This window comes from the organism of the source record quoted next, unplaced genomic scaffold (assembly GCF_019419815.1).
Source record: "Pyrus x bretschneideri cultivar Hongxiangsu unplaced genomic scaffold, Pyrus_bretschneideri_v1 Contig17, whole genome shotgun sequence".
Taxonomy (NCBI): Eukaryota; Viridiplantae; Streptophyta; class Magnoliopsida; order Rosales; family Rosaceae; genus Pyrus; species Pyrus x bretschneideri.
In genome coordinates, this window is record NW_025999468.1 from 473,911 (window position 1) to 545,999 (window position 72,089).

Genomic DNA, 72,089 nt, shown 5'->3' on the forward strand with positions numbered 1-72,089 from the left:
GCATACCCAAGAAAAACACATTTGGTTGTTTTTGGTTGCAATTTGGTATTGTTGTAAGGCTTAAGAAGAGGATAACAGGTACACCCGAAAACCCTTAAGTGTGAAATGACAGGTAAATCCCCAAACAAAAGCTCAAAAGGTGACTTATTCTGCAAAGTTGCAAAGGGCATCCTATTGATGAGATAGTTAGCAGTTTGACAACCAAATGACCAAAAATGGGATGGCAATTGAGCATTTTGGAGAAGTGTAATTGTGGTTTCTACCAAGTTTCTATGTTTCCTTTCTGCTAAACCGTTTTGCTCAGGGGTATAAGGATAAGAAATTTGATGGGAAATGCCTTTTTCTTTAAGAAACCTTTGAAATCTGTGACTAAGGTATTCCCCACCCCCATCACTTTGTAGCAATTGAAGTGAAACTGAGAATTGATTCAACACAAATGAATAAAAACCAACAAATGTGTCAAACAAATCTGATTTATTGATGAGAGGAAACAGCCAACAAAACCGAGTACATTCATCAATGAATGTTACATAATATCGAAAACCATCAGCAGAAATACATGGTGCTGGGCCCCAAATGTCACTATGAACAACTTCAAAAGGTTTAACAGCCTTATTGACACTACAATGAAATGGCAGTTTGCTAAACTTGCCTTCTAAGCAACTTTGACACAACACAGGTAATGAAGATTTTGTACAAGGTATTTTAGCTTTACTGAGCATTAAAGACACAATGGGGTTTGAGGGATGACCTAGTCTACTATGCCAAATAGTAGATGTGACAAGCTGACCAAGGAAGGTTGTGGGTTGCAAAATTGATTTCTGAGATGCAGGATGATGATTGGCAAGTGAAGGTATTGGATATAGCCCATTACTGCAAATTCCTTTTAACAGTATCCTCCCTGTAGCCTTGTCCTGTATCCAAAAATTATATGCATCAAATATGAGCCAACAGTTGTTGTCAAGGCAGATTCTATGCACAGATAACAAGTTTTGAGACAATTTAGGCACATATAGTATAGAATTCAGCTTAATGGGATGGATATGAGGTTTGAGAATTGTACTACCAATATGAGATACTTTCAGACCTTCACCATTAGCAATGTGCACTGTTTCAGAAGTAGGATAAGGAGTGGCCAAGGTCAAATTGTTGAAGTCAGCAGTCATATGGTTGGTGGCATCGGAGTCCGCAATCCAAACTTGAGGTGAAGCAGCCGGAGTGGAGGACATTCCAGGTGTTGACTGTGAGGGTTGAGAAAACACAGTGTTCATTGCTTGCATAGAGTATTGTGGAGGAGAGGAATTAGGGAACATGCCAAACTGTGGTTGTGATAGGCGAGGATCTTTATCCTTGTGAAAACAATACTGAGCCGTGTGATTCTGTCGGCCACAAATGTAGCACTTAGGCTTGGATCGGAATTGATTAGGACAGGAAGGTGCAGTGTGTCCTTCTTGATAGCACAGTTGACAAGTATTATAAGGATCAGGATAACTACCATAAGCTTGCTGAGGTGCATGACCAAGAAGACCTGGACTTGGAGTTGGAAGCACTCGAGTTTGAGTGTTATATGACTGCCTTGGCATGTTGAATCTGTTGCCTTGATTAAACTTGCCCTTGCCTTTGTATTTATTGTTGTATTGCCGAAAACCATAGTTTGATTGCCCAGAATTAGAGGAATGACCAGAAGAATGATCACTAGAACCCCTGTCAATAGTAGAAGAATTGGTAGCCAACATTGCAGACAGCATCTGAGCATTAGTACTTGCATCAACAATTCCTTCCTCAGCAAGCAATTGAGATCGAAACTCTTTCAACGAGATGACCTTTTCTCTTCCACGAATGACACACCAAAATGTGTTATATTCAGGAAGTAATCCATTTAAAGCCAAAATCACAATATCTTCATCTTCAAAGAACACTCCTGCAGCAGAGAGATAATCTCGAGCCTCTTTAATTCTCTGCGAATACTGAGAAATTGTATTGGATCCTTTTTTAATGTTTTGTAAGTCAGACTTCATCTGAAAGATACTAGTTCTTGAAACTGTCGAAAAATTGTCTTTGAGACGAGTCCAAATGTCCTGAGAACTAGTACTCCCTATAGCGCAAGAAACAGCTACAGGGGATAGTGTAGCCGTTATCAACTGCATAAGTGCACGATCATGCATTTTCCACACTTTATATTCATCAGTTTCAACATTAGCAGATGAATCACCAGAACTGACTTCAGATGCAACAGAAGAAGAAGATACAAAACGAGGAGGACATGAGGACGAACCATCAACAAACCCCATAATTCCATATCCCTCCAGCATTAATTCCATTTGAAAATGCCAATTAAGGTAATTAGAGTCATCCAATTTGACATTCACAGAAGTGGACACAGAGGAAATCAACCTAGTAATCGGAGATTGCAGAATCTGAAGTTGCGAAGCAGTAACCATGGTTGTATACAAAAAAACTGAGTGAGATAATACCTTTCTGTGGCTCAGACAAAAAAGCAAACACCTGGTGTGCAGTTGAAAAACACCCAGAAAACAAGAATCATGACTTGATTTAGAAACCCTAGAATCTTGAACACCAAGAGAAATCACCAAGAGAAGAGACGATGCAGCTCCAGAGTAGCAGACGAAGACTTGTAGAATGCGGAAGCAACAAAGGATCGGATCTTTATGCGTGAGGTTTGTTATTTGTGGCATCATCTCAGCCTTACATTCTTATACTTCTAACACTTGCTGCCTATGAGGTTTGTTATTTGTTTATTTTTTGTTCCTCTTCTTTAGTTAAGGCTTCTTTTTTGTTTGACTTAACTTTGATTTTTGAAAAGGTCCCTGCTACTGCGAATGAAGATTTTTCAAGCGGAAAGAGGCGCCTACCACAATTGCTTCACCAAGTCCTCTCATCATAAAATTAGTTATCATTATTGCCCTTAAACCATAATCTCTATGTCCTCCCGCTTTAAAATCCATCTGAAAAGAGTATAATGGGTATTGTTTGTGTCTGCAGGTTGTACTCGGAGAAGTCTGTGAAGGGGCAATAAATGGATTCGAAATTGAACCAAGCTGCCGAAGGAATCAAGGGACACGGAACTTCAGAAAATCAGAAGTATAAATTTGCATCCCTGACATTTTTTTATTTAATTAATTACAACTGGGATTTGAGAAATTCTTAGTTATGGATGTATGAATAGTGCCTATGTCGAGTCTCTGAGCATCTCGATTTTTTTTTTATCAAATTGTGTATTTGTAAAATAGTGAAAAAGCAATTATATTCTAAAAACTAGAGACGGACATAACTATTTTCTTTTCTTCTCTTTTATGCTCACACACTAGCATATCAAGTTGATTTAAGTATGGGTGGATTTGAATTAACTACATAATAATTGAGTTATGTTTTAGGGTAAAGTACAAAAAACTACCTTAATTATTGGTGTCACGACACTTTCATACCTCATCTTTTAAAATTGACAATGTCATACATCATCTTACGAATTTGTGTCAATGTTATACCTTCCATTAGCTTGGCCGTTTATTTCTCAGTTAAATGCTGACGTGGCTTGATCTGGGACCCATTTTTATTAAAAAATTATTAAAAACAAAAAAAATCATTTAATATTATTTAAATATTAAAATAATAAAGAAAAGTTATTTTAAAAAAAAAAAACCAACTTCGTCCCTTCCCCCCCCCCCTCTCTCCTTTCTCCCCATCTTCATCTTCTTCCCCTTTCTGCAACTGCAACCCCGAAAAACAGAAGAGAAAAAAAAAAAAAAACCAATTTGTTTTCCCTGCTCCCACCCCCTCTTCTCCCCACACCCACGCACCCAACCTCTCCACCTTCGCACCCCACCCTCTGCACCCAACCTCGCACCCACTACCTACAACCCCCAAAAAAAAAAACAACCCAGAAAAAAACCCATTCTCCTGGGCGAGGAGAAAATGGGTGGGAGGGTTGGTGCGAGGGGGGGTGGACGAACTGGGTATATTTTTTATTTTTTATTTTCTTCTCTCTTCTTTTGCTTCCCTCTTCTTCTTCTTCTTCTGCGGGTTGGGAGGGGGGTGGCCGTTGTTTTTTTTTTTTTTTCCTTCTCTCTTCTTCTGCTTCCCTTTTCTTCTTCTTCTTCTGCAGGGGGGACGAACTGGGTTTCCCGTTGTCGTTTTTTTGTTTTTGTTTCCTTCTTCTTCCTCCTCCTTTCTAGGTTGCAGGGGGTTGGGTTTGTGGTGGGGGGGAGGGGGGATGAACTGGGTTTGGTTTGGTTTGGGTTTTTTTTTTTTTTTTTTTCTCTTCTTCTTCTTCTTCCTCTTCTTTCTCCTTCTTCTTTTCTGGGTTGCAGGAAGATGATGGGGAAGAGAGAGAGGGGAGATGCACGAAAGGAGAGGTTTGTTTTTTATTTTTTTACGTACTTTTTTATTATTATTTTAATATTTAAATAATATTAAATGATTATTTTTGTTTTTAATAATTTTTTTATTAATTTTTTAATAAAAATGGGTCCCTGATCAAGCCACGTCAGCATTTAACTGAGAAATAAACAGCCAAGCTAACGGAAGCTATAACATTGACACAAATTTGTAAGATGAGGTATGACATTGTCAATTTTAAAAGATGAGGTATGAAAGTGTCGTAACACCAATAGTTGTGGTAGTTTTTTGTACTTTACTCTATGTTTTAAATGACTGTGAGGTATCTTCAAGCATACCAAATGATAACCCTAATTCTTATAAGTTCGTCAAGAGTATGAAGGAGAAAGGCATTCGTGTGTTAGGGATTGGGCACAGGTATTGAGAGTTTTGAAAATTATGCAACAATATAATCTTGGGGTTTGAATTTATGCATTTTAGTAATGTTATACTTTCTATACTCTTTTGAATGCCTTGCAACGAAACTCACGAATGAGTTATAAAACGATGAAGGAAATAGCAGAAGAAAGATTATTGCGTGAAGCCTATCATGCTAGACCCTTTAGATATAAAGCAAATGAGGTACGCTAAATATACTTATTTTTTAGGTACGTTTTGTTACGCAACCTTTGTTATGTGCTATGTGAAGGTGCAAGAATAATTCTGTGTGCTCATTATGAGCTTCAAATGAAAAAATGCCGATGCTGATGGCTATTGAGAACGTAACAAGAGTCAAAGCATTTGTGAATATTGAAGAGGTCCGTCGTCTTCCCCAATACTCGCATTTTGAAAGTACGAATTTTTATTGATTGGAGTTATGTTATGTTATCAGTTTGGTGCTGTAATTTTATTTGCTACACACACACACACACACACATCTCAACATCCAACTCTGGTTTTTGTTTGCAGAAAGAGTGGGTCAAAGTGGATAGCTGTGATAACCTCACAATAAGTATGTATTTCTTCTTTTCTATAATCAATTCTATAACTGTTTTTTCTTATTCATATTTGCATTCTACACGTTATCCTTGTGGCTGACTTATCAAGTCACTAAGCAACAAGTGGAAGTGCTGTTTTTTATTTTAGTCAAAGCAAACAAACTAATGGTCTAAGAGATTTGCCTAAATGGATTGTAAAACAGTAGAAAATGCAGAAAAGTTTGAAATAAATTGAGATCCAATATTGTGAGTTAATTATATGTGCCATGCATAAAACAAATGGAGTTCTTCTTAATGATTCAAAGAAGAACCATTGCATGAAATTATGATATTCTGAACAATGAATGTACGTTTTCAAGTAAACAAGAAGATAAAACATATTCAAAGGAATTTTTGACCTATTGTGGATGGTGAGAATCCAATTTTGTTTCCCAATACTTATCTTTACGGTAATTTTAATATTTTATATTTTGAAAACGAGGTGACTTCTATATTTTTGGCGTCAATGAAACAAATAATTAATGGTTATCCGAATTGTACATTTAACGTCAATGTTTTTTGTCTGCTAATTTTGAAATTACGCTTGCAGTTAACTGAATTGGTAAAGAAAGGGTTTGTTAGAGCAAGGGATGTAAGCAAGGTCCTATGTCAAGTTCTGAGTAAACACTGCAGCAGGGCAAGATACATTTTGTCTGCAATTGATCGTTCTATAAAAAATATGAGTATCAAAATTAGATAATTTCTACTCCTTCCAAGCCTCCATTTATATGATGACATGATATCAATAATAGATGCTAACAGTTTTATGAGAGAGTTGATATTTTTAGTTATATTTTATATGGAATCGCAACTGAAAGACTGGAAAATGATTGAAATGATAACTTTTTTATTTTTTTATTTCTCTTAATTTTTTTTTCTCCTGGAGGTTGTTTGGATTCATATTTATATTTTTTATGAAAAATGTCTAGAAATCATAAAGATGGTCCTGAAGAATGAAAAGCAATGACTTCCAAAATGTTATTCTAATGTTTTTTCAATGAGAAGTTATTTTCTTTTAGCAGACTTTTTGTCTTGAATAGGAAGCATTTGTTTTTTGATTTGTTAGTTGATCAGTTCATGCATTTTTATGACAGCTGTTTTGCAAGATGCAAAGAAAATTTTTTGTTTCCGAGTTTTTGCTGTAAATTGTTTTTTTTTATTTAGTTCGTATTAAGATATCATGCTTGACTACTTCCTCAATTTCATCATCACCCCTCCTTACAACTTAACGTCCTTTGACAAGTTCTTTGCTGCAATTGATCAAAACAAAAAATTATTTGCTGCAAACTTAGCAGCATTTGCATCTCTGGGCCCATCAAATATACCAAAAATCACCTGCAGAGTTATTGATTTTGTGCATTTTTAGGTTTAAAATCAATTGTTTTTTTATTGGTTTGAGGATGAATGGTTGTGAAAACTTGGATTCATAGAGGATTTAAGGTTTACGGCTGCTTAGACAACATAATATTATTCAAACTTATTTTATTGTTTCATCCGTAGTTCGAATCACACACATTTTGATCTCTCATTTTCACTAAAATTGTCATTTATATAGGGGGTGTAGTCAAATTAGGATTTGATAGGATTTTAATAGACTTTAAAATCTGGGTATAGTCAATTAGAGTTTTAAAAGAGGATTTTAAAAGATTTTGAAATTATGGTGTAGTCAAATTAAGATTTAAGAGGATTTTGAAGAATACACCTAAATCCAGGGGTAATCGATTTAAGATTTTAAAAATACATTCAAATCTAGGTATAATGAGAATGTCAAAGATTTATTAGGATTTTAATGGCCAAGGGATTTTGAGGGATTTGAAGGTGGGTGGTATAAATACAAAGTGCCATCAAGAATCCAACCCTACCCCATGTGATTTCTTTTCACATTCATCACAGAAGTGGAACAATTTTGTCTCTCATCTTCCTCTATCGCCACAAGGTATTGTAGTATCTTTATGAAACTACAAAACTATTTGGGTGTGGCCAAATAGAAAATTCATGATCTGTTATTCTTTTGTTGTATCTTTATGAAACTTACAGAACTTTTAATTTTTTTTAAAGAAAGGCCTGAGAAAGTTGCTGGTATTATACATATCCTTCTGTACTCTATGGAATGCCTTTATACATTTGTTTTGCCATGCTTTATGGGATTGTGTTACTCTGTCTTTTACATTTTTTTTCCTTCCACTTGTTTCTTCGTAATTATATGTAGCAACGTAATTTTCATGGATTTAAAAGAACTTATAAAAGTGAATAATTCAACATCTATTGGGAAAAGTTGACAGAAAATGTATATATGAATCTGTGTTCTCTTTATGTATGGAACATAGAGAAAACAGACCTTAGGAAACATTGCGCAACTGAGTCATGAGACTTGGAGTTTTTATTTGCAGCCAGTGTTGGCATCCTTAAATGTCTTTTGAATTACCGATTTAAGATATACAAGTTAGGAAGATCTTGGGTTCTGTTAGATAGTTCATAAGAAGATTTACATGATCTTTGAAAATGGACAACTGGTATTGTGAGGACAAGCTAATCAAATAATATTGGAAGGATGAGGTATCTGTGCCTTGTGCCCTTGCAGATTTGAGTGGTTTCTGAGGAGCTTTTAATTGGGTTCTTTTGATTTAGTTGTCTTGCTCTACTATTCTTCTAAAGTTGTTTGCATTGGGTTGAGTTTTATGCTTAATGTCATGTGTTTATTGGGTTTCCTGAACAGCCGCAAAAATGAAGATGCGTGTGGGATGAGTTTATCCCATATATTTTTCATTTAGTTTGTTATGTTTTGATCAAACATGTGAATATCTCTTCATGTAGGAATTATTTGTACATTATATGCTGGTAGTGAGCAAATTATAATCTCGTAATGTTATGTGATAGATCATCCCACACGCATTGTGTAGTTTATATAATGTCTCAATCAAGCATGGAAGCGAAAGGTGGGGAAGAAATGGAAGTGGACGAAGTGGATGAAGTAATGGAAGTGGAGCAAATGGTGGAAGAACGAATTGAAGAAGAAGAAGAAACTGATGAAGAAGAAATTGAGGAAGAAGAACTTTATGAAACCATTAAATATTTATTGATGGCAATTCAAGCTGTAGTCCACGTGCTAAAAGAGTTTATAATTACATTTGGACAACCTATTGAACGTCCTTTAAATCGACGATCAATTACTATGGAAGGATATAATTATATACAAAAAGTATTGAAAGAGGACCACCTAGAGGATTTTCGGCAAATGTATAGAATGTATCCTGATGTGTTTGTGAAGTTATGCACGATTATTAGAGAAAAACACTCTTACGAGATACAAAATTCATTTGCATAGAAGAAATGCTTGCAACATTTTTGCTTATTGTTAGACACAATAGTAGATATTGTCTACTACGTGACACATTTGGGCAATCACATTGGACTATCAGTAGAAATTTTAACAAAGTTTTGAAGGCATTGAACACAATAGCACCAGAGATGATGCCCAAACATGGATTAGCAGTGCCATCTAAAATAAGGGAAAGTACGAGATTTTACCCTTACTTGAAGGTACATATAGTGTGTCGTTTTTTTATTTTTTATTATGTATCATTCTAATTTATTCCAAATGATAAACTTAACACTATGTTAGGATTGTATTAGAGCTATTGATGGCACACATATCCCAGCATCAGTGTCCAGATGCGATGTAAGCAATTATCGTAATCGTAAGGGTGACATAAAGTGCCACAAGGTATCAAATGATGCTTTGACAAGAAGGTGACTTAAAGTGCCACAAGGTATCAAATCATTATTTATCATTTTCATTATTATTTAATTTCTCATTAATCCATTGAGTTGCATACTAAAATATATATTATCAGGTAAATTTTTTATAGTAGATTGTGGATTTCCAAATAGACGTCAGTTCTTAGCTCCTTATCAAGGAATCCGATATCATCTCCAAGAGTATAGTGGTTCAAGTCGTGAGCCTAGAAATGAAAAAGAGTTGTTCAATCTTTGTCATGCTTCTTTAAGAAATGTCGTTGAGAGGATTTTTGGTATTTTAAAATCACGATTCCTGATTTTAAGGATTGCACCTCCATTTCCATATGCAACACAAGCGGAGGTAGTATGATGAATCTTCTTCGTCTCCACCATTGTCAGTTTTAGAAGGGGATCTTGACCAAGATTTTCAAACACAAGAACAACAACGGAATATTGCTAATGAATGGAGATATAATATAGCTTTGGACATGTGGAGAGATGCTCATAATGATAACAATGTGAATGGAGGATAATGAGTCACAAATAATTCTAGTGCGGTAGTGATGAATTTCTGATGATGTTCTTGTAATGTTAGGTTTTGTGGTCGCGTTTGAGAAAGCAAAAAAGAAAGAAGAAAATATTACTTGTAATGATGAATTTCTGACTAATATAAGGTTTTGTGGTTGTGTTTGAAACTTGGAATTTGGAATTTCATCTAATTTCTTAGCTACTACGATTACATTATTATTTTGTGTATTTGAGTTCATGATTGTGCTTGCTAACACTTCAAATTTATTGTTAATGGATCTCATTTGTTTCAAAACGTTTATGTTTCTTGTGCATGATTTCATTTTATGTTATAAGATTCAACTAATAAATCCTAAGAAATCCACGAAAGAAATCCATACAAATACATAGAAATCTATAATAGAAATCCATATAAATCTGTCGAAATCCATATAGAATTGAGAGTCTTTTAAAATCCTTTAAAATCTGTCACTTAAAAAAAGTCTATTAAAATCCTGTGAAATCCAAATCAATTACACCCCCCTTAAATTAACAACTTCCAATCTTAATTTGTAATAGTGAAATAAAAACACTACATATGAGAAAAAAGAGGGAAATTCTAAAGTGCCGATGAGTGAAATTAAAACCCGTATCATTGCGTGGGCAATTATTGCTAGTAGTAGCTAAATTTTATTCCCTACAACTATATCCAATAGGCACCTTCAATTAACCAAAATAATAATTCTGTCTTTAAACATTTTAACATTTCAAATGGGTCCCTAAACTTTTGATAATTTCACTTTGGCCCCTGAACTTTCAGTAATTCACACAATTGCCCCAAAACTGAAAAAAATTCACCGTTTAGTCCCTGGTATGAAACCAGCAGGCTTCAGGTCTATTTTCCCAGAATTTTAACGTATATTATCATGCCAAAACACAATCCGACAATAGTATAACTCATTTCTTCCATACAAACGTCCTTTAAAGTCCAAATTTGATGTGTTTTGAATCAAACATCATATTCTCTAAATCTCATTCATATGAAACTTGTAGAAAATCTCAGCAATCTGATCATATGTAAATCTTTACCTTAATGTTTCAAAAATCGTTCTCCAATCATCAAATAGGCTTCAAAGCCCTCAAATTGTGCAAGAACAAGCTTGAAATTGAAAATTTGAGTCTAGTTAACCATAAACCCCAATATGAACCAATTATTCAAACTAAAGTAATCCTCAAAATTTACCTTCAAACGTTGGGTTCAATTCACTGAGCATGTAAGTGAAAACAGTTCGTCAATCAGATTCCCAATTCGAAAAATGCTACAAACTCGTGGTCTCACCTACTTTCAACCTATCACCTCCAAATAATCCTTACTCTCATGTAAAATTATCACCCATTTAAAAAGAATCATAAATTGTAAAAATTGAAGACACTTCAAAATTAATAACAACACTTTATAAGTACTTTAAAAATTTATGGTCTTACACAAAGAACTTTTGCTTAAGATTCATTGGGAGCGGACATGCAATCCAGTCTGAGAAAATCACTCCCGGACTACATTGTGCATATTGAAGATTTTAACAGGGCAAATCATGGAACATGTCTTTTTTTTCTTGTCTTATTTTTTGCAAGTTATTTCAAGAGCCAGGCCACCGTCTCAAATCCGATAATTGCACGAGTAAGCTCGAAGCAAAGATTCCTTATGGGTTTAAATGTTTAAATTCCTAGTACGGGAGTAAGGGATGATAAATTTAGGAGGTAATATTTCTTTGAATCAATATTACTAAAGGGGTTTTTTCACTAAATACTTTGTCCCGAGCCTACAAACTTACTTGCATTCTACTCCGTTGCTTATTCCATTATTTAAAGTTCATTTACTTCATAAACATTTATCGGATTAAGAATTTTTCATTAAGAAAATGTACAAGATAGGCAAATCTGTACACAAGCATATGCCTATTATCCAAATTCTCAAAAGAGATCAACACAATATATCAGTTTGAGGGAAACAAGCCCTCACCCCTGACAATGAAATATGATTACATAATACTCTTGATCAATGTCATCAGGTTTTGTTACTCGATCAGTGATCTGCTACGCCCACTTAGTTGCATACCGTAGACGATACTACCTTAAGGGTGCATATTCTGATGGAGATTTGCCACCATAGTCACCCATGCATGGAAGAGATGGAGAAGCCTGGAGATGAAGAATTCACAAGGAAACCCCATCGTCTCAAAAGGAATGGACACTAGTAGATGTTATGCACAAGGTGTCCGGCTAGAAGAGAATGGCTAGTAGGGCATCCCGGTGAGATTCCAAACACTTAAACCATATGAGTAACACATGGCGAGTGTTTGAATGAAGGACCACCACCATCACCGTTAGCAAGCATCAGATAAGGAACAAAGTAGCGATAAAGGGGCCCTTCGTCAAGTCCCCACGCTTTGTGCATATCCAACCCTTCAGCAAAGACCACATGGAAACCTTACGGAGGGATGGATATTATAGGACAAGTTGCAAGAAGAAATGAAGAATTTCTTGAAAGTTTATGGAAGGTGATGCGGTTTTCTGGGATTTTATTTTTTTTGTTTTCTGGGATTTTATTTTTTCTCAATAAAAGACTTAGAAAAGGATTAGAGTTAGGCAAGGAAGGCACATGCATCATGGCAAAAAATGGGAAGTGTTTGAAGGAAACCGCTGCTTGATGAGGCTATATAAGGGGAAATCACCAGAAGATCTCACCTTGAAAGTGAAGAGACGCGTATCTCAAGGTCGAAAATACACGAAGATTGAGGATAATTAATAAAACACGTGGAAAAATGTACCACGTAAAACAGAGGCGTTCCTCATTGCGGTAGTGGATCTTTTTTCGCAATTCCAAAGATTATGCGATGGAAATCGAAGCGACTCTACTACCTAGCTCTAAATGATGATCCAAATGTGAATGTAATAATTTGAAGACCAAACGGTACATACTCCAGCTTACGCCGAAAGACATGGTATTTGAAAACAATTCATCCTCAAGGGGAACAAGTTGCCTCTTAGATGGATAGTTAGGGGCGATTGTGGGACCATGATTTTCTGGAGTAAGGCTGATCCGAATATTGTTACCTCAGAAGTCCGGTCATGAACTCACCAGCTCCGGGTAAAACTCAGACGGAGAAGGATGCCATGCTTGTTTCTCAAGACACGTGATTTGATCTGGATATGGACACAATCAAATCCTATAAGTTTTGGAGTCCCTACAACCTAGGGATAAGTGTTCACTACAAGTAAGCACACTTTTAAGAGGATGCAATATCTACTTATTACATATCCTATCGAATTCTCCCAACTGAGAATGAGGTAACTATCCTAAAAAGGTCTCTCTCTTAAGGTATAAATGCACCCATCTAGGGTTCATCTATGGTAACACAATCTATACATTTGAATTCTCTTGCCCACTGCTTGAGTCTCAAATCATTCATTAACTTGACCATTGGAGAACCTTTGGCCTGCATAACCCCCCCCCCCAAGGGTTTGCTTATGGTTGTTTACTATTTTGCAAGTTGTCCCAGACTACATGGATTTGTGTTCAACCACCGCTTACGGAGATGCGCAAATTTGGTTCCAACAAACCCCATGGTGGGATGGTAGGCAGTGCAATCCCTTGTGGCATGATTAAGTATAAGCATTGTGGGCGCGTAAGGCTTTTGGCCTTAATCTTAGGTGTTATTATTTTGTAGGTGCAGATTCGTCAATCAAGGAAATGTGAAAATTTGCATCCACAAATAGCTTCAACAATCACTTTAATTCCCTCACCAATAAAAACATTAAAATAGATTGTTTTCTTTTGTTGCTCAAAACCATGCAATGAATTAGTGATATGCATAGATGAACCAGTATCAAACCACAAAGAATCAGCAGGAATATCAATATGATTTGACTCCTCACATACATATTGTTTAAAAAGAACCCAACGATACAATATATATATATATATATCGGAAGGAAAATATAATGTAGGGAGTTCATAGATCATGGGGAATATTTTCATTTTTCATGGTCACTTTAAATATCTTAATTTATTTAAAAAGAACCTGATTGACAGAAAACAACTGAGCCTTTGAATTTGTAGAAGATCATTTTCAGAAAGCCGGAATTGCATCTCCAATGAGATGTATCACATTTAACAAAGAAAATTAAGTTAACTCAATAGCATGTAAATCAATTCAATAAAATAATAAATTAATCATAAAAATAATGATTAAAACGTAATACTCTCTTGATTGAAGAATAAACTATCTAATTTACTGAACTATAATAATGAGAGAGAGAGGGTGTAGCAAAAACGGAGAGATGTGTAATTGTGAGGTATGTACTATCTCATCCATTGTGCCTTTATTTATAGTGGTATGGAAGGTAAATTCCTTACCTCAATAGGATTAGCAACTCTAAAATGATAATATATAGTCTAAGAGATATGGTAGAATCCCATAAAGATATTACAGATATGATAGGATTTACACGATAACATTCTTAATCTAATAGGACTGCAACATTATTATTATTTTAAAGTTGTGGAGTTTGTTTGTTTGATGGGTGTTTTAGTCCAATTATTTTTTGTGAAGTATTCGGACACCTAACTGGGTGCTTGTATTTAAATATTAGAGATTAAAGATAATTATAAGTTTAGTGGCGCCATAATTTTGTAAGTGAGCGAGAGGTTTTCAGACAGTCAAATCGTTTCGTTCTCTCGCCATTGCAGTAGAGTAAACTTTGCTTCGCTGATAATTTGGAGGGGGATGCCCATCGTTCTATGACCGGGGATTCCTCCTTTTTGAGAAGCATTTCTGTTTCTCATCTCTTTGGCTTGTTGACTTTACTCCGTTTTTTCTTCTTATCCCTCAGCGTTTCCTCAATTTCGAAGGTCCCTTCTCATCTCTCTCTCTCTCTCTCTCTCAACGTTGTGCTTTTTGCTTTAATCGTTCATCATTCCTTCTCTTTGGTGCCTTTTTTTTATTTTTTTATTTTTTATTTTATTCATTTATTTTACAGGAGACGGCATCATCTCCCTGGAACCTACGAGCTTGGTTTGGGTTTCGACGTCAATCCGCCAATTCCGGCGACGTCCAGTTGGTCTCAAACCATTCTCCATAACCTAAGGTACCTTCTAGACCTACTCCATGTCAAAATTTGCTTCAATTTTGTGATTTAATATAATTGGGTGTTACTAAATTTATCATGAATTTGTAGAGTTTTACGTTTAAGGTTCTGGTCTTGGAGAATTATTCATTAAATTTTTGGCTTCTTCAGTTTTGCTGCTCAAAGAAAAATGATCTAGGTTTTAGTTTAGGGAATTTTCAGCAAGTTAACAATTTTTTTGTACTATTGTTTCCAAATAAAATTTTGTGGTCCCCTATAGCTTCTGATGTGTGATCCAGTTGTGGACCATTCTGTGAATTCTGATAAGTTAGGTGGCCAGTCTTCCCCCTATTCAGTTTGTGAATTCTTCCATTATATTTATGGGTTTGGTATTGGTTTTTGATTTTGTCTAGAGGTGGCCTTCATCTATTGTATTTTCTGACAATTTCAACTTCCAGTGATGCCAAATGGATGGTTATATACTCAACAACTTAAGGCACATTTTTGGCGTGATTAAGTCGGCTTTTTGCATGATTACTTTGGACTAATCCAACTGTTCATTTTCCTAATTTCAACCGTCTATGTTTCTAAGGTTTTCACTCTTGCCTCCTTGCAACATTAGGAAATATAACCAAACAATATTTTATGTCTTTTTCCTTTGGTTTTATTTTTTATTTTTAATTCTTTATACTTGTCTGGGGAAAAAGTCAACAAGAAAATGTTTTAGCATAACGATGATCCCTGATAAGGTATATGGGTTCGGCATGCCTGAAAAAATATACGTTGAATTGATCAATGTATTAAAATACAACATCCACTTCTGCAACAAACTGAACTTTTCATGAATTTGTACTATGTCATGGAAGTATCTAAATCGGTGTTGACTGATTTTGGTTTTTCACTGTTTGGCTCAAAAAAATGCATCTTAGATTTTGGTCCATAAACATTATCGAATTTTGATACCTTATACCCCATATATAGTTCGAACTACAGTGAAGGTGCGTTCAATTGATATCTATAAACCTTCCCTTACTGCTTCTTTTTCACTTACAATTACAATAAGCTTCTTCGGCTTAAGTCTTTATTTAATTTGATTTTTCATCATATAGTTGATTAGTTGTTAATTAAAATTCAACCTTTTTACTTAACATTTTAAGAATCCAGATATTTTGCCAAATTGCAATCAGATTAGGATTGCATATAATCTTACATGATAAATATTTTGCTATTTGCATAATAATTCATAGATATTTATATAATTAAGCTGTTTATCTTCCGATAACGCACTCACTGATCACGTGGGTTTTGACTGAATGTGGTAATCGGGTTTTTTTTTTATTTTGTCTCATATTTTTGTATTGATTTTCTGATATCTACAAATATCCTTTAATATATTCTCAAAACTGTTTTCGCTCTTCTGTTTATTGAGGATAGGGATAAAGTTAATTTCCCCTAGGTTACGTTCAATTATTTGCCAATTTCTTTACTGTTGTTCCAGTATTTTTCTCATTTTAAAGGCTCTGAATTGCTTATGAATATACCTTTTTTTATGTTCAGAATTTTCGGTCATTGGCGCAACAAATTTGTTGCTTGACATTTTGAGGTATATAATTCGCATTACTTTTGTTTCAGTTTCTTCAGTTAGATAAAGAGTGGATATGTGTTTGCTATATTCCAAGTATCTTTTGTACGTACATACCAAATGTTATGTTGAGATGGAAAGCTTTTTTTATTAACAGCTGCATGGCTGGGTTTTTATTAACAGTTTATCCATTAATTTGAACTATCAAACTTTTTGTTAATTAGAATTGGCTAATTCTTTTTAAGAATTTGTTTTTACTTGCCACGTTAGTTCTTCTTCGTATAAGTACATAGCATGAGCATGTAGAATGTCATGGACTCATGTCTATGTGTCGTATGATTTGCATAAGAATTACAGAATGGGAGCATGTTGCGATGGTGTAAATGCAACTTTGTATTTGGTTTGTGTGTAAAACTTAGTCCACTTGGTGATTGTTTTCCCATTCTTTTCAACTTCAGTGTTTGCATAACATAGATTGTTGAGGAATTCAACAAAAAGGCTTCCAGATAAAGCCGCTTTCTTATTTCCAAGGTTTGTGCATATTTCTCCATTTTTTAAATGTTTAATTTTTTTAGTTACATTTTTTTTTTTTCTGTTTTATATTATTGTATTTCAAGGCCGACTTTGTTATATTAACTCTGAAATTTGAACACAACTATCTAAAATATAATGTTATTTGGAACTTTCCTAATTTCTGAGTACGCACTGCATTGATTAAGGTTTTTTAAAGAGAGTTTTAACGAAAAGCTCACGGTACTGTTTACTTTAACGAAAAACCACATTTTTATACTAAAAAGTCAATCCTGATACTATTTGGGGCGGATGCCTCCTAAAGAGTATTTGATAGTGCAATCTGTGTTTTTTGAATGAGTTGAAACTGAAAGGTGATTTCTGGGTATTTTCCTTCTTGTTTTTGTATTCTTTCTGGGTATTTTCCTTCTTGTTTTTGTATTGTTTCTATTTATCACGTAGGTCAGTAGCCTATTGGTGCTGTATTGGCCTCTCGGTAATCTAAGCCCTGGTCAAGGAGAGGAATTATCCTGCAAATGCTAAGGTAACCACTGCTTGGATAATTTGGACTTTGACGGAGATATCTACTGCTCTGTGGAATAGTAAATGCGAAGTAATCAGATAATATATATGTATACACTATACACACACAAAGACAAATTATATATATATAGATATCTGTGTGTGTATACATATTTTAGGACAAGCTTATTGGGTTATATGCATTTTTAGCATTGAATATCCTTCTGAGTTTTGTTTCATATGCTCATGTAAAGCACTGTTTATTTGTTCTTTTTTCTATTCTATTTGTTCGTCGTGTTCGTTGGTTCTCAACTTTGTCTGTTCTTATGCTCTTGTAAAGCACTGTGTTGATTATTGTGGTTAAACAAGATTCTGTAGGATGACTGTACTGTTTTGTTGGAGATAGAATTAACATTTTCTTTTAATTACTGGGTTTTTCGTTGCTGGGTTTTAATGGTGCAATCTGGGATTTTGAATTTGTTTAAACAGATAGGTAATTTCTGGGTATTCTTGGTATTTTTCTTCTTGTTTCTGTGAGTGTCATATTTTTGTATTGATTTACTGATATCTACAAATATCCTTTTATTTTCAAAACTGTTTTCGCTCTTCTGTCCATTGAGGATATGGACAAAGTTAATATCTCCTATGTGACGTTCAATTATTTGTCAATTCCTTTACTGTCGTTCCAGTATTTTTCTAATTTCGAAGGCTCTGAATTGCTAATGAATATACCTTTTTTTATGTTCAGAATTTTGGGCCATTGGCGGAACAAATTTGTTGCTTTACATTTTGAGGTATATAATTTGCTTTACTTTGGTTTCAGTTTCTTCAGTTAGATACAGAGTGGATATGCGTTTGCTATATTCGAACTATCTTTTGTATGTACATATCAAATCTTATGTCGAGATGGAATGCTTTTTTATTAACAGTTGCATGGCTGGCTTTTTATTAACAGTTTATCCATGAATGTGAACTATCAAGCTTTTTGTTAATTAGAATTGGCTAATTCTTTTATTAAGAATTTGTTTTTACTCAGCCGTGTTAGTTCTTCATATAAGTACATAGCATGAGTATGTAGAATGTCATGTCTGTGTGTCGTATTACTTGCATGAGAATTACAGAGTGACACCATGTTGCGATGGTGTAAATGCAACTTTGTATTTGGTTTGTGTGTAAAACTTAGTCCACTTGGTGAATGTTTTCCCATTCTTTTCAGCTTCAGTGTTTGAGTGGCGTAGATTGTTACATTAACTTTGAAATTTGGACACTTGCTTTGAATTAATGCTATTTCAAGGCCTACTTTGTTATATTAACTGTGAAATTTGGACACAAGTTTCTCAAATATAGTGTTATTTGGAACTTTCCATATTTCTGAGCAAGAACTGCATTGATTAAGGTTTTTTAAATTTAAGGCAGCGATGTTTGCATGCCCTAATCATATGTGAATTGAGGCTAAAATGGATACAAAGTTTGATGAGATCAATTCAAAGATTTAAATTAGTTTTCTAATCACATTAGTCACTTTGTAAAAAGAAAAGAAAAAAGAGCATCTCTTTCATCAATTATATTTCACATGCATCTTAGTATACATACAGTTCTCAGTTTTCTGTCTTCCTTTATTCTTTTATTTTTTGCGTGTGTGTATTTATCTATCTATGTATAAACACAGATATCGGATACTGCAAATCCCAGTTAGGCTGATAATTTTAACATGCATCTCGTACTCCCTTGCGCAGAGAGGAGATAATCATTACGAGAAACTCAATACAACAACACTTTTATTACTCTTAAAAGCATACTGTGAACCTTGAGCTGAAGTAAGTCCTCAATTTTCATGTACTTTTTATTTGTTGATGTCTAGGTAGTTGGTATTTACATGGTTTTTAATGATTAGATCGCCTAATGTGTATAATTGTGTTGTTTCTGATTTTGATATAAATTCCGTTTAGTTCGCAGTAAGATGAACCATGGCGTGTTTGTATTAATGGTATTGAGTATAATTGGAGAAACTGTTTGTTTAATGTGTACATCATGTTGTGGGATTTTAAAGTCGAAACCACTTGCTTTGAATCTTTTGGAAGAAATTAGTTTTGTAAAGTAATAAGACAACGACATTTCAGGAGGAATGGGATAATCAGTGTTTTTTCTTATTACTGGGTTATGAACCTTATGTCATCAAAGCGCTTCTGACTTGGCCTGGTCCGGTCGCCCTATGCGACTAGCACTTCAAAAGGCAAAACTCTTATCGTAGTTTGGCGTCCTAAAGGGCCTTTAGTCTTTTGATTAGACTAGGGATCACGAGAGAGCAGAGCGTACCGACCTTGCTATTGTCGCAAGTCTTTTTATAGTCGCAACTATTGTCATAATCAACAAGGTTGAAACTTCCAAGAAAAAAATTAGAATTGGGACGAACTAGCTGTACCCCAAACCGACGCAGGTGAACAAGTAGAGTATACTAGGGTGCTTGAGAGAAACATGTCGAAGGAGCACGGCAAAATGGCCTCGTAACTTTTGGAGGAGGGGTGCTCTTTATGTTTTGATTAGGAAAGTGGCACATACCAGGGGGTAGTGACTGTTAATTTAAAAACATAGGACTCTTCTATGTGGTAACACGATGTATATTCTGACACCTGCTCGATGTCAGAAGGTCGGAAGCAGAGGTGTTAGAAGCTTTGAATGGAAGCCCTAGTAAACGTCAACAGTAACTCTAATTGTCCTGCTGTCTTTGACATGGACCCGGTGAAATTGAATTCTCCATGAAGATGCGGAGTACCTATGGGTAGACTCTAAGACCCCATCCACCTTTACTATGGCTTCACAGTCACAACCTTGATCGAATGTGTAGGATAGGTGGGAGGTGGTGGCACACAGCCTATTGGTGCTATTTTGGCTGCTGGGTAATCTAAGTCATGGTCAAGGGGAGGGATTATCCTGCAAATGCTAAGGTAATCACTGCCTGATTGGATAATTTGGACTTTGATAGAGATATATATTACTGTGGAATAGTAAGTTCTAAGTAATCAGATAGTATACATGTGTAAGTGTATATATGTGTGTACATATTTTAGGAAAAGCTTATTGGGTTATATGCATTTTTAGCATTGAATATCTTTCTGAGTTTTGTTTCGTATGCTCATGTAAATCACTATTTTGATTTGTTCTTTTTTCTATATGTTCTCGTCTTCGTTGGTTCTCAATTTTTGTCTGTTCTTATGCTCATGTAAAGCACTGTGTTGATTATTATAGTTAAACAAAATTCTGTAGTGTAACTGTACTGTTATGTTTAAGATACAATTAAGTTTTCTTTTAATTACTGGGTTTTTTTGTTTACGATTAAGTTTTCTTTTAATTACTAGGTGGGTTTTTTGTTTCTGGGTTTTGATGGTGCAATTTAGGTTTTTGAATTTGTTTAAACAGAAAGGCAATTTCTGAGCATTCTTGGTATTTCTCTTCTTGTTTCCTTTCTGTTTATCCCTTACGCGAAACAATTTCAGACCTTTTCCATCATAGTGTCCATTGTTTGTTTGTTTTCTTTTGTCCCTGCCTTTCTGATTTCTTAGTTGTTAGTTTGTAACGTGGTATTCATTGTTTTAGTTGTGTACTCTATTGTTTGCCATGGGTGAAATATTAGAGAATATGTCACTTATGACATAGTAAGTGAAGGCAGCCCATTGATTCTCTTAAATTGATTTCTTTTACTTTCTTCTTTTGTACTTTTTTGGAGTGATTAAAAAGTGATCTCCGAATTTGTCTTGAATCTATGATTTGAAGGCTCTTTGTCATCAAAAAAATGAAATCAAAACGGATCCAAAGTTTTCTATTCAAATTCCAAAGTTAGTTCAACAATGTCCACTCTAAGACGATTTGACCAGTCACTTGCATTTAGTGCACAAAGAAGTGATCATACATATTGCTTTTTCATTGATCACGAAAGTAACAAAGTCAAACATGTTTGAGTTTTCCACCCTTTTGGTTGGATAATCTTTTCATTTCTAAAGTCATACTTCTTGGGTAGTGATATAAAAAATGTTGGGGAAACTTTGCTCCTAATGCGTTCGTGTAGGTTGGCACTACCCAAAAAGTATGACATCACTACCCAAAAAGTATGACTTTAGAAATGAAAAGATGATCCAACCAAAAGGGAGGAAAACTCATACATGTTTGACTTTGTTACTTTCGTGATCAATGAAGAAGCAACATGATCACTTCTTTGTGCACTAAATGCAAGTGATTGGTCAGATCGTCCTAGGAGTGGATATTGTTGAACCAACTTTGGAATTCAAATAAAGAATTTTGAATACAACCAAATATCTCTAAGGATCATTGCCTTTTGCTTTGATTTTGATTTCATTTTGTTGATGACAAAGAGCCTTCAAATTATAGATTCAAGACAAATTCAGAGATCACTTTTTAATCACTCTAAAAAACAAAACAAAAAAGTAAAAAAAAACCAATTTAAGAGAAGCAATGGGCTGCCTTTACTCACTAAGTGGCAAACAATAGAATACAATACACAACTAAAACAATAAGTACCACGATACAAACCATCAACTAAGAAACCATAAAAGCAAGGACCAAACAAAACAAACAAACAATGGATACTATGATAAAAAAAAAGGTCTAAAATTGTTCCGCGTAAGGGATAAACAGAAGGGAAACAACACAAAAAAAGAAGAGAAATACCAAGAATTCCCAGAAATTACCTTTATGTTTAAACAAATTTAAAAACTCAAATTGCACCATCAAAACCTAGTAATTAAAAGAAAAACTTAGTCGTATCTTCAATATAACAGTACAGTTACACTACAAAATCTTGTTTAACTACAATAATCAACCGTGCTTTGCATGAGCATAAGAACAGACAAAGCCCTGATCTTTAAGTTTTTAATCACGCACGATGCATATCGGGCCTCTCTGAGAGTATTTTCACCAAAGAAGAAAGCCCCAATGCTCAGTGCTAAAACGTCGGCATCAAGTATTTTCCTTGCTAAAAAATAAATAAATAAACTAGATGTTACAAGGTTAAACAATGCACGAAGAAATGAAAGAAGTTTCGATCAAATTAGGTGAATTACGAGAAAATTTCTAATCAAATTCAAAATAAAAAATTAAAAACCTTTGAAATAATTTTATGCGTTTTTCTTGATTGTATTTAACGAACTCTTTAATCCTAAACCCAGATTTCAACTTTTATGCCTTTTTCTTGATTGTATTTAACAAACTCTTTAGTCCAGATTTCAAAAGGTAGGAATATGGGGAAGATGATTGTTGAAGGTTCAACAGGTTGATGAACAACAACTGCCCACCTTCCCCTATTTGATTCGATATTGCAGGGAACTCTTTCGGATCAGAGTGCATTGATTCTAGCACTACGCCGATACACACAATCCCTGCCTTCATTTTTCCATTCACTAATCTACATAAATCATAACTCATCACTTCAACAAAATTAACTAAAACATATACCAACCTTAACAAATAGACGAGAAAAGTAGCAGAAATTGGTTACACGGCGCGGAGGATGATAAGTGCAAGGCAGCGTGCGCTGTCTATATATAGTAGGAGGAATACGAAGCGTTTCACACTAGGGTTTTGTGGCCTTCATTTCCCAAAACTACCCTTCAAATCCATCACGCTGGCCTTTAATTTTCAGCGAGTCTACATCCAGCCCAGATGATTTGCTGAAAATAATATTTCAGCCCACTTGACCCAAATTAGTTCTCACAATTTTTTTTTTCTTCAAACAAAGGATATTATTATTTCTATTAATTAATGAAATCCTATTTGTCAACAATTAATAAGAATCTAACCTAATCTTACTAACAAGTAAAGAGGAATATCACTAGACCGTAGCACTAAGTGGCAGATTAGTTCTTACAATCTATGTATCCCAAGTCATATCTAGTGACATGAAATTATGACATCATATAATATAAACCTGTTGTTCTCTTTATTATCATCTGAAGGTTATACTTAGTAAAATTTATTTGATTTACAGGCGGTTTAGCTGTCTATATATTGCAACAAATAATATTTTCTTTATAAATCGTCAATTTGTTTGATTCATGTAAGGAATTAAGCAACGTCCGAAAGATCAATACATCTTAGTTGAACTCATTGGTGCAATGTGAATTCAAGATTCCCCTAAATACAATAAATATTTTTTTTATTAAGCCTTACACATTCAGTGGTAAAATAAACATTTCAAGTGGAATGCAACGTTATTCTATTGGGGTTTGGATATAGACCCCTCATTTTTAAATGTCATAGACTAAACATCTATTGTTTTTGAAAATTTGATTAAACATTTTCCCTACAATTTTGGTCTTTAATTGCATTTCATTTTATTTTATTAGAAAGATATTCATGTTATTTCTTTACTGCATTCCCTTTTTTTCCTCCTGTTCTTATGCATCTCTTATTATGATGATTTCAGATATTTTTTTTTTAATTTTTTATTAAAATATTTATTTTAGTAAATTAAAATAGAATGTAAAAACAAGTCGTCGTTAGGTACGTTTGGTTACTTTTACGATATATTTGAATTTTGGTACATTTGGCTTCTTGGTACACTTGAATTTTTGGTACATTTGGTTTCTTGGTACATTTAATTTTTGGTAAATTTGAATTTTTGGTACATTTAACTTTTGGTACATTTGAATTTTTGGTATGTTTGTTTTTTTTTTTTTTTTTTACTAATAATGAGGAACTACTTTAATTGTTTAATAAAAAAAATTATAGAAAGAGTCATTAAAATGTAGGAGGTTAAATTACTTTAATTAATTGATTTTTTTAGAAAGAGTCATTAAATCGTAGGAGTTTAAAAGGGAAAATTAAATTTTCTAGATTGTAGGCAATTAGTTACAAGGTGAAGTGAAGGTGCCTTTAAACTAATTATATGTAATTTAAAAAATAGAAAAATGTGATGTGGCAAATGGTCAAAGCCTCTTAATCAAATCCTAGAAAAGAACCAATGTTTCATCTAAAAAGTATTGAAAAAATCCAGGGGATTCTAATTTCTCCCACAGTAATTTGCGCTCGTCGTTCATTGGTCTAGAACAAATGTACAAACATACCCCTAGACCGTAGTGCTAGAGTAGCCTAGCCCACTCTTTACAAATCAAAGTTTATAGCAAACTTTAGTAAACTAGAAAAAAAAAACACTACTAGAGTAGAAACTCAAGAAAACTACACTCTAAGCGAGATGTATTCAATTGGGAATTTAAGAGATTTTAATGAATTTATAAATTCATGGATTTTTATGAAGTTTAACTGATTTGTAGAGATTCCATGTAAAATTTTGATTTAATTCCCTCAAAATCTCATGGGGAGAGGTGAGATTTGTGGATACTTAAAATACACTACAAAATCTCTCCAATTCCATCATTCCTCAACTTTTCCAAATTCTTTAATTAAAGAGAAAATTATAATTAGATGCCTCATTTTAGACTTTTGTGGACTAAACATTTATGCTTTTTGAGTTTTTTTATTAAGCTTTTGAAACATTTGATTAAGATACTCAGACTTGAACTACTTCAGATTAATTGAAATTAATTTACATTTAAATATCTACTATATAATTTAAATAATTTCAACTATATTTAAGTCTAAAAATTTAAACTTTTCAAATCTAAATGTACACCCACGCCAAATGGAAACATACCAACATTAAATGAAAACCTACCAACGTCAAACGAAAATGTACCAACACCGAATTAAAACGTACCCATTTATAAACTATATTAAAATGAATATTCATCTTTTTGGAATGTTTAAAAATATGTTTGATTCATACACAATGCTCTAAATAGTCTTGTTTTTTGGTAAATAAGTCTCTGGAACAACTTTTAGTTGATCAGAGATAAATCCTTATTATTGTAGATAATGCTAAATAATAACGATAAATCATATAATTTTGAATTAACAAAAAGGCTATTGTCAGTTGATTAATAACTCTTTCTATAAAAAAAAAATTAATTAAAGTAATTTAAACTTTTAAATGTTAATGACTCTTTCCATAAAAAAAATATATTTAATTATAGTAATTCCTCATTATTAGGACAAAAAGTAATAAAACTTATGCTTTAAAAACAAATGTACTAAAAATTCAAATGTACCAAAAATTCAAATGTACCAAGAAGTCAAATGGACCAAAAAAATCAAATGTGCCAAGTAACTAAATGTACCGTTACAATCAAATGTACCAATAGAACCAAACGTACCTAACAACAAGAATTGTACATTCTATTTAATTTACTCAAATAAATATTTAATAAAAAATAAAACAAATCTTAAATCATCATAATAAGAGATGCATAAAAATAGGAGCAAAAAGGGAATGCTAATGTGAATAGACTTCTAATGAAATAAAATTAAAGTACCAAAATTGTAGGGAAAATGTTTAATCAAATTTGCAAAAGGAATAAATGATTAACCTATGACATTTAAAAATGAGACGTCTATATCAAAACGTCCCTTCTTTAAATTCTAATTCTAATTGAATGCACCTAGAATGTTATAAACTTGTTTAAAATTCTAATTGAATACACCCGGATTTTTAAGGATTTTAATAAGGGGAAACTTGATATAAGTCCAATTTTTTGAGCCAATTGTAGGAATAGTCCAGTTTATTAAAATAAGTCCAATTTGTTATATTTAATTATTTAATTATCAATAGTTATCTGTTCAATGATAAGATTTATTATAAAAATCAAATTTCTTCCCAATTATCTCTTTGCTTATTTCTTTTTATTTATCTTTTTGTTATTTCTCGTTCTTCCTCCTACTTTAAACCCCATTTATAGATTTTATTTTTAATTTTTATAATCAACCTATATCACAGGTTAATTATATTTATCTACCTATATGACAGATTCTTTTTTTATAATCAACCTGTCACAGATTAATGTGTCTTACTTGTAGGTATGTTATGTTTTTTCTACATTTTAATTAGGTTTCATATCTCATGTATAGGTATTATATACATTCATATGTTTGTTACTTGAGTTAGGGTAGAATGTTTTGTAGATAAATTTATGTTAGTATATTAGTTTTTTTGTTATAAGATATTAAATATATTCTTTTGGAGTTGGAAAATGCATAATATTAGAAGATTTTAATTGATTTTTAATATTTTTAGAAAATATAAAATGAGTATAAAAGAAATAAAAACAAATAATTAGATAACTGGACTCACTCCTAAAAACACTCTACATTTTTGGACCTGGATCTAAAAGCCCCTTTTAATAAACTATCTTAAAATCTTAATTGAATACACATTGAATTTCAAAGAATCACTTAAAATCCAGATTGAATACCAATGGATTCATTAAAAGAATTAAAATCCCTCAAAATCCCAATTGAATACATCCCCTAAATGTCATTTGTAATATCTAATCTAATTTACCCCCACTTCCAACATCAAATCATATGTTCCATCTGTAATCGACTGCCACATTACACGGCGTCAATGCTAGAACAATCTGGTAAATACTAGAAGAAGAGCTTGGTACCAAAAAATTTGTAACTGATTGCATAGCCGTACCCTCATTTGATCCAAGTGAAATGAGATGAACGCATCGTATGCAACACCTTCTCGCTATAAAAGAGGTTCGTCTGCATCATTAAAACCAAAAGGGTAAGCTTATTAGTAAATTCACAAGCTCAATTATTCCATGCTATAGTACGATAAAAAGTTGCAGTTGATAAGATGAATGGTTCCTACCGTCACGGTCATCTTCCATATTGTATTCATCTTCATCATCATCAAAATCAGAGTGCTGCAAGACCATATAGTTTCATTAGAAACATTTTGTTTTCCCACACACGGCGAGAGCCATCACCTAATCCTACTAGAATCAAGTAAATAATAAGAACGGAAACAAAACTATAAGGGAAACTAAATTAAAATAGCCCTTGTTCATTCTGCGCCAACATGCCTTCTAGTTCCGAACTTGAATATTCGTGAATCGAACTTCTAACAAAAGAAGTGATTACTTGTAAATAAATAAAAAATCTAATAAATATATAAAACCCACTATTTCCTTTACGAACCTTATAATAATCATCATCACTAAAGTCGTCGTCCTCTGGTTCCTCCTCCTCTTCATTTTCATCTTCATCCTCACCTTCACCTTCTTTCTTTTCTTTTGCATCATTTTGGCCCTACAAAGGAGAAACGTTATCAACAAAAAAAAGTTAATGCATACAAAAATTAAACTACCAATGACAAGACAAAATCTTTAAACCACAAATAATAGATTCTTTTCATGGACAAATTTACGGTGATCTTTGACTCAAAGTATTGTAGTTACAGACACTCTAAAGACTTTCTCATACCTGACGCTGCTCGAGCTTTTCAAATAAATCCAACTTCTCCAGCCCTGTCAGAGTGATATTCTTAATCAGTTAGATTCAAAATACCTACAGAACAAAGAAAAACGCAGAAACATATGATATAAGACGGCACAAAAAAGAAAGCATCTAATCTCATAGTACCTGAGTTAGGATTCCATCGAACTCTCCTTCGACCTGGCTGCTGCACCCTTGAACCTGAAATACCATTGCATCAGCATGCATGCAAAAACCAAAAGGGCAGCCATAAAATACGATTATTCAGATTAGAAACCTTCAGTCAGTTCTTGAGGAAATCCCTTGAGCTCCAATATACTAAAAAGAGAACCACGCCTTACCATGGTTTTTGGCTTTGATTTGTCAGAAAATCTTTCAACCTCTGCGTTTTGCCTCTCTGCAACCACATGTTCTAGAAGTGTATTATTATCAAACATAATCTTGTATAATTTCAAAGAAGCCAAAAAATAATTAAGAATCGAATCAGAAGCAATATGGTATTCGAATAAAATGCCAGTATGGACCAATATTTTTAATGAACTGACAAGTTTAAGCAAAAACAAAAGTGTAACATGCACATGTTGAATATAATACCACTATATAAAAAATCAACTTAAAAAAATACTTATATTTTGAACAAGAATTAGTAGCATGCAACAAATATCCTTTTGAGAAAAAAGAAAGTTTGAAATTATTGTGATTTATGAATCTGCTTCGATTAAACATTTGCTGATCGTGTCACTTTGCATAATGGCCACAAACAGAAGAAAATGTGTTGTTGATAGGATTACAAGCACACCACAAAGTAGCACACAAATATCCTATTGATTTTCCTTATTAACACTAATATTTGTCAATTGTAGCATATGAAAATAAGGGTCTTTCCCGCAGAAGATTGTTTTATCTAACTACTTAAAATGTCACAAAAATTGGGTTGCTGTCCCTACTGACCAGCCACCGAAAAATAATTATTAGACTGACTTACACTTATCTAAAGTCTACGAAATTTTATATGCAGATACTAGACACACAGAGCTACACTCACACAAAATTTTGGGATTTTTGGAGTTGATTTGCTATTTAAATTAAATCGAACAAAAACAGAACAGAGACAGATTTTTGAGTAGTTCACAAATTAAGAAAAACGAGTTAGGGGAATTGCTATCCACCACCAAATAATCATGCAAACATGTTATGTTTCATTCAAATTCCTTCTATTTTTGGATGAAGATGCTCAAGTTGGCTCAATGTTAGAACCCAACCTATTACTCTTTCTTATGTAGTATGCTAAGAGAATGGCGTTTTCAACTTAACTTAGTCCCTAACATGCAATCTAGAATGGTGTGTTCATAGATTTAACAAGTAGAAATCATTAAGAACGAAAAGAGTTTGAGTCATCACAAGGCATCGTAAGTACTAGCGTTGTCTTACTTATCCTAGAAATTGATTCACATGTTAATCGCAATTAACAAGTACTACTCTAGAACATATGTAGGTCCTCATTCGACAAGGGCAGGCACACACATATTCATAGCATTAGAATCCTAGATATGCTTACTAAGTATGCATCCATAGAAAACACAAAAAGAATTCATCAATGAGACAAGTAGTGAACCAATTTTCATCCATTCGTAAAAGTAATTCAAATGAAATGTCATAACAAACTTGCAATCATATTCGGGGCTTCAAAACAGCCCCTAACTACTAAAAATTAGTTACACATAATTCTCAAATTAAACCAAAAGAAAGACATGAGTTTGAGAAGATAAAACCGAGAGAAGAGAATGCCAAGATTTCCTCCTTCCTTTCCTTCCTTCCCCAACGCAGCAGCCTTCCTTTTTCCCTTGCTTTGCTTCTTTTTTTTCTCTCTTTTTTTTCACACTTTTTTCTCCCCCTTTGTTGCTGCAACCTGTAGGTATTTTCTTCTTCTCTGCTGCCACAGTTTTTTCTCCATAACTCACCCCACTAACAGCCATTTAGTGATGACAATAAGTGGGAGGAAATGCCAAAACAATTGTAACTCTTTGGGCAGCCTTTATGCCCATTACTCTCACTTAATTTTTCATTTCCTCTGATATTTGAATAGGTGTTAGCTGGCTTGTTCTTGGCTGCATCAGTTTTGGCTGTTAGTTTTATGGGATTTATTGCTTTCAATGCTTCTTTGTCAGTTACAAACTGCTCAGCCTCCTGGGAACCTTTCAGTGTTTGAACGGCCATAACTTTTTCTAGAAAAATGATATTAACAATCTGTAAAATGTTCCAGAAAATAGACATCCGTAGCTTTCCAAGCATACAAGGCTCATTCTCTAATTCATTCTGAGCTGTCCGCAACTGGCTTCCAAAGTCAGCTGACCTGCACAGGCAGTTTTGACGAATTTATTACTTAACATTCCACTTGTGTTATTTTTCTTTTCTTTACTTGACAAATCCTAAAAAACACAAAAACAAGGTAAATAACTCAAAAATATAAGGAACTAACTAAGAAAAGACAAGTGAATTTGATATAAAATATATATAAATATGAGCTTATCAAATACCCCCACACTTAGCTTTTGCTAGTCCTCTAGCAAAACAAAGAAAACATGAAAAAGTAGCAACATGAAAAACATTAGCTCCCCACTATGTCACCCTCATAGAATTTCATTCAAGAAAACAAATCATCAAGAACCTTAGCTAGCACCAAGCAAGCTAATCCAAGCTCATCTTCCTTATTCAAATGTTAACAACTACCTTTTAATCATCCTTGAAGTGTAGTGTGTGTAATAGCCATGCTAATGCAATTTCAAGTTTTGTTTTAAAACACTACATGCAAACTAGTGACCTTCTCACGGGACATACACTCAATCACACATATGTTTAGTTTAACGTGTTTCGCTCAAAGAATCAAATGTGAAAGATCTACCATAAGCTTGCATAAAGATCTCATCTCCACAATCATAATTGCAAAACTAAAATCAAGAGGACTTTTATTGGTTGTAATGAGGCTTAGGGAGGGGGTTATAGAAATGAAAGGATAGGTAAACACAAGTTCCAAGCTACATTGCAAGCAATTCTCTTGTTGAGATTTATAAGAACTCAAGCTCTCCAACCACTCTACTAATACCTCCAATCACACCCCTAAACTTTTTATTTGCTTTGTATACAAAAATTTTTCTTCTCCTTTTTTTTCTTCTCTTTTTTTTTTTTTTTTTTTTTTTTTTTTTGAACCAATTTTCGCATATAACTAAATACAAACATGAAATACCCCCACACTTATTCTTTTGCCAAACTCTTTCAAAGTACTTCACAAACATTTCTCATAAGACAATCTCACATTGCTCACTAGCTAGCTTGGAAAGGGTAAGGAAAAATGTTTAAGGTATAAGGGCAGACATATCTGGTGATAAGAATTAAAAGGCTTAACATATAGGCTCAAATTGGCAATCTAATGATATCATTTTTCTTTAGGAAACATGCTTATTTGGGCCATGGTGATAAACCTAATGCCTCTATCCTTTTCAAGTTCATGCAATCAATGACAAACATTTCGAAAGATCATTACGCAAGTTCTAGAGATGTAAGTCACATAAGTTCATCACACATGAAAGAATATGAGTGTATGAAAAATGCACACACTTTCGATAGGCTCAAAAACTCACATAGGTTGTATATGGTCACTATGTTCACATACGAAGCTTTAAATCATGCTTTAGTTTCACATCAACAAGGCTATGTGCTTTTGGTTTTTCAAAGATGATTAAACATGTACAAAGCTAACAAGAGAATAAGGAACTTCACACAATACATGCTTACTAAGTTCTTGATCACCGTGGTTCAAATTCAATCCAGTTGTATCATTGGGTCGGGAAACTAACAAAAATCTAATTCAAAACAATAAATAAAATAAGACTATTTTTGGATTTTTCATTTTTAGAAATTTCTCTTTTTTTTTAATATTTTTTTTTTTTTAAGAGTCAACAAAACTAATTAAGAAAACAAAAAAAAAACAAGGAAACAAATTAAACCAGTTCTTAGTCAAAGGGACGAAAATTTTCAATTTGGTCATTTTTTCAATCCTTACCCCCAAACCTAAACTGGACATTGTCCCCAATGTCATAAAACACAATAATGCATAAAATAAAAAATAAAAATGAAATAAAATACTAAGAAACAAAATAAAGCATTTGGACTGAAAACTTCCCCAATTTGCAATAAAATCAAGTGATGACCCCCAAACTTCAATTCTGCAATCAACTCCAAGGGTGGACATAACCTAAGATTCCTACAAAGAAAAGAAATACTTCAGCTTAGCACGCATGAAAACTCAGAAAACAAAACAAACGAAAAATTGAAAATGACATAAAAAGATAATGAATAGAAATATTGGGTTGCCTCCCAATAAGCGCTTGCTTTTATGTCCTCAGCCGGACGGTACCAAGAGTAATCATTCAAGGGAAGCTGGTTCTTGGAGGGGTACAACCTCCACATCATGCTCCGCAAAAGACTCGTAATATGGTTTGAGTCTATGTCCATTCACTTTGAACAGGTTTCTGGTCTTTGCACTTTGGATTTCCACTGCACCATGAGGAAAAATATTAGTTATAACAAACGGACCAACCCATCGAGAACGAAGCTTACCTGGAAATAACCGAAGGCGACAATTAAATAGAAGAACTTTTTGTCCAATGGCAAAGCTCTTCCTTGATATCATCTTGTCATGAAATGCCTTTGATTTCTCCTTGTATATTCGACTAGACTCGTATGCATCATTCCGAATTTCATCTAACTCATTCAATTGAAGCTTCCTCTGCTGTCCGGCAACACTCATGTCCATGTTGTAGGCTTTGATAGCCCAATAAGCTTTGTGTTCTAATTCTACTGGAAGACGGCATGGTTTCCCATAAACTAATCGAAATGGGGACATTCCAATAGGAGTCTTATAAGCAGTCCTATAAGCCCACAATGCATCGTTCAAGCGCATGCTCCAATCCTTCCTACTAGGACTCACAGTTTTCTCCAAAATTTGCTTTACCTCACGGTTTGATACTTCTGCTTGACCACTAGTTTGCGGATGATAAGGTGTAGACACCTTATGTGTGACATTGTACTTCCTAAGCAACGCTTCAAATGTTCTATTGCAAAAGTGACTCCCTCCATCGCTAATGATTGCTCTAGGTGTGCCAAATCTTGCAAAGATGTTAGTCTTAATAAAATCTGAAACAATTTTTGAATCATTAGTTTTGGTGGCTTTCCCTTCCACCCATTTAGAAACATAATCCACAGCCAATAAAATGTAAAGAAAACCATTTGAAGATGGAAAAGGTCCCATGAAATCAATGCCCCATACATCAAAGATCTCAACAATCAAAATAGGGGTTTGTGGCATTTGATTTCTTGGGCCCAAGTTACCTGTTCGTTGACAACGATCACATGTTGCACAAAACTCGTACGCATCCTTAAACAAACTAGGCCAATAAAAACCACTCTCTAACACCTTAAGGGCTGTCCTTTTTGCTCCAAAATGGCCGCCACATGCATAAGAATGACAAAAAGTTAGAATAGATTTAAACTCAGATTCAGGAACACACCTTCTAATCAATTGATCAAGGCAATATTTCCACAAATAAGGATCATCCCACTCGTAGTATTTGGCGGTTTTGACAAGCTTATCTTTCTGAGCACGTGTAAAATCATCCGGAATCTTTTTGGTGACCTTGTAATTGATAATATCTGCATACCAAGGGTCAGTAACCTTTAATGAAAACAATTGCTCATCCGGAAAACTCTCACGTAAAGGGATGAAATCTTCCTCTATGTTTGAGTGCACAAGTCTGCTAAGATGATCTGCTACAACATTCTCACTCCCTTTCTTATCCTTGATCTCCAAGTCAAACTCTTGAAGCAGAAGTATCCATCGAATGAGTCGCGGTTTTGCATCTTTTTTTGTGAGTAAATACTTCAAAGCTGCATGGTCAGAAAACACAATAACTTTAGTTCCAATTAGATAAGATCTAAATTTTTCTAAAGCAAATACAACAGCTAGAAGCTCCTTCTCTGTTGTTGAATAATTCAACTGTGCATCATTGAGTGTTCGTGATGCATAATAGATGACATGTGGCACTTTGTTGACACGTTGTCCTAGAACTGCACCAACAGCATAATCTGAAGCATCGCACATTAACTCAAAAGGTAAACTCCAATCTGGTGGCATGATCACAGGAGCCGTGGATAACAACTCCTTAAGTTTGTTGAATGCTACCACACACTCTTCATTCATATCAAATATTACATCCTTTTGAAGCAAACGGCACAAGGGTCTAGAAATCATTGAGAAGTCTTTCATAAACCTACGATAGAAACCTGCATGTCCAAGAAAAGAACGAACCTCCCTGACAGTAGTAGGGAGAGGTAAAGAACTAACAATTTCTACTTTAGATTTATCAACTTCAATTCCATTTTCAGATATGATATGCCCTAAAACTAATCCATGTGAAACCATGAAATGACATTTTTCCCAATTTAAGACCAGATTAGTTTCTTGACAACGTTTTAAAACTAAGGACAAATTATGTAGACATGTATCAAAAGAATCACCATAAACTGAAAAATCATCCATGAACACTTCAATTATTTTCTCAATCATATCAGAAAAGATACTTACCATACACCTTTGAAATGTGGCGGGGGCGTTGCAAAGTCCAAACGGCATCCTCCGGTATGCAAATGTGCCAAATGGACATGTGAAAGTCGTCTTTTCTTGATCCTCCGGAGCAACTGCAATTTGATTATATCCAGAATAGCCATCAAGAAAGCAATAATGAGAATGACCAGCTAACCTTTCTAACATTTGATCAATGAATGGAACTGGAAAGTGATCCTTGCGTGTGGTGCTATTTATCTTCCGGTAGTCTGTACAGACTCTCCAACTATTTTGCACACGTGTAGGCACTAACTCACTAGCTTCATTCTTAACAACTGTGACTCCGGATCGCTTCGGAACTACTTGAACAGGGCTCACCCACTTGCTGTCCGAGATAGGATATATGATGCCAACATCAAGAAGCTTGATAACCTCTTTCTTGACGACCTCCATCATGAGTGGGTTCAAACGGCGTTGAGCTTCCCTTGTAGGTTTTGCACCTTCCTCCAGCAAAATCCTATGCATACATGTAGCTGGATTTATGCCTTTGATATCTGCAATGCTCCAAGCTATGGCAGTTTTGTGATCCTTCAGTACCCGGATCAGTTTCTCCCCTTCTTCTGCTGTGAGTTGTGATGATATGATGACCGGTAATGTTTCATCCTCTCCCAAAAATGCATACTTCAAATGTTCAGGAATCGGTTTAAGCTCCAATTTGGGTGCCTGAATCACAGAAGGAAGAATTTTTTCGTTAGAAGTAGGTAGAGAAATAAAATGGGAAGAAAACTTACCATGAATTGGTGAAAGAAACTCAAGGGCTGCCACTGTCTGGATTAATTCTTCTTCAATGTGCTCGGAATAATTAAGTTTTCCATGTGTAATGCTATGCACTAACGCCTTCTCTAAATTGTCTTGTCCTACACCTTCATTAAAACAATCCTGCACAAAATAATCAAACGCATCAATAGACAAACAAGATTCAAAATCATTAGGGTACCTCATAGCATTGAAGATTTTGAACTTGACACTTTCTCCATCAATTTCCATGGTTAAAGTATCATCGTAGACATCAATCTTCGTACGCGCCGTTCTAAGGAATGGTCTTCCCAATATAAGAGGAAGTGCAGTAGGCATAGGGTCATGTTCCATCTCAAGAACAAAAAAATCAGCAGGAAAAATAAGTTCATTCACTTGCACAAGTACATCCTCCAATAGGCCTTTGGGATATCTATTTGAACGATCTGCCAACTGGATTACTACCTTTGTTTCCTTCAAGTCTCCAAGGTTTAGTGATTCATACACTGAATATGGCATCAAATTGATGGATGCCCCCAGATCGCACAATGCTCTTCCAAACTCTTTCCCTCCAATTACACATGGAATGGTAAAGCTACCGGCATCCTTCAACTTCGGTGGTAGCTTTCTCTGCAAAACAGCTGATACTTCCTCGCTTAATGCCACAGTTTCTTGATCATTGAATCTTCTCTTGTTCGTACAAAGCTCTTTAAGGAACTTTGCATACTTGGGCACTTGTTTTATGGCATCTAAAAGAGGTAAGTTCACTTGGACTTGTCGGAAAGTATCCAAGATTTCCTTATCAGTTTGCTCCTTCTTAGACTTCATAAACCTACGAGGAAAAGGAATAGGGACACATGAGTTAAATGAATTTTGAACTTCTTTACTTACCTTATCAGAATCTTTTTTGTTTAATTCTGTATCTTTATGAGACTTTTCAGTTTCTGTTGAAGCCTCATCTTGCTCAAGATTTTTGGTTTGTTGCTCCCCTTGCTCATTTGTATCTTTTCTAGTCCTCTTTTGCATCCTTGGCTGCTCAAAAACTTCTTTTCCACTCCTTAAAGTCACAACATTCATCTGCTCCGCATTTGGATTCACCACGGTTTGGCTAGGCAACCTTCCTGGTTGATGTTGTTGCCCCATCAAACTTGCTAACTGACTCATTTGGCGCTCAAGGTTTTCAATTGCTTTGTCTGTTTTCTGTTGATGAGATTGAGTAGAGTTAGCTAAAGAAGCAATTAAATCCTCAAGAGACTTACTTGGAGCTTGTTGTTGTTGAGGCTGAAACGGTGCCTGCGATCTTGCTTGAAAGAAGCCAGGTGGACGGTTATAGTTGTTGGGAACAGATTGTTGTCCGTTGTCTTGATTATTCCACTTTAAATGTGGATGATCGCGCCACCCTGCGTTATAGTTGTTGGAGTATGGATCATACTTTTGTCTTTATTGCCCCTGAAACCCTCCTAACGCATTAGCTTGCTCAAGACCACCTTGATCCATTAACGAAGGGCACGTATCTGTGGCATGTCCCATCATTGAACAAACACTGCACACCTGTTTTGGAGCCACCATAACCTGTTGCACAAGATTAGTCAAGTTAGCTAATTGTAATTCAATACTAGAGTTAGCACTTACCTCGTTAACTTTCTTAAGAGGTAGCTCATCTCTCCCTCCAAATTGTCGTGTGTTGCCAGCATTAGAATCCTAGATATGCTTACTAAGTATGCATCCATAGAAAACACAAAAAGAATTCATCAATGAGACAAGTAGTGAACCAATTTTCATCCATTCGTAAAAGTAATTCAAATGAAATGTCATAACAAACTTGCAATCATATTCGGGGCTTCAAAACAGCCCCTAACTACTAAAAATTAGTTACACATAATTCTCAAATTAAACCAAAAGAAAGACATGAGTTTGAGAAGATAAAACCGAGAGAAGAGAATGCCAAGATTTCCTCCTTCCTTTCCTTCCTTCCCCAACGCCGCAGCCTTCCTTTTTCCCTTGCTTTGCTTCTTTTTTTTCTCTCTTTTTTTTCACACTTTTTTTTCCCCCTTTGTTGCTGCAACCTGTAGGTATTTTCTTCTTTTCTGCTGCCACAGTTTTTTCTCCATAACTCACCCCACTAACAGCCATTTAGTGATGACAATAAGTGGGAGGAAATGCCAAAACAATTGTAACTCTTTGGGCAGCCTTTATGCCCATTACTCTCACTTAATTTTTCATTTCCTCTGATATTTGAATAGGTGTTAGCTGGCTTGTTCTTGGCTGCATCAGTTTTGGCTGTTAGTTTTATGGGATTTATTGCTTTCAATGCTTCTTTGTCAGTTACAAACTGCTCAGCATCCTGGGAACCTTTCAGTGTTTGAACGGCCATAACTTTTTCTAGAAAAATGATATTAAAAATCTGTAAAATGCTCCAGAAAATAGACATCCGTAGCTTTCCAAGCATATAAGGATCATTCTCTAATTCATTCTGAGCTGTCCGAAACTTGCTTCCAAAGTCAGCTAACCTGCACAGGCAGTTTTGACGAATTTATTACTTAACATTCCACTTGTGTTATTTTTCTTTTCTTTACTTGACAAATCCTACAAAACACAAAAACAAAGTAAATAACTCAAAAATATAAGGAACTAACTAAGAAAAGATAAGTGAATTTGATATAAAATATATATAAATATGAGCTTATCAAATACCCCCACACTTAGCTTTTGCTAGTCCTCGAGCAAAACAAAGAAAACATGAAAAAGTAGCAACATGAAAAACATTAGCTCCCCACTATGTCACCCTCATAGAATTTCATTCAAGAAAACAAATCATCAAGAACCTTAGCTAGCACCAAGCAAGCTAATCCAAGCTCATCTTCCTTATTCAAATGTTAACAGCGACCTTTTAATCATCCTTGAAGTGTAGTGTGTGTAATAGCCATGCTAATGCAATATCAAGTTTTGTTTTAAAACACTACATGCAAACTAGTGACCTTCTCACGAGACATACACTCAATCACACATATGTTTAGTTTAACGTGTTTCGCTCAAAGAATCAAATGTGAAAGATCTACCATAAGCTTGCATAAAGATCTCATCTCCACAATCATAATTGCAAAACTAAAATCAAGAGGACTTTTATTGGTTGTAATGAGGCAGGCTTAGGGACGGGGTTATAGAAATGAAAGGATAGGTAAACACAAGTTCCAAGCTACATTGCAAGCAATTCTCTTGTTGAGATTTATAAGAACTCAAGCTCTCCAACCACTCTACTAATACCTCCAATCACACCCCTAAACTTTTTATTTGCTTTGTATACAAATTTTTTTTCTTCTTCTTCTTCTTTCTTTTTTTTTTTTTTTTTTTTTTTTGAACCAATTTTCGCACATAACTAAATACAAACATGAAATACCCCCACACTTATTCTTTTGCCAAACTCCTTCAAAGTACTTCACAAACATTTCTCATAAGACAATCTCACATTGCTCACTAGCTAGCTTGGAAAGGGTAAGGAAAAATGTTTAAGGTATAAGGGTGGACATATCTGGTGATAAGAAATAAAAAGCTTAACATATAGGCTCAAATTGGCAATCTAATGATATCATTTTTCTTTAGGAAACATGTTTATTTGGGCCATGGTGATAAACCTAATGCCTCTATCATTTTCAAGTTCATGCAATCAATGACAAACATTTCGAAAGATCGTTATGCAAGTTCTAGAGATGTAAGTCACATAAGTTCATCACACATGAAAGAATAGGAGTGTATGAAAAATGCACACACTTTCAATAGGCTCAAAAACTCACATAGGTTGTATATGGTCACTATGTTCACATACGAAGCTTTAAATCATGCTTTAGTTTCACATCAACAAGGCTATGTGCTTTTGGTTTTTCAAAGATGATTAAACATGTACAAAGCTAACAAGAGAATAAGGAACTTCACACAATACATGCTTACTAAGTTCTTGATCACTGTGGTTCAAATTCAATCCAGTTATATCATTGGGTCGGGAAACTAACAAAAATCTAATTCAAAACAATAAAGAAAATAAGACTATTTTTGGATTTTTCATATTTTCAAAATTTTCTTTCTTTTAATTTTTTCTTTTTAAGAGTCAACAAAACTAATTAAGAAAACAAAAAAAACAACAAGGAAACAAATTAAACCAGTTCTTAGTCAAAGGGACGAAAATTTTCAATTTGGTCATTTTTTCAATCCTTACCCCCAAACCTAAACTGGACATTGTCCCCAATGTCAGAAAACACAATAATGCATAAAATAAAAATAAAATAAAATAATAAGAAACAAAATAAAGCATTTGGACTGAAAACTTCCCCAATTTGCAATAAAATCAAGTGATGACCCCCAAACTTCAATTCTGCAATCAACTCCAAGGGTGGACATAACCTAAGATTCCTACAAAGAAAAGAAATACTTCAGCTTAGCACGCATGAAAACTTAGAAAACAAAACAAACGAAAATTTGAAAATGACATAAAAAGATAATGAATAGAAATATTGGGTTGCCTCCCAATAAGCGCTTGCTTTTACGTCCTCAGCCGGACGGTACCAAGAGTAATCATTCAAGGGAAGCTGGTTCTTGGAGGGGTACAACCTCCACATCATGCTCCGCAAAAGACTCGTAATATGGTTTGAGTCTATGTCCATTCACTTTGAACAGGTTTCTGGTCTTTGCACTTTGGATTTCCACTGCACCATGAGGAAAAATATTAGTTATAACAAACGGACCAACCCATCGAGAACGAAGCTTACCTGGAAATAACCGAAGGCGAGAATTAAATAGAAGAACTTTCTGTCCAATGGCAAAGCTCTTCCTTGAAATCATCTTGTCATGAAATGCCTTTGATTTCTCCTTGTATATTCGACTAGACTCGTATGCATCATTCCGAATTTCATCTAACTCATTCAATTGAAGCTTCCTCTGCTGTCCGGCAACACTCATGTCCATGTTGTAGGCTTTGATAGCCCAATAAGCTTTGTGTTCTAATTCTACTGGAAGACGGCATGGTTTCCCATAAACTAATCGAAATGGGGACATTCCAATAGGAGTCTTATAAGCAGTCCTATAAGCCCACAATGCATCGTTCAAGCGCATGCTCCAATCCTTCCTACTAGGACTCACAGTTTTCTCCAAAATTTGCTTTACCTCACGGTTTGATACTTCTGCTTGACCACTAGTTTGCGGATGATAAGGTGTAGACACCTTATGTGTGACATTGTACTTCCTAAGCAACGCTTCAAATGTTCTATTGCAAAAGTGACTCCCTCCATCGCTAATGATTGCTCTAGGTGTGCCAAATCTTGCAAAGATGTTAGTCTTAATAAAATCTGAAACAATTTTTGAATCATTAGTTTTGGTGGCTTTCGCTTCCACCCATTTAGAAACATAATCCACAGCCAATAAAATGTAAAGAAAACCATTTGAAGATGGAAAAGGTCCCATGAAATCAATGCCCCATACATCAAAGATCTCAACAATCAAAATAGGGGTTTGTGGCATTTGATTTCTTGGGCCCAAGTTACCTGTTCGTTGACAACGATCACATGTTGCACAAAACTCGTACGCATCCTTAAACAAACTAGGCCAATAAAAACCACTCTCTAACACCTTAAGGGCTGTCCTTTTTGCTCCAAAATGGCCGCCACATGCATAAGAATGACAAAAAGTTAGAATAGATTTAAACTCAGATTCAGGGACACACCTTCTAATCAATTGATCAGGGCAATATTTCCACAAATAAGGATCATCCCACTCGTAGTATTTGGCGGTTTTGACAAGCTTATCTTTCTGAGCACGTGTAAAATCATCCGGAATCTTTTTGGTGACCTTGTAATTGATAATATCTGCATACCAAGGGTCAGTAACCTTTAATGAAAACAATTGCTCATCCGGAAAACTCTCACGTAAAGGGATGAAATCTTCCTCTATGTTTGAGTGCACAAGTCTGCTAAGATGATCTGCTACAACATTCTCACTCCCTTTCTTATCCTTGATCTCCAAGTCAAACTCTTGAAGCAGAAGTATCCATCGAATGAGTCGCGGTTTTGCATCTTTTTTTGTGAGTAAATACTTCAAAGCTGCATGGTCAGAAAACACAATAACTTTAGTTCCAATTAGATAAGATCTAAATTTTTCTAAAGCAAATACAACAGCTAGAAGCTCCTTCTCTATTGTTGAATAATTCAACTGTGCATCATTGAGTGTTCGTGATGCATAATAGATGACATGTGGCACTTTGTTGACACGTTGTCCTAGAACTGCACCGACAACATAATCTGAAGCATCGCACATTAACTCAAAAGGTAAACTCCAATCTGGTGGCATGATCACAGGAGCCGTGGATAACAACTCCTTAAGTTTGTTGAATGCTACCACACACTCTTCATTCATATCAAATATTACATCCTTTTGAAGCAAACGGCACAAGGGTCTAGAAATCATTGAGAAGTCTTTCATAAACCTACGATAGAAACCTGCATGTCCAAGAAAAGAACGAACCTCCCTGACAGTAGTAGGGAGAGGTAAAGAACTAACAATTTCTACTTTAGATTTATCAACTTCAATTCCATTTTCAGATATGATATGCCCTAAAACTAATCCATGTGAAACCATGAAATGACATTTTTCCCAATTTAAGACCAGATTAGTTTCTTGACAACGTTTTAAAACTAAGGACAAATTATGTAGACATGTATCAAAAGAATCACCATAAACTGAAAAATCATCCATGAACACTTCAATTATTTTCTCAATCATATCAGAAAAGATACTTACCATACACCTTTGAAATGTGGCGGGGGCGTTGCAAAGTCCAAACGGCATCCTCCGGTATGCAAATGTGCCAAATGGACATGTGAAAGTCGTCTTTTCTTGATCCTCCGGAGCAACTGCAATTTGATTATATCCAGAATAGCCATCAAGAAAGCAATAATGAGAATGACCAGCTAACCTTTCTAACATTTGATCAATGAATGGAACTGGAAAGTGATCCTTGCGTGTGGTGCTATTTATCTTCCGGTAGTCTGTACAGACTCTCCAACTATTTTGCACACGTGTAGGCACTAACTCACTAGCTTCATTCTTAACAACTGTGACTCCGGATCGCTTCGGAACTACTTGAACAGGACTCACCCACTTGCTGTCCGAGATAGGATATATGATGCCAACATCAAGAAGCTTGATAACCTCTTTCTTGACGACCTCCATCATGAATGGGTTCAAACGGCGTTGAGCTTCCCTTGTAGGTTTTGCACCTTCCTCCAGCAGAATCCTATGCATACATGTAGCTGGATTTATGCCTTTGATATCTGCAATGCTCCAAGCTATGGCAGTTTTGTGATCCTTCAGTACCCGGATCAGTTTCTCCCCTTCTTCTGCTGTGAGTTGTGATGATATGATGACCGGTAATGTTTCATCCTCTCCCAAAAATGCATACTTCAAATGTTCAGGAATCGGTTTAAGCTCCAATTTGGGTGCCTGAATCACAGAAGGAAGAATTTTTTCGTTAGAAGTAGGTAGAGAAATAAAATGGGAAGAAAACTTACCATGAATTGGTGAAAGAAACTCAAGGGCTGCCACTGTCTGGATTAATTCTTCTTCAATGTGCTCGGAATAATTAAGTTTTCCATGTGTAATGCTATGCACTAACGCCTTCTCTAAATTGTCTTGTCCTACACCTTCATTAAAACAATCTTGCACAAAATAGTCAAACGCATCAATAGACAAACAAGATTCAAAATCATTAGGGTACCTCATAGCATTGAAGATTTTGAACTTGACACTTTCTCCATCAATTTCCATGGTTAAAGTACCATCGTAGACATCAATCTTCGTACGCGCCGTTCTAAGAAATGGTCTTCCCAATATAACAGGAAGTGCAGTAGGCATAGGGTCATGTTCCATCTCAAGAACAAAAAAATCAGCGGGAAAAATAAGTTCATTCACTTGCACAAGTACATCCTCCAATAGGCCTTTGGGATATCTATTTGAACGATCTGCCAACTGGATTACTACCTTTGTTTCCTTCAAGTCTCCAAGGTTTAGTGATTCATACACTGAATATGGCATCAGATTGATGGATGCCCCCAGATCGCACAATGCTCTTCCAAACTCTTTCCCTCCAATTACACATGGAATGGTAAAGCTACCGGCATCCTTCAACTTCGGTGGTAGCTTTCTTTGCAAAACAGCTGATACTTCCTCGCTTAATGCCACAGTTTCTTGATCATTGAATCTTCTCTTGTTCGTACAAAGCTCTTTAAGGAACTTTGCATACTTAGGCACTTGTTTTATGGCATCTAAAAGAGGTAAGTTCACTTGGACTTTTCGGAAAGTATCCAAGATTTCCTTATCAGTTTGCTCCTTCTTAGACTTCATAAACCTACGAGGAAAAGGAATAGGGACACATGAGTTAAATGAATTTTGAACTTCTTTACTTACCTTATCAGAATCTTTTTTGTTCAATTCTGTATCTTTATAAGACTTTTCAGTTTCTGTTGAAGCCTCATCTTGCTCAAGATTTTTGGTTTGTTGCTCCCTTTGCTCATTTGTATCTTTTCTAGTCCTCTTTTGCATCCTTGGCTGCTCAAAAACTTCTTTTCCACTCCTTAAAGTCACAACATTCATCTGCTCCGCATTTGGATTCACCACGGTTTGGCTAGGCAACCTTCCTGGTTGATGTTGTTGCCTCATCAAACTTGCTAACTGACTCATTTGGCGCTCAAGGTTTTCAATTGCTTTGTCTGTTTTCTGTTGATGAGATTGAGTAGAGTTAGCTAAAGAAGCAATTAAATCCTCAAGAGACTTACTTGGAGCTTGTTGTTGTTGAGGCTGAAACGGTGCCTGCGGTCTTGCTTGAAAGAAGCCAGGTGGACGGTTATAGTTGTTGGGAACAGATTGTTGTCCGTTGTCTTGATTATTCCACTTTAAATGTGGATGATCGCGCCACCCTGCGTTATAGTTGTTGGAGTATGGATCATACTTTTGTCTTTGTTGCCCCTGAAACCCTCCTAACGCATTAGCTTGCTCAAGACCACCTTGATCCATTAACGAAGGGCACATATCTGTGGCATGTCCCATCACTGAACAAACACTGCACACCTGTTTTGGAGCCACCATAACCTGTTGCACAAGATTAGTCAAGTTAGCTAATTGTAATTCAATACTAGAGTTAGCACTTACCTCGTTAACTTTCTTAAGAGGTAGCTCATCTCTCCCTCCAAATTGTCGTGTGTTGCCAGCAATGTTCTTTAATAATGCCTTAGCATTTGTTGGTGTCTTGTCCATGAATGCTCCTCCACTTGCTGCATCAAGCATTACACGATCAGTACCACACAATCCTTCATAAAAATATTGTATTAAAAGATGCTCTGAAATTTGATGATTAGGACAAGATGCAACCAAATGTGTGAATCGCTCATAGTAATCTCCAAAGGGCTCTCCATGTTGTTGTCGGATTGCACATATGTCTTTCCTTATGCTTGCAGCTTTTGTGGCCGGAAAATATTGCTCCAAGAATGCTTGCTTCACCTGTTTCCATGTGTTCATTGATCCTGGAGGTAAATTGTAAAGCCACTCCTTTGCCTTAGCTTCTAATGTAAATGGGAATGCCCTCAACTTGACTTGCTCCTCATCCACATTGGCTGGTCTCATTCCCGAGCATACCACATGAAACTCCATGAGATGCTTGTTGGCATCCTCTGTTGAGAAGCCATGGAACTTAGGCAAGTAGTGAATCATGCCGGACTTAAGCTCAAATCCTCCTCCTGCATTTGGATATGTGATGCACAATGGTTGTTGATCCGTATTAGGCGTTGCCAACTCCCTCAAAGTCCGGTTATCAGCCATGCCTTCTTGTGGTTCTTCCTCCTCTTCCGAACTCAAATGTGGTGGAGAAGATGGTGGTAAAGACACCGATGCACGCTTTTGCTTGATTGTTCCTCGAAGCTTTCGAAATGTTCGTTCAACCTCAGGATCATAGGAATCTAGATCAATGCTCTTGGACCTTCGAGTACGCATATACTACGAAGAGTACCTGAAATAAACACAAGAACAAAAACACTAATTAGACAAGAAAAGAAAACAATAATAAAAAAATAAAAAAAAAGTAATTAGAAATAACAATCCCCGGCGACACGGCGCCAAAAATTTGATAGGATTAAAAGCACACCACAAAGTAGCACACAAATATCCTATTGATTTTCCTTATTAACACTAATATTTGTCAATTGTAGCATATGAAAATAAGGGTCTTTCCCGCAGAAGATTGTTTTATCTAACTACTTAAAATGTCACAAAAACTGGGTTGCTGTCCCTACTGACCAGCCACCGAAAAATAATTATTAGACTGACTTACACTTATCTAAAGTCTACGAAATTTTATATGCAGATACTAGACACACAGAGCTACACTCACACAAAATTTTGGGATTTTTGGAGTTGATTTGCTATTTAAATTAAATCGAACAAAAACAGAACAGAGACAGATTTTTGAGTAGTTCACAAATTAAGAAAAACAAGTTAGGGGAATTGCTATCCACCACCAAATAATCATGCAAACATGTTATGTTTCATTCAAATTCCTTCTATTTTCGGATGACGATGCTCAAGTTGGCTCAATGTTAGAACCCAACCTATTACTCTTTCTTATGTAGTATGCTAAGAGAATGGCGTTTTCAACTTAACTTAGTCCCTAACATGCAATCTAGAATGGTGTGTTCATAGATTTAACAAGTAGAAATCATTAAGAACGAAAAGAGTTTGAGTCATCACAAGGCATCGTAAGTACTAGCGTTGTCTTACTTATCCTAGAAATTGATTCACATGTTAATCGCAATTAACAAGTACTACTCTAGAACATATGTAGGTCCTCATTCGACAAGGGCAGGCACACACATATTCATAGCATTAGAATCCTAGATATGCTTACTAAGTATGCATCCATAGAAAACACAAAAAGAATTCATCAATGAGACAAGTAGTGAACCAATTTTCATCCATTCGTAAAAGTAATTCAAATGAAATGTCATAACAAACTTGCAATCATATTCGGGGCTTCAAAACAGCCCCTAACTACTAAAAATTAGTTACACATAATTCTCAAATTAAACCAAAAGAAAGACATGAGTTTGAGAAGATAAAACCGAGAGAAGAGAATGCCAAGATTTCCTCCTTCCTTTCCTTCCTTCCCCAACGCCGCAGCCTTCCTTTTTCCCTTGCTTTGCTTCTTTTTTTTCTCTCTTTTTTTTCACACTTTTTTTTCCCCCTTTGTTGCTGCAACCTGTAGGTATTTTCTTCTTTTCTGCTGCCACAGTTTTTTCTCCATAACTCACCCCACTAACAGCCATTTAGTGATGACAATAAGTGGGAGGAAATGCCAAAACAATTGTAACTCTTTGGGCAGCCTTTATGCCCATTACTCTCACTTAATTTTTCATTTCCTCTGATATTTGAATAGGTGTTAGCTGGCTTGTTCTTGGCTGCATCAGTTTTGGCTGTTAGTTTTATGGGATTTATTGCTTTCAATGCTTCTTTGTCAGTTACAAACTGCTCAGCATCCTGGGAACCTTTCAGTGTTTGAACGGCCATAACTTTTTCTAGAAAAATGATATTAAAAATCTGTAAAATGCTCCAGAAAATAGACATCCGTAGCTTTCCAAGCATATAAGGTTCATTCTCTAATTCATTCTGAGCTGTCCGAAACTTGCTTCCAAAGTCAGCTAACCTGCACAGGCAGTTTTGACGAATTTATTACTTAACATTCCACTTGTGTTATTTTTCTTTTCTTTACTTGACAAATCCTACAAAACACAAAAACAAAGTAAATAACTCAAAAATATAAGGAACTAACTAAGAAAAGATAAGTGAATTTGATATAAAATATATATAAATATGAGCTTATAAGTGCCCAAGTATGCAAAGTATTGCATACTTGGAAGGGGCGTGTGAACTTCTACTTGCATCTAACTATAAAACCTGAGTGAGATCGATTTCAGATACACTATACGTGTATTTTCATCTTCAACCATATCCATATCATTTGATTGTTTTTTTAAGATTAAGGCTTATCAACATATCTGTATGAATTTCATCGGAACTGCGAAACAAGCATCTATGCAGCATTGCTAGTCTATTATCGAGTTCAAACATACCAGAACAACAAAAATGCTCTCCAAAACATCAAATCAATAAGGAGAGTCTTTCCCCACCGAGAAAAAGAAAGGGAAAAACACATGCTCCATAGATTGCTTATTCCACTACCATGTGTACTGCTAAATAAAAAATGACAATGAATTATGAAGAATATCATGCTAACCATTCGAAGTGCTCTGCTCAAGATAATAAGGAGAGTCTTTCCAAATTTTTTGAAACTTGCGAGTTTGGTTGATTGAGTTTTCTTCCTCAGTAACAGCGTCTGTTTTTTGATGTGGCAAATCAATGTCCTGCAAAGTAAAGTTTCGACGTTAAATATGAAAAGTAGGAACAGCGTCAGCCCATAAATTATCTATTTCTAATTCATGGAAACCTAGCAAACAGCCAAACTTATGCAAAACTGCAGCAACAAAAACTCACAGGAAAAAGCAAAGGGTTCTTGCATAGCATACCCAAAACCGCCACCACCCGAAAATCCACCGCGTCCACGCCCTCTATATGCCATTGAACTACACATTTAAACGCAAAGATGAATTACTCAATAAACACTCATATGCGGCCCTTTACCACAGTAGTTGAAAGGTGTTGAACCATTACATGCGGCGTGAGTTCGAACCCTGTCGGTGACTCATCTAACAAATATATCATTTGACAAAAAATTAAAAAAAACACTCTTATGCAAAATAAAAAGTACATTGCCCCACAAATTTAGCAAAATTCAGCAAAATATTACTACCAATTTCAGCAGTAAAATAGTGACGACTGAGAAGTTCGACTCTACCGCGGGAGGGGAGAGAGAGAGAGAGGGGCAAGACTTCTGTTGGACTCGGGAGAGGCAGCAATGAGAGATTGAAAGTGTGATTTCGGTTGGAGAAATGTTATCCATATCATGTTTTTGTACCATATTTTCATACCACCTTAGGTAGCATTTGATGTGGACAGTCATATCATTTGAATTAATCAGATTTTTAAATTTAGTTCATTATTTAATAAACTAATAATTAAGAAAAACTAGTTAATTTAATGATGATTGTGGTATACGATAAGTTTTTCTCCTTCATTTCCTTGGGTTTTGCAAATTATGCCACATAAGGTGGTATAGAAATATGGTATAAAAGCATGGTATGAATAACATTACTCTTTGGGTTGATTCACTCAATCTCTTTGATTTTTTTTTGGGGGGGGGGGGGAGGGGAGGTTTGGTTTCAACTTTTTAGTCATCACAGTACGGTTCCTCGATTTTTATGTCAACACCTACAGACCGGGGGGGGGGGGGGGAGGTTTGGTTTCAACTTTTCAGTCAACACAGTACGGTTCCTCGGTTTTTATGTCAACACCTACAGACGGAACACATATGCATTGGTGAACTCTATTTCTATTAGGACGTGTTTGCCACTTGGGATTGGAATGGAGAGTAACGGAATTGCATTCCTCCCGAATCATTATGCCATTTACTACCAATAGGAGAATCAGATTTTATGTGGGTCCACCCAATTTCAACCGTTCAATTTCGGATTTACCCTGCATTGGATTACCTCTATAGAGATGGTAATTGAGTTCCGGGTGTAAGGCTGCCTTAGGACACAAAATTTTATACCCATAATACCCATTTCTATTCCTAAAACACGTCCTACCTTCATCAATCACTCCCCTCCGTATTTGTTTCTCTCGTAGCACTGACCACCCCACCTTTGTGATCTGAAACGATGCCGCAGCGATAAACGACTAACGCCTGCAATCAGGAACAAGGTTCGCCCAGGGGCTGAAACGATGCCTCAACAACGAAAGTGATCTGGAACAACAAACGCCCAAATCAGCAAGGAAATTGTGATTTGCAGACCCAAACAATATAGAAGGAAATAACCTTTATCACTTTCACTCTGTGAAAATTGGATTATTTTTCATGATTCCTCTTGAGATTGGATGGTGGGGTGTGGATATTGTGGTCTAGGGTGGGGTGTGGATACTGTGTGCTAGGCAGCCTCCGTTGGACAAGAGTTTGACGGTGAATTTGAGCGTTTTGGTCAAGCGACTGCAGAGAAAGATGGGAAAACAAGGAGAGAGAGCAAGAGAGCTAGAAAATGAAGTAAAATTTTGTTTTAGTTGACTTTATGTGTTACTATTTCTAATAGGGTTTAGGGTGATTAAGAGTTAGAAGCAAATAAAAAAGGCTTATTCTATTAACACCTCACATATTATTAATTAAATCTCACATACTTAATACATCTCATATTTACTTTTTTAATAAAAAATTTATCTTAATACACCCCATATTTTCTATACACTCAACATTCTTCAAACCTTATAAACGCATTTTCAATTTTTATAAATTAAATTGACTTAGAATTAAAACCCTAATATTCTCTAAAAATAGAAGTCTACAATCCGGTTTGTTGAGCTTGAGTTTCATTGGGTCATCACAGCCAATCTCTTTTTCTCTATCTCTTAAGCCTTTGCTAACAAAAAAGGATTACTGCTAAAAAATGGCAACTGGGTTTGCCTCCTGTGAAATTGGGTAGTATGGAAAGTAAAAGCAAGCTTAAATAATTACCGATGTCGTTGAATAATTAAAACAATGGCAAATATGAAATTTTACCTCATGTGTAGCTTCCGAAATATTGATATCATGTTCCATTCGTTAAATATTTTTCTCAATCAACGTGTTTATAGTTTCAATAGTTAGAATTTTATTAAACAATTAATGTAGTGGAGAGGTTTTGATAGTTGAAGAAGATAAATAATACGTTAAAAGTAATTTGGGGTGTATTTAGAAATTTCTTATTTTCTTTAAACCTCATAAGGTTGAAATTGTCATTGCATAATAGGTTACATAAGCCACTTAATATTAAATTTTAATGTGGGATGCATTCAACATTATGTATGATGCTAATAAAAAAAGCCATAAAAATGATTATCATTCTGATTCATGTGAATTGGTAAACCGTTTATATAGATCAATATCATTTCTATTCCAAACAATTTTAGTGAACAATTCCAACAAGAATCTGATTCTGATTACACCTCATTATATTTCCTCTTCAGTTCAATTCCTTCCAATCTAATTACGGTTTAGTAAATCCATCCGACCATTCAGAGTATTGACCTGCAACCTCGAGGAAGCAACAGAACAACCTTATCCATACTAACAAAAAAAACCAGAGACCTAAATTACTAATTGAATCACCCAAATTGCATAACCCCAATTTTATAAAGGCAGAAAATTTGAACCAGCCAAACGGAGAATTTCAACCTAAAATTCAAAATCCCAATTTAAAAAATGCATAAAAGTTGATGAGATTGACTTACCATTACGATTGGAGTGGATGGAGTCTGGCGATGGAGCAGCGTTGCAGCTGACGGAGATCGAATCGGGGGTTGATTGGATGGCGGTCTGAGGAGACTGGAGAGAACGATGGTGGACTGTGTGGAGGATGGGAGTCTGGAGAGAACGATGGTGGTGTGGTGGAGGAACAATGGAGGATGACGTTGTGGGAGACAGAGAGAGAAGAGATCGAGTAGAGGGGTGAGAGAAAAGGGAATTATCGGGTGGTAGAGTCCGAGTTCAAATCATGTAAACCCAAAACCCTGCATGGCCTCTATGTGACCTGTCTCAGGTAAAATCAATGGCCAAGTATCTCTCGTAGCGGATTCAGATTTTAAACTCGAGGATCCTAATAATAAAAGTCAAAAAATTATAGACAAAAATAGCATTAAAAAGTTAAATATAATACATTTCATTCAAAAATCATACGCAAAACAACATTACAAGCTATAAAATCCTAATTCAAGCGTCCACGACGAGGTTTCATAGTCTGAAAATGTTTCATGATAACTTCATTACCAATACATGAAAAAAATGGTAAATTACACTTTCATACCTTAGGTTTAGGGTCTATTTCAATTCCTTACAACATCTTCAAAACATTTCACTTTCATACCTTAATTACTATTTTATTTCAAAATAATACCTTTGTTACATTTTCCAACCATTGATCCGTTAAGTGCTGAACTGACTGCCACATATATGCCACGTGGCAAAAAAAATGATTTTTTAGTTTATTTTTAAAAAACCTGAATTTTCTCAAAAATAAAATTAAAAAAATTTGAAACCCATCCCTAAACCTGCACCCCCTACGTCCCTAAACCTCCATATTTTTGAGATTTTCAGTGTGGGTAAGTTTCGAAAATACTTTGAGATTGGGAGTTTGAGTTTGAGATGATTGTTGGATTGGTTTTGTAGTAGATCCACCTAATCTCGGGTGGGATTTTTGGGGGTTGGTGATGGGGGATTTTTGGGAGGGGTGATGGGAGATGCAAGAAAGGGGTGACTCGGGTGGGTGATGATGGATGGGAGAAGAGGATGGGTCGGGAAAGACGATTTTTGGGTTTTTTTTTTTTTTTTTTTTCTTTTCCTCCTCTTCTTCTTCTTCTTTTTCTTCTTCTTCTAGGTTGTAGGTTTTTGGGGGTGGGGGACGAACTGGGTTTGGCCTTCTTTTTTTTTCTCTCTTTCTTCTTCTTCTTCGTCTTGTTGTTGTTGCTGCAAGTTTAGGGATGTGGGGGTGGTTGCGGGGAGGTGGGATGGGATGGGTTTCAATTTTTTTTTTTTTTTTTTTTTTTTAACTCCCTCTTCTTTTTCTTCTTCTTCTTCTTCTTGCAGGTTTAGGGATGGGTCTCAATTTTTTTTTTTTTTAAGAAAATTCAAGTTTTTTAAAAAGAAAATAAATAAAAAAAATTTACCACGTGGCAGACATTTGGCAGCCACATGGCATATATGTGGCAGCCACATCAGCATTTAATGGATCAATAGATGGAAAATGTAACAGATGTATTATTTTGAAATAAAATAGTACTAAAAGGTATGCAAGTGAAATGTTTTGAAGATGTTGTATGGAATTGAAATAGATCCCAAACCTGAGGTATGAAAGTGTAATTTACCCATGAAAAAACGTCTTTCTCAATGCAAACAACTAAGTTGTCACTCAACCATTGACCTCCCATTTTGTTGCGAAGTTGACCCTTAATGATATTCATAGCAGAAAATGTCATCTTCACTGAAACGGTTGCAACCAGTAAAACCAAAGCCAACTGAACAAGCAAATATACATATGCAAATGTTTGATGCAACCCTTTCTCCACAAAACATATACCAATTAACCAATAAACAAAAATTTCATCTAAATTCCAATGATAAAATGAGTATTCAAACATAAAACATATCAACAATCATATCAATAATAGACTAAAAATCTCCATCAATATTGAATATAATTTAATTGAGATTAGATTAGAATTCCAAAAAACTTACTTGAATTTGGAACCAAATAGTTGTGGAGTGGAGAATTGAAACAAGTGGAGGTATGATATTGGACTTATATAATTATAATATGGGATTGGGTCATGGGTGAGATTATAAATTTAGGGTTTTGAAATGGGCGAAAGAGGGAACCAAATAATGGGGAATTGGGGGAAAAGAGAACACTAGGGAAAGATGTGGGGCTCAGGGGCTGGGCTTTAAAATTAAAACAATTTGGAGTCATCAGTAATGGACAAACGACAACGTTTTGTCTCCCTTTTTTTTTTTAACTTAAAACAATTGGCCAAAACTGTGCCGTTTTGGACCAATTGTTAAAAAGTCCTATTTTCTTTCTTCTTCCCTTCGTCTTCTTCTCCGTAGCTCTGCCGCAACCTGCACAACATCACATACCTCGTGTTAGGGTCGCCGAGGGGTCCTGAGACCTCCTAGGTCCCTTTGTAGATCCGCCACTGCCTCAAAGTAGGTTAGTCGCAGCAAGATCACATAGTATTTCGAATGCAGAAGATTTGGACTCAACCACGTGGTTAAAAAAAATTGGTTCAATTCGGCTCGGCATATAGTGAACCCTTACCGTTTTCAGTTTTGTACTCAAACTGAAAAAAATTAAATAAAATCGAATTGAACAGTTTTTTTCCGGTTCAAGCCAGGTTCAATTTCAATTCTCAGTTTATTTTGCCCAGGCCTAAATGCTACCCAAACTACTAAGGTTGTGCAAAAATACCAATCAAATAAAAATCATGCCAATTAACGAGCCAAACTTATGTTCAAGTGTGAACGTACATGTTTCGTTAAAATTTTGTCAAAACACATGATGTACAATGTATTTGACGTATCCCATGCTTCCTCGAAGACAAGTTGTGGTAAACATAAATACTACTCCAAGTCATATATCATAATGCGTGAAACACACCCTTGAAAAAAGTGTTTACATGCCCAACATAGGTGGTATATCAGTGAGAATTTGAGACTCTTTACCTTCGTATCTTTACAATATTAACATAAATTTTTAGTGATAAATTGGCAAAGTGTTGTTTGAATTGTACGTATATACCTCTAATAATTATTATAACTATTATATTATTGTCAAACTGCATCTTCAATTCTCCTGCATGAGGTAAATGAGAATCGAGATTATGAGAAGATAAGAGAGGTGGAAACCTAGAAGAATTCAACGTGGTACTATGCCTAAACCGTATGCTAGCCTCTAAATTCAACGTGACACCTATTAGAGTAAACATGTAATATGATCCGACTTGTACTTGACCCGTTAAATTTAACGGATAATGATCTGACCCGTTACTCGTTAAAAAAAAAACATATTTTACTTCAATAAATAATCAAATAAAAAAAACGTCATATTAAATTAGTAAATATCTACATATCACATTGTCACTCAATTAATATCTATATATTGTCATTAAATTAGTATCTACATACCCTAATCCCTATTATCCAAAGAACGATGTAATCATTATCAAAGCGTACAAGATGAGATCATGAGTGTTGGCATAATTTTTTCATATTTTTTGCACTTGTAAATTAATTATTATGAATTTTCAACTCCACCTAAAAACACTGTTGACGAGAGTTTTGAGTCTTAAAAATCTAAACGACAATGTACCCATCATCAAAATGTAGATGACACCATCACAAGCTTTTGCATATATGTTTCACATTTTTCACACTTAAAAATTAATTATTATGAATTTTTTTTTTAATTTGATGTTTCCTACAAAATGTAAAAATACATTAAAAAAAAAATTAAACAAACAATATTATTTCCGTTAAGATGAAGGGGGAATGTGCTAAGACTCATCATAGACTGGCAATAATGTTGAGATTGCATGTTATTCCTAACAGTATTGTCACGCTAATATCAACATTTCGTTACATAAATTAGAAGTTAGATGACACACCCCGACCTAAATTGAGGCATGATGACCGTCACTTGATGGTGACGTAGCCATGTACGCAGTGCGGAAGTGACAGTGATATGAAGATGTGAGAAATCAAAACCAATTAACTAATGTACACAAGACAAGTAAATAAGTGCGAGAAGAAGTGTTAGAGTGTAGATACACATAGTCAGAGCATTGGTGCCAAGGTGCTGTCCAACAAGCTAAATACTAATTATACAAGGTATGAAAGAAAACCCTACATTGATGGATGTCTGTCAGAACCGCCATAGAGTCCTCGTGAGCCACCAACACGCACTTCTATCTAGAACCTGGAGGGGCGCAAAACAGAAAACGTGATTGGGCAAAAACAAAGCTTTTCAAAACCATTTCTCTTTCCAAAAGTAATAACCTCACCGTAAAACCCGTATAATTTCCCAAAAAATAAAAACACATACGTATATAAAAAGCACGCTCGAGAGTAATGAAAATCAAATATATGTTATGTCAAGTATCCTAGTATGGAAATAAGTAGCCAAGTGAAATAAATCAATGTAAAATGATGTGTCAACCGAAGTCACTTAACGTGACTTATACGGCTGAACCTATAACTCATCAAATATGTCGGCACATGAGTCGGAACCACCTATCGTGGTCTGTACGACAGGGCTGGGTGCAAATAAGTAAGATTAAGTGCTACGATCACGTGAAGGCTGTGCGAATAATTGCGGGTCACCTACGAGTCGGAACAACCTAATGTGGTTTGTACGACAGGGTTGTACACCAAACTTGGATCCAAGGTGAGCGTGCTGTACGGGAGGTGAACATCACGTGAAGGACTGTGCCTTGGCCACGGGCGGGAGCACTAGCACCGGAGTGCAGGATAATGAGCTCTAAATGCATCTACGTATAACCACAAACAATGCATCCACTATCATCAATATATACTCACCTGAAGCTTACATGGGCGTCTGCAGCATCAAGCAACAATATGCATATCTATACTAATGCATACACTAAAGCATAATGCAATTGACATGACATTTAAAATCGTAATTCCATTTAAAACAAATTTCTGGGAAAACGCAAAGCATATATATGTATATATAGAAAACCAAAACCCACTCACTGGTATATAGTTGGATTGTAACCCCCGGGTCTCGTTTGACTGCGCTCGTCCTCCAAAAACATCTCACCTATATGTGAAATCACTATTTTAACATTAATTTTAAGTACATAACTAAAACTATGTAATAACTTATACGTTGCTCAATTGGGGTGTTTGAATATACCATCGTGGCCTACTTAACACCATGAACAACCTTATATTTTTAGAATAATTTTTCGACGTCCCACGCGCCTTCATGCCGGCCAAGGAATGGCCACGCGCAAGCACATGCCTGGCACATGGACAGAATGCTTAACGCTATTAGGGAATATTTCATTAAATAATAGAATTTTTCGTTAAATATACCTGACGTCGTTAGTATATTCAATCAAAGTTGACGGAATATTCCTTGTCTTCTCTGGTGGCTATGCTGTAATGCAGCACCGGTCGCCGCTGCATCGCTGGTTTCTGGAAAAATTTAAAACTTGAATTTCTACTTCATTTCAACACCAAACTTCACAAGTCTTATATGGGTTTAAAGCTCTCAACAAGGGGAACAAATCCTTACCTCTTAGAGGTCCTAAAACTGATAGGAAACAACCGGAAACTAGCTCGACACAACCGGCCAAACTTGAAACTCGACAAACCTTTTGACGTTCTAACCACTCCAAAATTAGCCTAGGATCCTTATAGAATCGTTTAGGACCCCTTTTGAACCTTAAAATCCAATGAAATGCCCACAATCATGTCGGAGTAACAGGGTACCTCTTCGGAGCTTATGGTTCTTCACAATTCTGATGTCCTTTCTATGAACAAATGGTATGGTTAGACTCGCAAGCTTGCAAGGAACACGAAGGTCGTCCTTAGAAGTTTGATCTGTGAGGTTTTGGTTTAGTTTGAGTGTGGTGTCTTCGGTTGTACGGACAAAGAAGAAAATTCGAGAAAAATGGTGAAGGTGGGTTACGTACTTGTGTGTGTGTGTGTGTGCGCGTGTATGGTCATGGTTTGGTCACTTTAAAATGGCCTCAAGCCCTAATTGGGCTATAGGATTTAGGGCCTAGCTAATTGGTCCAAATAGAATTAAAACCAACCCGATCTCACTTATTCATCTGTAACGTTTTTGTTACGAATCCAATTTTGCTCTAACTCGTGTCAACACACTCATGACATCGAGTACAATTGACCACCTTAGCAGAAAAATAATTTAAAACTATATACATACATCCATGTCACTACAACTTGAGGGTATAATCATCATTTTCACACATTCAAGGATAAAATATATATTAATTCAGGACGGGTCGTCACATTAGATCCATAGATTATCGCCCGATTGAGAAATTGGGCTCGGCCTGGAGCCTAATGCCCCTCGTTTGGCACACCTTCTAAAACATCGAATATAACTAATAATACAGGGCTAGTTGTTTGGTGCCTTAACCGGATAAATAGTCAACTGCCTAATAATGCGGTCAACCTTTTTTATTACAGTTCACACCTGCTAGTGAATACACTCCAAACACTCGGTACGAATTAGTCGGGGTTAGAAACGCACGAGGTTCTTTCTTCTTCGCGCATCTACTCTGCTGGCGAATCAATTCGTCTTCTTCTTTCTCTGTCCCAAAGATCTTTTTTCTTCTGTCTCTTGCTCCCTCCCTCCTTCTCTCCACGTTTCCTTCCCTAGTCGTCAATATATATTCAGCGATATCTCTCGTCGACACTTTTACAGTTTCAATCCCCGTGTACCGATGACTTGTAGGAAAAAATAAAATAGAAAAACTCAGATTTATTCTTCTACGATGTTGCTGCAACAAATTTAGGTCCAATTTCACAACTCAAATTCATCAAAAGCTTCATTAATACAAACAATTTCACGGGTTTTGCATCTTTGTATAGTGGGGGAGCCTAAACCCCAGCTCGCACCCACACTCTAGATCACCACCGACAAAAAATAACATTATACTAAACAAATTTCATATGAAAGTTGAGGATTCTAAACAATTTCAACGAAAATGAGCAGTAAACTAGGAAACAAAGGTAAATCTCAGAGAAATCCATGACGATAATCTTATGGCACTGATGCAGCCACTGGCCCTCTTTTTTTTTTTTTTTTTTATAATGTTTTTTTTTAAATTTTTAAATAGTCAGTTTTTTAATCCAATACGTCGTTAAACATGTTAAACATGTGACTAATTTAGTTAGTACTATTCAATGACTATTTATTATATTCGAATGCTTTAGTCAGTACAATCCGAACTGCTGAATGAGGTCATAAGGGTTTAATGTGGAATGGAAGGGTATTGGGTGGCCTATCCTTGAAAAAAATTATCTTCGAATCTCTTTCACCAAATCCCACCGATCAAGTAATCCGGCTCTTAAAATTTGATTTAATGGTTAAAATTATTATAAATTTTAAAATGAGCCTTTGTTTTTAACCATTGGATGAAATTTTAAGAACTCAAATCACTTGATTCGTGAGCTTTGGTGGAAAAGATCCGAATAAATCTCTTTCCTATCTCCTTGGGGATTTATAAAAAAAAAAACTAATGAAAATAACTTGAAAATTTTGAGTTTTAACTATAAGAACAAAATAAGGGGTCAAATGAATAATATCAGATTAACTTTTTAGTATAAAAATGTAATTTTTCATTAAAATAAACAGTATTAGAAATTTTTCGTTAAAGTTCTCTTAATAAGAGTTGGAGTTGTTTTATCTCTTTCAAGTTTTTTGGTTAAACGATCTCTTTCAAGTTTTCAATCAAATCTAATTAAATATTAAAAAATAAAAAATCACATCAATCATCTCTTATCAATATCTCTGGATATGTCTGGGTTCAAGACTGCAGGTTTTTATTACAGGAAAACTCGAAGTGATTTCTATCACTTTCCAATCATAACCCATCTGATTTCAGAATTTGTGATTTTTTTTAAGGAAACTAACGAAAGGGTTTGAAAACTTTGAATTTTAATGATAAAAATAAAATAAAAGGTAAAATAAATAATATCATGATTGAATTTTTAGTGTAAAAAATAAGTTTTTCGTTAAATTAAACAGTATTGTAGGTTTTTCGTTAAAATTCCTTTTTTTTTATAATTGGCCTTTTTGCGTAAGAAAGTTTATAACATAAATTACGTACAAATGTTGCGCAAACTCCTAAAACCATCTTCAACTGAAAGAGGAGGATCAGATGGTTCGTTTTAACTTTATAACTCTTCAAGAAATTAATATTTTAATAAATAGTATCAAGCCATATTTCTTACCATCTCCAATCGAAGGGCCAAAGGGCCATAGGCCAAACATAACCCTGTGACAAAAAATCATCTTCAACTGAGGGGGCCAAAGAATCATAGGTCAAACATAATTTATTATTTTAATTTAAATACTACAACAACTTAAATTTAAAAATTATAACAACTTAAATTTAAAGTCTATAATCATATAATCATGTTCATCATCATCATGGATTATAATCAAAGGTAAGGCCATCTCCAACCGAATGGTTCAGAGGGTCGAAAACAACCCGAAAACCGTCTCCAATTGAGAGTTAGACCAAATGGCTCGTGAAATCTGAGAGGGCCCCACAAAATCTGAAAGGGCTAGAGGACTGACTAGAAAAATCATTATTCCTGTCGATTATAACTGATAGGAATCCTAATCTAAAATTCAAATGCAACGACTAGCTGATATCAGCTAGCCGTTGCATTTGAATTATTATTATTATTTTTTTAGGTTTTTTGGGCCTTATTTTTTTAATTCTCAAAAATTCTAATTTTTTCCCTATAAATACCTAAATCATTGATTCACTATTCCTTTAGATTTAATTTGTAGTTTTTAAGTTTAATTCGTCGTTATATAAGTTGCAGTTTTTAAATTTAAATAATAAATTATGTTTGTCCCTTTAGCCCTCGGTTGGAGATGGTTCTTTGTGACAGGGCTAAAACAAACCCTATGACCCTTTAACCCTCGGTTGAAAATAGAGGCAAATATGGCCCTATACTATTCATTAAAATATTAATATCTTGGAAGCAGAGGGCTAAAACGAGCCCTCTGGCCAGCCCTCGGTTGGAGATGGCCTAAATAACTACCGTCAGGCCATAATTTTCCTCTTTTTCCTATCAAAATAGGCCTTACTCATTGGAATCCAAAGTGTTCCTTTGCATATTCCTATCATCCATTTCTTCTTGTATTTGTTTGGCCTGTTCTTCATGCCTACGGTTCCTTTCTTCCACGACAATGGCATTTCGCTCCTCCATTAATCGCAAAGAGGCCGTCATTTCTTGTTGAAAGGCGATATCATCCTTTGCCTTGCCATTTTCCTTCAATTTTTGGACCTTATTTTGTCCCATAGTCCTAGGTATGGAATCTTCACCCGCAGACAAAATATCTACCATTGTTTCTTGAATGGTAGGAGATCCATCTTCATCCCCATCTACAGCTGAGGATGCAGTTCTAAACATCGGCGTAGGACTTACTCTATGTTGAGGTGGATCTTCAAATAACACCCACCCTTTATAAATTTCCCAACAACCGTGATGCTGAAAGGGTTTCGAGTGGTCCTTCATATACAATTCCTCCGCTTGGCGTACCTAGAAAATATAATTACAAAAATTAAAGGAAATTAATTTATGAAATTAAATGTAATATAATTAAATATTTAAAATAAATTATGAAAACACTTACTTCATCGTACTAATTGGCGCCACTTTCATGTCTACTTGCAGCAATTAACAGTGCTTGGTGCCATTTACTCAAACTTGGATGAAAATGTTTCTTCCATCTTGAAGAACAACTCACGTGGTTTCAGGTATTCAATGGAGTGGTGCCTTCGTAGAACACATAGTATTTTTTGGACGTACAAGTCCAAACACCTTCACTTGTTTGAGAACTCCCCCTCACACTATCTTTCAAGACTCATCTATAAGACTTGCAAAGACCTTCATCTTCTTTTCGGGTCCAAGCCCTACCTTTCATTGCAGATGTGGCCATTTGAAAATTATTGAAAAAATTGAAGGAAAGATTATTGGAAGACGTAAGAAAATAGAATGTGAAGAATTCAAAAAAGTATGGAATGGTGAAAATTATGTGAGAAATGATGTAGGAATGACTTAGGTATTTATAGGGAAAAAATGGGAATTTTTAAAATTTGGCCAAAAAAAATATCAAATCCAACGGCTAACTGACGTCAGTTAGCCGTTGGTTTCATTGGGCCAGTCGGTTGGCCTGATTCCTCTTTTTGGCTCGGTGGGGCCCACGTGCCCTTTGGCCTAACCCTCGGTTGGAGACGATTTTTGTGTCATTTCGAGTTATTTTCGACCCTCTAATCGGTTGGAGATGGCCTAAGGTTATGCAAAAATACCAATTAAATAAAAAATATTGTCAATTTACGACTCGAACTTATGTTCTAATGTGAATGTACCATCTTCATTATTTTTTGTTAAAATTTTGTCAAAACACATGATCTACAATCCGTGGGACGTATCTTATGCTTCCTCAAAGACAAATTGATTTTTTTTTTTGAATAAATGATATTATCTATACTAAAGGATGGAGGAGTGTACTTGGTCTCACAATGGGCTAGCAATAATATGGTTCAAATTCGCATTTGGCGATAGTCAAACCTGAGACCTTTCACTTACAAGTGAAGATGAATATCACTAGACCGTAGTACTAAATGACGTGAAAAATTGTATTAAACATATATAATTTCTACTCCAAGTCATATATAGGAGCTGTGAAAACACTAAGGCGGCATATTTGTGTGAATGTGAGACTTTTTGCCTTCACATCTTTACAATATCAAAATATGGAATCTTGGTGATAAATTAGCAAAATTTTTGTTTGATTGTATATGTAAACCTCTAATAAATTATGTGGTGTTTGGAAAATTTCCCTATTCCTTTATAAATTCCATTAAGTCCATTGTAGAAATGATTATAACTGTTATATTATCAAACTGCATCTTCGATTCTCCTTTGCATGAGTTATGTGAGAAGAGAATCGAGAATATGAGAAGAGAAGAGAAGAGGGGTGGAAACCTAGTAGAGTTCAACGTGACACTTATGCCTAAACCCTTGGATTTTCGGAATTTCAGACTAACATTTCATCCCAAAGTCTGCAATGTTTAAATATCACTGGAAATAAGGATTATGTCTAGTCAATGCTTTGCATGATTATGGAAAGTTAGGCAGGCTGCTTAACCATGGATCCAGTCTTAAACCCTATTCTACAGAGGATAATTAGAAGCTTGAATACTGGTGCTGTGTTCAGTCTACACTAACTCGAAATTTTCTCTTCTTTTTGCAAAAAGCCAATTCAAATTTACTTCAAGGAGAACCTCCCAATTTTTTGACTTTGTTCCAATCCTTGACACGACTAGTCATTTATTGTTTAAGAAATTGAATGGTTCCATGATGATAATTCTACAATAAAAATGCAAGTATTATCCCTTACTTAATTGCTCTCCTAGATCCATAATTCTAGTCAGATTACATTCGTAATTTTCACAAGTAAAATGAAACTTTTACTAGAGTATTATTTAAGATTTTTAAACTAACAGCATACATAAGGTCATACATACTAACATTTTCTTTCATGTAACCACTACGGCGAAGTCACCAGTTAATCTCCTTTTTAAAAGAAAAAAATAAACATTTTCTTTCATGTGTTGTTAAATATTGAATACAATATGAGAATGATAATACAATTAAAATCTTACCATTCAGATGTAAAATATTATAGATTTGTACTTTAAAAAGTTATCATGCTTCTTTAAAAAAAAATTTAAACAAAAAACATTGTAATTTCTCTCATGTGTTAACTTTTTTGTAACGCTAATAAATATTGGTCCAACATTCAATGACAGAGCCCACATCTTTTAAATTGTGTTTTTTTAGATGAAGTACGATATCCATTAATGAAAGATTGAAAACATATAAAGGTAAAAATATGATGCTAATAATGGATTTCGATAAAAATCTTGCCTTAAATTTCAATTTGAACTAAGGGTAAAATAGCGTCTCACACTAAGCAACTTATATATTGTTGGTATCCTAAAAAAAATATCAGAAACTATATCCAGAGATATTTCGAAATAAGTTACTTGTTATTAAGTGTCAAACTTAACCTTGCTAGCCGATGAGCAGCCTTGTTCATTTCACGACGAGCATACGATACTTTCCAATTGGGAAAAGTAATCTCAGAATCATGCGAACATCCTCAAAAATATGTCCATGCGGGCCATCGTTAGTACCTTCTACCCTTTGTAGCTTTGCAATAATCATTAGAGCATCCCTTCCAATTCAAAATTTTCTCACGCTACTACCTGCATAATTCAGCCAGAAGCGGAGAATCAACCCTATTAAGGGCTGGTTTGGTATTGCTGTGCTTTGAAAAAAAGCTGCTTCTGATGTGCTGTGAGAATAAGCAGCTGTGAAATAAAGCAGCAGAGTGTTTGGTAAACTTTTTTGTAAAAGTGCTTTTGAAGAAAAAAAAAGCAGTATTAGAGTGTTTGGTAAACTTTTATGTAAAACAGATGTGAAAAAAAGCCGGTTTTTCAAAGCTAGGTTTTGCAGCTTCTTGTTTTTGGCTTTTTTTCATCCAAAACTGTGAAAAAAAGCTGAAGCAGAGTGTTTACCAAACACAAAAACAGCTCCCAGCTTTTTTTGATAGCAGCTTTTTTCAGAATCACCTCAATACCAAACCAGGTCTAAATCTCTTCCCCAAGGCAGCCACGAACTCGCCTTTCTATCTTTTCGCCAAGGCAGCCACGAACTCGCCTTTCTCGTCTCTCAGCACCACCTGATGCCTCCCACCACGCCGTTATCGTCCCAAAGCCGTCAAAATTGCATTTCAACCACCCATTCTCAGGTTTCCTCCATTTTTTCGGGGACGGCAGTTGTTTCACTTTCTTTTATCTCATGCCATTTCTTGCATTCTGTCAACCATGCTTGAGCTTGATGCTGAATGTCCACCGGATTCTATTTGTCATACTCTTCCACAATAACGGGTTGCGGTTTTGCCATAAACAATGATAAATTGCAAATATTACAAGTAGAATACTGAAGTTTCCAATCTTTTGGTATAGCTTTTAGCAACTGCCGTATGTGTTGATCAATTGGCTTCACAATAAACATACAAATTAATTACGACACTGATATAGGGAATAATTAATTTCCACAGTCGTAGGAATGTACTCACTTTTGATTAGTTGACTATATATAACAGGAAAAAAAACATTAAGATCTAAAAGAGGAAAATGGAACAATTAATTAAACAAGACTTTGAAAAGAGGTGGGCGAAATAAATCCAGAGTCGCAATTTTCCTATCAATTTTTCCCAAATATGTTCATTTACAATTAACCCGACGAAGGCCATAGGAATTACTTTACCAACTTTGTTTCCCAATCATTGAGAAAGTAGTTGATGCAGTTTTAAATAACGATCGATCGTATGCCCTAAAGTAATAGACTTGGTCATAACAAACAATACAGTCACTTAGTACTATGTATTATTTCTCTTTGCTTGTAAGTAAGAGATTTTAGATTTGATTCTTGCCAAAAACGAATTTGAATTATATAATTACTAGCTAATTATGAGGCTAATCCCCTATCCCCCTTAGTATAAATAATATCGTTTGTTAAAAAACACAATATATACGTACACCCTTTAATTTGCCTGATCAGTTTTTCCGTCTACCCCTCCCTTACCCCAGTAGGATATTACAAGTAGTATACACGATGGAGCGACGTGAGATGAATTCATGCATATTAAAGAAAACCATTGAGAACTGTTCAAGAAACTATAGGGACTCATACATGACAAGTCTTTTGGTCGGTTAACCATATTATGAAGATTTGGGATAACAGGTATATATAATTATTAATGCAAGTGACCATCTATCACAGTGATGAAGATGAGTGTTTCTCTTGCATCACGGCGTGGGTTCAAATCTCTATCGGCTCACTAATCTAACATCTAATCTAACAAATATATCGTTTAACAAAAAAAAAAAGAAGGTATATAATCATTTGTAATAATCTTTTACTACATAAATAAATTGAGATTTTATTTAAAAGAATATATTACAATTTTTTATCTTGGCTAAATAGCTCTTCATGCATTTATACCATCAATTTCTAGTCTCTTTGTGATATTTTTGAGTTAAACTAGTTGTATTTTACCTTATTTTGTGTTAGTGTGTAACTATATGTACTTTAGGATCAATTTGGAGGCAAAAGAAGTGAAAAAGGCCATTTTTGGGGTTGACCCTTATTCAAACGTGGAAAGAAGTTTAGTGGCCTGATTTGAAGTCCAAATAAAGAATCCAAGATGAATCTGGCTTGTTAGAAGACTAGGAGCAGAATGGGAAAAGAATTAGAATATTTAGCCTAAATTGGAGGAGCCAAATAAGGAAAAATGTTCAAAACTTTGGCTTAATGGTTGGGATCACCTTGCAATCAGCTACTACCCCATTTAGCATTTAAATAATAAGGTTTCAGATCACTTTTACACAAGCCCCCTTGGGGGTCTCCCAGAGCTCTCTCTTCTCCTTCTTTAGCCTTTCTTCCAGAAACAAAATTCTATTTCCCTTCACCATACACTGCCGCCTAAGAAACCAAGTAGCCGCGTTGTTCTTGGAGAAGTTCAACATCAGAATTGCTTCAAAGGGGTTTCGTCTATGAACTTTAATTTCACTCATGTTGTTCTTGATATTTATATATATTTTGTAATCATATTGTGTAATTAAGTTCATAGTTGGGGAATTCGATGTGGCCTTGCAAACCTTTTCTATATTATTAAGTTTAAGTATTCAAATTACCAATCTGTGTTCTTGTTTCATTCACTGATTTTATAGTATAATTTGTTTGTTAATCTTAATGTTTGATCACCATTAGGGCTGCTTATGAATTATTTGATCAAGGTTATAGTACACATCATGCTAAATCTTGGTAGACATGTGAATAAATGAAGAAACTACTATGCATACATCCTGTCATGTGATTTCTTTGGTTCTATGAAGTTTTCTTGTTCTTAATGGATTCTTATTTGGTCATCTAAGTTGACATCACAACTAGGTTACAGATTAGGAGTATTTGATCACAACCACACATCAAATGGATGATCATAAATAAGTAAAACGAACCCTAGTTGCAGATTGGAGAGTTGAATGCGTTTTGACTTAATTTTCATAGAATTGACTTGTAATGGTGAAATCGGTATCCCTAGCTTCGTTTCCATCATTTCTGAATCAATTTATCATTCATCTTTATTGTCTTGCATTTTAAGTTACTTTATCTTTCAAAATAAAAATCTAAATTTAGTCTTCATTTTCATTGCTTAGTTAGGGCTCTCATAAAGCCATTAATTTGTAGAGCTCTAATCAATCCATGTGGTTCGAATTCCCATATATTTGACATGATGAGACCTATAAACTACAAGAAACATGTAGGAGCTGAGTTTTTAATGGACTGACTTTGTAGGAACTGGGTTCTAAGGAACTGAGATCTAATTTATAAGTAATGCTGAGTTTTAGTGAACCCATTCTTATTACTTAAGAGCATCTTCAATGACTCAAAATTCATATTTGAGTTCAAATATAAGGTAAAGTATCGCAAATGCACATGAGATTTGGTTTCGAGGCAAAGTGATATCCAAATTTGAGTTTCAATATGAGATGGGTCGTTAGTGGAGCCATGCTAACAAGAAAAATTTATCAAAAAAATTAGAATTTGAGTGTTGATTTTAACCATCTCCAATGCATACTCAAAATTTGAGTATTGAGTCCACTATTTTCTCTTCCAATGCAAAACCTTAAATCTTAAAACTCAAAATGAGTCTAAGGCCTTCCACAACGGTGCAAGTGAATGTGATTATTACATATAGGAATCAGATATCTTGAGTTGATTTCTATAACACTATTGTTACACTAGTGTGAGTTCAATATACTAGTACCACACTCATGAGTTTGATATATTGGTATATCACTCAAATTTTCCGAACTACTATAGAAGTGTTATTCCTATATGAGTTTAATATATTGGTATCACACTCATTTTTTTCGGTCTACTATAGAAGACTTTATAATTTAAGTCTTTACATTGGAGAAGAAAACCAAAATACATAAATCCACTACCTTTTTTCGATTGAATATAAGAGTTTAGGTTTAAAATCTGAGTCCTTACATTGAAGATGCTCTAAATTTTACACACAAAATTGAACTCAGTTTCAATGGTTCTATATATTTAGTTTTCATACATAATTTAGTTTTTTTTTTTCCTTAAGAAATAATATTATCTATACTAAAAGGGTGATGGAGTGTGTTAAGTTTCACAATAGGCTAACAGTAATATGAATCAAATTCTCCTTTGACACTAAACCATAGTACTAAGAGTATCTCTAGTGGAGTCTCTAAATAGGGACAACCACCGTATAAAATGGGTATAAAATAAATATAGGGACAAAATGAATCTCCAATGGATCGGAAAGTAAGTCCCTAGGGTATAAGGACTCACTGCATACATAATGTATGTTATCACATATAGGAACTGTATAGAAACAACCTTAAGTGGAAAACAAGCCCACAATGTTGATTGTAACTTTTAATTAATTAAAAAATGGTTAACATAAACAAGAAAATGTGCACTTTTAGTGAAAAATGGGACTCACAATCCTGATTGAAGATTTTTCTTTTAATGTCTTTAATTTTATTGCATTTAATTAATTAAAAAAAAGGTTAACATAAGTGAAAAAATGTACACTTAATCAAATTATCACGTAAAACTATAAAAACTTCAAATTTAGGGATTTTACTATAAAGATTCTACCATTGGAGTTCATATTCCTTGAAGGACACAAAGATTCATTTTAAGTCCTTAACTAAGCACTCGAAGGTGATGGTGTGAGTCCCTAAATAGGAACCTCCATTACAGTTGTTGTGGCTATATAACCTAGTTTTATATGAGAGACTTTTTTGGGTGTAATTATTTTTATATGAATCAGCCGAGGTGCCGTTTAAATTTGGACAAAAAAATAAACGAAAACCCAAATCATTAAACAGTTGGGTTGGATTTGGTTCATATCCCAGCCCCCCTATGTATAATACACTCAAAGTATGGTAAAATTCGCTTTGAATTATGAAAGTGAAAGGAAAAAAAAATAAAGGTTGTGAAGTACGAATTTCATAATATATAAAAATAAGACAAAAAAATAGGGATGATAATCAAATTATTAATTTCGATAATTGTGAATAATCATCTAAATGGAACGGATTTGGGGATGAAAATATTATTTGGTTATGGCGAAAAATTGAAAACATTATTCAGTTATGGTTTCGAATATGGTTACAGGAGTTCCCGATTCACATTCATCCCCGAATCCGATCCGAATAATACTATGTATATTCACCAAACTCATTATTTTGAGAATTACAAAAGTTGCATTTTGTGGGAAAATTGAAAAGTTTTGAATTAAAACCAATGAGAATTTAATGCTGCTTATGGGAGAGATCAAAGATCATCCATCATCATTAATGTATTCAATAGGGGTGCAACTCGGACGGGTTCAACCCAATCCTAACCCAACCTTTACAATTCAGGCTCGGGTTCGAGTTGGGTTTCATTCAAGTTCATTTGGGTCAGGTTTAATTGGGTTAAGGTTTACTTGGGTTGGGTCTGGATTGCCCAACTTTTTCAAGTTTAATCTTGTAACAACTTAGTTTCCAAGAATTCCTAAGAAAATTAAGTCTAGTAGCATCAAAGCTAGCTTACTCTAATTTCATAAATCAATCTACTATAAAGCTTTAGGATTTAGAGACTACGAGTATGGAGTGACTAATCAAAGCCTCTTATTCCCTAAAAGCTTAAGTAATGATAAAAGGTAATTTATTAAAAAAATATTAGAAAGGGTGTTGGTTTTTGGACTTGGCACACTTGGGTGTAGTATGAGCATTAATTGATATAAGTTACAATCTGGTTATAATGGGTTTGGTTAGTTGGATTTGGTTGGGTTGGGATGGACGGGCAAATGTTAAACCCAACTCAACCTAATCAATGAACAGGTTGAAATTGGGTTGGGTTCGGGCATGCTATAAATAAAAAAAACCTGCTTGTTCGGGTTTAAAGTCGTGTTGGATATGGACAGGTTCGGATTGACCTAACCCAAGTTGAATCCCTTGGTATTCATTATATTATAATGACGAAATTAGTATCTATGATATTGTAATATATCAATGAAACAAATATATTTTTAATATTAACGAAGATGAATATAACCGTTAATCAATGACTAATTTGTTATCCAGTGGATATGGTTATGAATAACATCCAATAGTTAATTTGCAGTTATGGATATGATTAATTTTTATGGTTATGAAGATAAATATAATATTTTCGTCCCTAAATTGAACCGTCGCCATTCTAAAACGAAAATTTCACTATAATTTTTAAAAATGATACTTTGGATACGGTCCCTAATCCTTAACATTCTTTAATTAAAACCTTAATAGTATTCAAAGTTTGATCAAGGTCCCTTGACTTTGTACATCTCATTATATTACTATTAATATTTATATTTTTATAGTTTTGACATTAATTGTTTGTTATTTTATGAAATTTATAATCCTATAAATTTAAAATCCCTCATTATAATACTATTAAAAACGGTTACAATAAAAAAATTCAAACATTTTGATTGAATAAATGGATAAAAACTATGTAAAAATAAGAAATAATAAATGGCAAAAGAATGTATCCATGGTGTTAAAAAAATTGGTACATTTCACATATAACAAAGTGATACATTAATAAAGAAGAATGGGTATATTATAAATAAATTAGAGTACAGCTAAAAGATTAAAAATTATGAGTACAAATGAATTTTTAAAAATATAGGTGCTAAAAGAAATTAATACATGGGTACAAAATAAAACTAAAAAGAAAATACTACAAATTACAAAAAAATGTTGCAAATTAAAAGTGGGTACATACTAAAAATATAAATATATGATACAAAGTTTAGGCATAAAACATAAATATATTATGTGTAATTTTTCTATCATTGATTAAATATACAATGTCACGTGACGATATAGACATAGGTACAAACACAAATAAAACTTTAAAAAATATAAGTACAAAATGAAATTAATATATGGGTACAAATTAAAAATGAAAAGAAAATTGGTACAAATTAAAAAATATTTGCAAATTAAAAATAGGTAAAAACTAAAAATAAAAATATATAATAAAAAATTTAGCTATAAATATAAATATACTAATCCTAACATTTTTAAGTCTAAAGGAATATATTTAAAAATAAAAATATTTTATTATTTAAATAATTAATGATATTATTAATACTCAAAGATTTTAAAATTCAAAATAAATAAGATTTTAATTAATAGAGTAACAAAAAAAAGACATGAATCTAATTTTCCCTATTTAAAATAATAAAATGATAATTACTCTTCTTATTTTCAAACATTTTACCTTCTCGGTGCTTTAGTTTAATGCACAGAAAAAGCAACCCTCTGCAAGCACAAAATCATGAAAGTCCCTCCCTGTCTCTCTTTCTCTCTCTGGCTCTCTCTTCCCTCTGGCTCTGGGCCTCTGGCTCCCTGATATCCTGTGTCTCAATGTTACGCCGCCAATGCCAATTGAGATTTGTCTTGTATTATTGCATTGGCCGAGAACATTTAATGCATGAGCCATGACTAGTATACGTTAAGTTCAATTTTCATCATTTCAGGGATCCCATATCCAGATATGTGAAAACAAAACCCTAATCTCTTCTTCAATCCCCACCGTTGAATACATCGGTTCACTTCTACTTTATATACACCCCACTCTTCCTCCATTTTCAGCTCACTCAAATCCGAAAAAAATCTCGTTCCTCTTTTCTTAGTTTTTCAATGGGTTCTAAAGCTCTAAATCCTAAGGCTCAGCCTTTTTTCTTGAACGGTTTTCAGACGCCTTATCTTCCTGCTCGGCCTGTATGCGCATATCGATTCGTTCATCAGCCCAGATCCTTTTTTTGCCAACTGAACTTGGTCCAACCCAACCCAACTACACAAAGGGTGCCGAGAAAGAGTCTTAAGAATAAGAGGAATTTTGCTCCACCAAGGTCCAGAAACCCTTTAAAGAAGCTTGAAGATGAGAACCATGCGGTGGGTGCTCCTAGGGTTCTCGCCTGGGTGCCCAAGAAAGATCTGCCGGCTGGGAAGAGGTATACAGCGTCGTGTCGGCAGATGAAGAAAGATACTGTGCGCGGCTGTGATGATGGCGGTGGCAGTGGTGTTGTAATTCCGTTTCCTGCAAGTCCTGATCTGGAAAATATCTCTGGTCCTACCACGATCATGATAAAAAACATCCCAAACCAATTTCAGTAAAAACTCTTTATGTTCCTGGTTTTTTTGTTGGTCAAATTACTGTTCTAGGTTTTTTTGGTTATTTTTCTTTGGTTATTTTCCGTACATGCAGTAACTTTAGTGTTTGGATTTAACGTTAAGGTTCAGTTCTTTATACTTTATCATAGCTTGTAAGAAGGAAGTAACTGTTTTGTCTTCCTTTCCTTGAACCCTTTTGTGTTAGAAACAAGACTCAAGTTTTTTTCTGAGGGAACAAGAAACATAGATATAAGTTTATGTACTGTTTTTTTTTTTTTTTTTTAATTTTGTAAATCTGGTCATACAGAAAAGTTAATAATATATAAACTGTGCAGGAGGTGTGATTTGCTGACCGTCCTGAGAAATCACTGCCGTGATGAGAACCTACAGGCTTGCACCAAAGTGTTACCACGAAATCTGAGTTCGACTTTGTTTATCTTCCAATGGATTTTATGTAAGTTTGAAATGTTCAGTAACTGCCATTTTTTGTAAGTTTAAAATGTTCAGAAACTGTGTTTTAATTAATTAAATTGTAAAAAATTGCTAACTTGTGTCATTTTATCCCTGTAGGCAATTTTGGAACCACAAGAGGACTGCCAATCTGGGCTATGCGTTTGTTAATTTCACCAGTTTTACTGCTGCAAAGAGATTTTATAAGAAGTTTCACAATGAACAATGGAAGGTCCGCAGCAACAAGAAAACATGTGAAATCACTTGCGCTAAGGTTCAGGTTGACATTCTACTCTTTTACTGGACCGGTTTTTTTATTTATAGTTTCGAATGTTTTATTTGATGGTTTGAAATAGACTGATGTTATTGAGCTTTGATCATTTTTGGTTTTGACGTGTTGTAGGGGCTTGAAGCACTGAAGAAGAACTTTGAGAGCAAAGTGTTTAGGTGCCACACGGAGGAGTATTTGCCTGCGGTGGTGGAACCTCCATGTGACGGTGTTCTGCAGCAGCCCAAAGTCACTCCGGTGGGGACACGTGTAGGGTTGCCCCTTGTAGAGTATTGATAGGGTGAGAAGTGAGAGATGTGATGGTAGAGTGTGAGATGAGAGTAGATGGGATGACCTGTGTTTTCAATCTCCCTAGCTTGAGTACTCTAATTAGCA

At 34.9% G+C, this 72,089-nt stretch overlaps 2 protein-coding genes, 2 long non-coding RNA genes and 2 other non-coding genes across 8 annotated transcripts in view; 3 read left to right on the forward strand and 3 right to left on the reverse strand.

Moving 5' to 3' along the window:
* Positions 1-13,974: 13,974 nt before the first annotated feature.
* On the forward strand, positions 13,975-19,428 carry LOC103956975. 3 transcript variants are annotated; one of them, XR_007257285.1, is made up of 6 exons: positions 13,975-14,529; positions 14,658-14,765; positions 16,302-16,347; positions 16,785-17,380; positions 18,107-18,152; positions 19,095-19,428. It is a non-coding gene; the product is annotated as an uncharacterized LOC103956975 (long non-coding RNA). The 3 variants fall into 3 exon arrangements; XR_007257284.1 differs by having other exon boundaries at positions 16,785-18,152; XR_007257283.1 differs by having other exon boundaries at positions 13,979-14,529; positions 16,785-19,428.
* Positions 19,429-21,939: 2,511 nt separating this feature from the next.
* Positions 21,940-22,874, reverse strand: LOC125476101. Its single transcript, XR_007257436.1, has 2 exons — positions 22,829-22,874; positions 21,940-22,345 (listed from the first exon to the last, which is right to left on the reverse strand). It is a non-coding gene; the product is annotated as an uncharacterized LOC125476101 (long non-coding RNA).
* On the forward strand, positions 22,249-22,380 carry LOC125476114. The gene has a single exon (XR_007257442.1). It is a non-coding gene; the product is annotated as a small nucleolar RNA snoR134 (small nucleolar RNA).
* LOC125476115 lies at positions 22,607-22,755 on the reverse strand. The gene has a single exon (XR_007257444.1). It is a non-coding gene; the product is annotated as a small nucleolar RNA snoR135 (small nucleolar RNA).
* Positions 22,875-26,622: 3,748 nt separating the features above from the next.
* LOC103956972 (DNA-directed RNA polymerase III subunit RPC7-like) lies at positions 26,623-50,940 on the reverse strand. The gene is given in 11 exon segments (XM_048581276.1): positions 26,623-26,973; positions 27,083-27,137; positions 27,412-27,522; positions 27,697-27,740; positions 27,856-27,909; positions 27,986-28,105; positions 47,445-47,571; positions 47,702-47,711; positions 47,713-47,790; positions 48,916-49,073; positions 50,588-50,940. Coding segments are annotated over 9 exon segments (612 nt in total). The 5' UTR covers positions 47,787-47,790; positions 48,916-49,073; positions 50,588-50,940; the 3' UTR covers positions 26,623-26,956.
* Positions 50,941-70,167: 19,227 nt separating this feature from the next.
* Positions 70,168-72,089, forward strand: part of LOC103957016 — a 2,074-nt gene continuing 152 nt past the window's right edge. The window contains exons 1-4 of the mRNA XM_009369080.3: positions 70,168-70,974; positions 71,311-71,429; positions 71,546-71,705; positions 71,829-72,089. The exon at positions 71,829-72,089 is cut by the window's right edge and continues 152 nt beyond it. Coding sequence (XP_009367355.2) covers positions 70,502-70,974; positions 71,311-71,429; positions 71,546-71,705; positions 71,829-71,844 — 768 coding nt within the window. The 5' untranslated portion in view covers positions 70,168-70,501 and the 3' untranslated portion in view covers positions 71,845-72,089. The remainder of the gene's footprint in view (positions 70,975-71,310; positions 71,430-71,545; positions 71,706-71,828) is intronic.